This window comes from Stegodyphus dumicola, chromosome 3 (genome assembly GCF_044657685.1).
Source record: "Stegodyphus dumicola isolate Sdum_Otavi_A_Nest chromosome 3, ASM4465768v1".
Taxonomy (NCBI): Eukaryota; Metazoa; Arthropoda; class Arachnida; order Araneae; family Eresidae; genus Stegodyphus; species Stegodyphus dumicola.
Window position 1 is genome coordinate 48,611,868 of NC_140770.1, and position 72,089 is coordinate 48,683,956.

Below are 72,089 nucleotides of genomic sequence, written 5' to 3' on the forward strand. Positions count from 1 at the left end.
AAGGCCAACATACACCATCACAGAGAGATATTCTAAAATTGAGTCTGAAGCTGAAGTTTGTATGAAATAATTTTTTCAATGCAGGACTTTTTTTTAACTAAGAATTATAATTATCCAAAGGGCCTTTGCCTTGAAGAATTGTTGTTTTCGTTTTGCGTTTTTGCGTTGAATCACTATAAATGTCCGTTTCACTTTTCAGACTGTTGCCACCAAATGTTAAGAGTCCTGCATTATATTTGAAAAAATTATATAAAGAAAAATCTGCATAAATGTATGTATATTTCTCGCATTGTGATAAAACAACGGTACATAGAGCAATCGAATTTTGAATGACGTAATCCTCCTACGAATATGGGCATGTAAAAGACCAAATTTGAAATTTGGAATTTGTTTTATTATCGATTTCTTATTTTGTAAAACTTTAACGAATTTTTGAGTAACAAACTTAATGGTTTAAAAGCGAGCAATGGCAGCACTCTACAGGGGAAAAAAAACTTTTCATCTTCAGCGCGCGGAACTGTGTATCGGAAATTTTAAAGATATGCTCATTTTAAAATTATTTTGCAACATTGCTATTGAATTGAATTTTATGATTTAAGTGCAAACATGATATTTAATAAATAAAGGTAACACACAAAACGTTAAAAAAAGCCCCTTTGGACTTCATTTAAAAACTGAAACCTTTCAGTTCTTTTTTCTTTTTTCTTTTTTTTTTTTTTTTTTTTTTTTGTGCTATAGTTATGGTTTTATCCTTATTATAATAATATCAAAAGTAGGAAGAAAGTTAAATGAAGGCAACTGAATTGTAATGCAAAAATTTCTGAAACGTGCAGTTTGTTAGATGCATAATTTTATAATTCATTTGGAACATTATATTGTCTCCTTTTTTCCTATTTTGCGTATTTTATGATAAATGAGATTTTAAAGTCTTTCGCTTTTTAACTCTCTTCCTTTTTATCACATCTTTCGGCAAGTTATTATCTCAGACAGCAGTGTTGGCAGATCCGATCTTGGCTATCGTATGCATATTGTTACGAAATGTACAGATGCGGTGAGATAGCTTCCCCTCAAAGCAGGTTTAAGGTTACCAGAAAATGGCAAAGAAAAGCAAGTTACCACATTTGGCGAGAAATCGCCCATTTGGCGACAAACCTGGCGATATGCCATGGACGAATGGAGAACCTTGTGAAACGAATTCTTACCGGTTTAGCCCAGAATGTCCTCGAACACAAGCCAAAGGCTATATAAACCTTGCTGGTACGCGGAGAGTTAGTCTGTGTCTCATGTAGTTAGTTCGTGCGGAGTGGAGTTGGCAGCCGGACAGCGAATGTCGAGTGGGTTGTCGAGTGCACCGAAGGAGTCTGTTAGTGTATAGTGTATCGCGTTTAGTGCATTGTCGAGAGAGCGTGTTGAGCTCCGGGAACGACTGAACCGAAGAGTCGGGAGCTCTGCTCTGTGTGTCGTCGAGTGCATCGCGAGTTGTAGCGTGGAGAGTTTCGAGAGTACATAGAGTTCTGAGAACGACCAAGCAGAGTCGGGAGCTGTACTCTGGTGCTTTGCAGTGAAGCTATCTCCACCGTTATAGCCTGATAACCTGAAGGCTGTGTCGCTGATTGTTCCAGCGAGTTTATAGTAGATGTTCGACGACTGTAAAACATGACTTTGGAGCTGTCCTGATTAATACCGGCCAATAAAATGTGTTTCGATACTTCATAGAGTGCTGTTGTCATTATTCACTCCAAATCCGCAACGACCCCTGTACGTACGAACGTGAAAGGAAAAAAAAATACGCAACAATATTTTTATCATGAGTATGACTTGAGCGGCAATCGGTCATTATATTTTAAAGATAAATTTAGGGTTGGAATTCATTGAATATACACAATAATACACAAAATAACAAATAATGTTCAATAAATATACACAAGTATACACTATTTTGCGTTAGTTCAGCATTTTGGGATTGTGAATGAATTATGCAAGGGTTGGATAAAAATTAGTGGGAGTATGTGTCTATAGGTGTGAAAAGACTTTATTATCATAGGTACAAACACTGGGAATCTCTAAATATAATCGCTTGTCATGCCTACCATTTTTTGCCAAGTTGCTGGGAAGCATAATATCCCATCAGCACGTCCACTACCTCTGTTAATGCAAAGATAACCTCTTGTTTATTGTGATATTTGGATACATTCCTCGCAACTTTTTTTCTCTCGAAGAGATCACACGAATTCGTATCGGGTAAGATGGGAATTCCACACTTGCCGTCGCCACAGTGCCAGGACATCTGACAGCGCTTCGCCTTGTGACACCGTACCACTGTCTTAGAAGATGATGGGATTCGTCACTTTTGACATCATCTGCGTCTGGCGCTCGAAAAAAAGCAACGACATTTGTTAAAGACGAGTTGCTAAATTCTCCATAACGTCCACTACCTCTGTTAATGCAAAGATAACCTCTTGTTTATTGTGATATTTGGATACATTCCTCGCAACTTTTTTCTCTCGAAGAGATCACACGAACTCGTATCGGGTAAGATGGGAATTCCACACTTGCCGTCGCCACAGTGCCAGGACATCTGACAGCGCTTCGCCTTGTGACACCGTACCACTGTCTTAGAAGATGATGGGATTCGTCACTTTTGACATCATCTGCGTCTGGCGCTCGAAAAAAAGCAACGACATTTGTTAGTGACGAGTTGCTAAATTCTCCATAACGTCCACTACCTCTGTTAATGCAAAGATAACCTCTTGTTTATTGTGATATTTGGATACATTCCTCGCAACATTTTTCTCTCGAAGAGATCACACGAATTCGTATCGGGTAAGATGGGAATTCCACACTTGCCGTCACCACAGTGCCAGGACATCTGACAGCGCTTCGCCTTGTGACACCGTACCACTGTCTTAGAAGATGATGGGATTCGTCACTTTTGACATCATCTGCGTCTGGCGCTCGAAAAAAAAGCAACGACATTTGTTAGTGACGAGTTGCTAAATTCTCCATAACGTCCACTACCTCTGTTAATGCAAAGATAACCTCTTGTTTATTGTGATATTTGGATACATTCCTCGCAACTTTTTTTCTCTCGAAGAGATCACACGAATTCGTATCGGGTAAGATGGGAATTCCACACTTGCCGTCGCCACAGTGCCAGGACATCTGACAGCGCTTCGCCTTGTGACACCGTACCACTGTCTTAGAAGATGATGGGATTCGTCACTTTTGACATCATCTGCGTCTGGCGCTCGAAAAAAAGCAACGACATTTGCTAGTGACGAGTTGCTAAATTCTCCATAACGTCCACTACCTCTGTTAATGCAAAGATAACCTCTTGTTTATTGTGATATTTGGATACATTCCTCGCAACTTTTTTCTCTCGAAGAGATCACACGAACTCGTATCGGGTAAGATGGGAATTCCACACTTGCCGTCGCCACAGTGCCAGGACATCTGACAGCGCTTCGCCTTGTGACACCGTACCAGTGTCTTAGAAGATGATGGGATTCGTCACTTTTGACATCATCTGCGTCTGGCGCTCGAAAAAAAGCAACGACATTTGCTAGTGACGAGTTACTAAATTCTCCATAACGTCCACTACCTCTGTTAATGCAAAGATAACCTCTTGTTTATTGTGATATTTGGATACATTCCTCGCAACTTTTTTTCTCTCGAAGAGATCACACGAATTCGTATCGGGTAAGATGGGAATTCCACACTTGCCGTCGCCACAGTGCCAGGACATCTGACAGCGCTTCGCCTTGTGACACCGTACCACTGTCTTAGAAGATGATGGGATTCGTCACTTTTGACATCATCTGCGTCTGGCGCTCGAAAAAAAGCAACGACATTTGTTAGTGACGAGTTGCTAAATTCTCCATAACGTCCACTACCTCTGTTAATGCAAAGATAACCTCTTGTTTATTGTGATATTTGGATACATTCCTCGCAACATTTTTCTCTCGAAGAGATCACACGAATTCGTATCGGGTAAGATGGGAATTCCACACTTGCCGTCACCACAGTGCCAGGACATCTGACAGCGCTTCGCCTTGTGACACCGTACCACTGTCTTAGAAGATGATGGGATTCGTCACTTTTGACATCATCTGCGTCTGGCGCTCGAAAAAAAGCAACGACATTTGTTAGTGACGAGTTGCTAAATTCTCCATAACGTCCACTACCTCTGTTAATGCAAAGATAACCTCTTGTTTATTGTGATATTTGGATACATTCCTCGCAACTTTTTTCTCTCGAAGAGATCACACGAACTCGTATCGGGTAAGATGGGAATTCCACACTTGCCGTCGCCACAGTGCCAGGACATCTGACAGCGCTTCGCCTTGTGACACCGTACCACTGTCTTAGAAGATGATGGGATTCGTCTCTTTTGACATTATCTGCGTCTGGCGCTCGAAAAAAAGCAACGACATTTGTTAGTGACGAGTTGCTAAATTCTCCATAACGTCCACTACCTCTGTTAATGCAAAGATAACCTCTTGTTTATTGTGATATTTGGATACATTCCTCGCAACTTTTTTTCTCTCGAAGAGATCACACGAATTCGTATCGGGTAAGATGGGAATTCCACACTTGCCGTCGCCACAGTGCCAGGACATCTGACAGCGCTTCGCCTTGTGACACCGTACCACTGTCTTAGAAGATGATGGGATTCGTCACTTTTGACATCATCTGCGTCTGGCGCTCGAAAAAAAAGCAACGACATTTGTTAGTGACGAGTTGCTAAATTCTCCATAACGTCCACTACCTCTGTTAATGCAAAGATAACCTCTTGTTTATTGTGATATTTGGATACATTCCTCGCAACTTTTTTTCTCTCGAAGAGATCACACGAATTCGTATCGGGTAAGATGGGAATTCCACACTTGCCGTCGCCACAGTGCCAGGACATCTGACAGCGCTTCGCCTTGTGACACCGTACCACTGTCTTAGAAGATGATGGGATTCGTCACTTTTGACATCATCTGCGTCTGGCGCTCGAAAAAAAGCAACGACATTTGCTAGTGACGAGTTGCTAAATTCTCCATAACGTCCACTACCTCTGTTAATGCAAAGATAACCTCTTGTTTATTGTGATATTTGGATACATTCCTCGCAACTTTTTTCTCTCGAAGAGATCACACGAACTCGTATCGGGTAAGATGGGAATTCCACACTTGCCGTCGCCACAGTGCCAGGACATCTGACAGCGCTTCGCCTTGTGACACCGTACCACTGTCTTAGAAGATGATGGGATTCGTCACTTTTGACATCATCTGCGTCTGGCGCTCGAAAAAAAGCAACGACATTTGCTAGTGACGAGTTGCTAAATTCTCCATAACGTCCACTACCTCTGTTAATGCAAAGATAACCTCTTGTTTATTGTGATATTTGGATACATTCCTCGCAACTTCTTTCTCTCGAAGAGATCACACGAACTCGTATCGGGTAAGATGGGAATTCCACACTTGCCGTCGCCACAGTGCCAGGACATCTGACAGCGCTTCGCCTTGTGACACCGTACCACTGTCTTAGAAGATGATGGGATTCGTCACTTTTGACATCATCTGCGTCTGGCGCTCGAAAAAAAGCAACGACATTTGTTAGTGACGAGTTGCTAAATTCTCCATAACGTCCACTACCTCTGTTAATGCAAAGATAACCTCTTGTTTATTGTGATATTTGGATACATTCCTCGCAACATTTTTCTCTCGAAGAGATCACACGAATTCGTATCGGGTAAGATGGGAATTCCACACTTGCCGTCACCACAGTGCCATGACATCTGACAGCGCTTCGCCTTGTGACACCGTACCACTGTCTTAGAAGATGATGGGATTCGTCACTTTTGACATCATCTGCGTCTGGCGCTCGAAAAAAAGCAACGACATTTGTTAGTGACGAGTTGCTAAATTCTCCATAACGTCCACTACCTCTGTTAATGCAAAGATAACCTCTTGTTTATTGTGATATTTGGATACATTCCTCGCAACTTTTTTTCTCTCGAAGAGATCACACGAACTCGTATCGGGTAAGATGGGAATTCCACACTTGCCGTCGCCACAGTGCCAGGACATCTGACAGCGCTTCGCCTTGTGACACCGTACCACTGTCTTAGAAGATGATGGGATTCGCCACTTTTGACATCATCTGCGTCTGGCGCTCGAAAAAAAGCAACGACATTTGCTAGTGACGAGTTGCTAAATTCTCCATAACGTCCACTACCTCTGTTAATGCAAAGATAACCTCTTGTTTATTGTGATATTTGGATACATTCCTCGCAACGTTTTTCTCTCGAAGAGATCACACGAACTCGTATCGGGTAAGATGGGAATTCCACACTTGCCGTCGCCACAGTGCCAGGACATCTGACAGCGCTTCGCCTTGTGACACCGTACCACTGTCTTAGAAGATGATGGGATTCGTCACTTTTGACATCATCTGCGTCTGGCGCTCGAAAAAAAGCAACGACATTTGCTAGTGACGAGTTGCTAAATTCTCCATAACGTCCACTACCTCTGTTAATGCAAAGATAACCTCTTGTTTATTGTGATATTTGGATACATTCCTCGCAACTTTTTTCTCTCGAAGAGATCACACGAACTCGTATCGGGTAAGATGGGAATTCCACACTTGCCGTCGCCACAGTGCCAGGACATCTGACAGCGCTTCGCCTTGTGACACCGTACCACTGTCTTAGAAGATGATGGGATTCGCCACTTTGGACATCATCTGCGTCTGGCGCTCGAAAAAAAGCAACGACATTTGTTAGTGACGAGTTGCTAAATTCTCCATAACGTCCACTACCTCTGTTAATGCAAAGATAACCTCTTGTTTATTGTGATATTTGGATACATTCCTCGCAACTTTTTTTCTCTCGAAGAGATCACACGAATTCGTATCGGGTAAGATGGGAATTCCACACTTGCCGTCGCCACAGTGCCAGGACATCTGACAGCGCTTCGCCTTGTGACACCGTACCACTGTCTTAGAAGATGATGGGATTCGTCACTTTTGACATCATCTGCGTCTGGCGCTCGAAAAAAAGCAACGACATTTGTTAGTGACGAGTTGCTAAATTCTCCATAACGTCCACTACCTCTGTTAATGCAAAGATAACCTCTTGTTTATTGTGATATTTGGATACATTTCTCGCAACTTTTTTCTCTCGAAGAGATCACACGAACTCGTATCGGGTAAGATGGGAATTCCACACTTGCCGTCGCCACAGTGCCAGGACATCTGACAGCGCTTCGCCTTGTGACACCGTACCACTGTCTTAGAAGATGATGGGATTCGTCTCTTTTGACATCATCTGCGTCTGGCGCTCGAAAAAAAGCAACGACATTTGTTAGTGACGAGTTGCTAAATTCTCCATAACGTCCACTACCTCTGTTAATGCAAAGATAACCTCTTGTTTATTGTGATATTTGGATACATTCCTCGCAACTTTTTTTCTCTCGAAGAGATCACACGAATTCGTATCGGGTAAGATGGGAATTCCACACTTGCCGTCGCCACAGTGCCAGGACATCTGACAGCGCTTCGCCTTGTGACACCGTACCACTGTCTTAGAAGATGATGGGATTCGTCACTTTTGACATCATCTGCGTCTGGCGCTCGAAAAAAAAGCAACGACATTTGTTAGTGACGAGTTGCTAAATTCTCCATAACGTCCACTACCTCTGTTAATGCAAAGATAACCTCTTGTTTATTGTGATATTTGGATACATTCCTCGCAACTTTTTTCTCTCGAAGAGATCACACGAACTCGTATCGGGTAAGATGGGAATTCCACACTTGCCGTCGCCACAGTGCCAGGACATCTGACAGCGCTTCGCCTTGTGACACCGTACCACTGTCTTAGAAGATGATGGGATTCGTCACTTTTGACATCATCTGCGTCTGGCGCTCGAAAAAAAGCAACGACATTTGTTAGTGACGAGTTGCTAAATTCTCCATAACGTCCACTACCTCTGTTAATGCAAAGATAACCTCTTGTTTATTGTGATATTTGGATACATTCCTCGCAACTTTTTTTCTCTCGAAGAGATGACACGAATTCGTATCGGGTAAGATGGGAATTCCACACTTGCCGTCGCCACAGTGCCAGGACATCTGACAGCGCTTCGCCTTGTGACACCGTACCACTGTCTTAGAAGATGATGGGATTCGTCACTTTTGACATCATCTGCGTCTGGCGCTCGAAAAAAAGCAACGACATTTGTTAGTGACGAGTTGCTAAATTCTCCATAACGTCCACTACCTCTGTTAATGCAAAGATAACCTCTTGTTTATTGTGATATTTGGATACATTCCTCGCAACTTTTTTTCTCTCGAAGAGATCACACGAATTCGTATCGGGTAAGATGGGAATTCCACACTTGCCGTCGCCACAGTGCCAGGACATCTGACAGCGCTTCGCCTTGTGACACCGTACCACTGTCTTAGAAGATGATGGGATTCGTCACTTTTGACATCATCTGCGTCTGGCGCTCGAAAAAAAGCAACGACATTTGTTAGTGACGAGTTGCTAAATTCTCCATAACGTCCACTACCTCTGTTAATGCAAAGATAACCTCTTGTTTATTGTGATATTTGGATACATTCCTCGCAACTTTTTCCTCTCGAAGAGATCACACGAACTCGTATCGGGTAAGATGGGAATTCCACACTTGCCGTCGCCACAGTGCCAGGACATCTGACAGCGCTTCGCCTTGTGACACCGTACCACTGTCTTAGAAGATGATGGGATTCGTCACTTTTGACATCATCTGCGTCTGGCGCTCGAAAAAAAGCAACGACATTTGTTAGTGACGAGTTGCTAAATTCTCCATAACGTCCACTACCTCTGTTAATGCAAAGATAACCTCTTGTTTATTGTGATATTTGGATACATTCCTCGCAACTTTTTTTCTCTCGAAGAGATCACACGAATTCGTATCGGGTAAGATGGGAATTCCACACTTGCCGTCGCCACAGTGCCAGGACATCTGACAGCGCTTCGCCTTGTGACACCGTACCACTGTCTTAGAAGATGATGGGATTCGTCACTTTTGACATCATCTGCGTCTGGCGCTCGAAAAAAAGCAACGACATTTGTTAGTGACGAGTTGCTAAATTCTCCATAACGTCCACTACCTCTGTTAATGCAAAGATAACCTCTTGTTTATTGTGATAGTTGGATACATTCCTCGCAACATTTTTCTCTCGAAGAGATCACACGAATTCGTATCGGGTAAGATGGGAATTCCACACTTGCCGTCACCACAGTGCCAGGACATCTGACAGCGCTTCGTATTGTGACACCGTACCACTGTCTTAGAAGATGATGGGATTCGTCACTTTTGACATCATCTGCGTCTGGCGCTCGAAAAAAAGCAACGACATTTGTTAGTGACGAGTTGCTAAATTCTCCATAACGTCCACTACCTCTGTTAATGCAAAGATAACCTCTTGTTTATTGTGATATTTGGATACATTCCTCGCAACTTTTTTTCTCTCGAAGAGATCACACGAATTCGTATCGGGTAAGATGGGAATTCCACACTTGCCGTCGCCACAGTGCCAGGACATCTGACAGCGCTTCGCCTTGTGACACCGTACCACTGTCTTAGAAGATGATGGGATTCGTCACTTTTGACATCATCTGCGTCTGGCGCTCGAAAAAAAGCAACGACATTTGTTAGTGACGAGTTGCTAAATTCTCCATAACGTCCACTACCTCTGTTAATGCAAAGATAACCTCTTGTTTATTGTGATATTTGGATACATTCCTCGCAACATTTTTCTCTCGAAGAGATCACACGAATTCGTATCGGGTAAGATGGGAATTCCACACTTGCCGTCACCACAGTGCCATGACATCTGACAGCGCTTCGCCTTGTGACACCGTACCACTGTCTTAGAAGATGATGGGATTCGTCACTTTTGACATCATCTGCGTCTGGCGCTCGAAAAAAAGCAACGACATTTGTTAGTGACGAGTTGCTAAATTCTCCATAACGTCCACTACCTCTGTTAATGCAAAGATAACCTCTTGTTTATTGTGATATTTGGATACATTCCTCGCAACTTTTTTTCTCTCGAAGAGATCACACGAACTCGTATCGGGTAAGATGGGAATTCCACACTTGCCGTCGCCACAGTGCCAGGACATCTGACAGCGCTTCGCCTTGTGACACCGTACCACTGTCTTAGAAGATGATGGGATTCGCCACTTTTGACATCATCTGCGTCTGGCGCTCGAAAAAAAGCAACGACATTTGTTAGTGACGAGTTGCTAAATTCTCCATAACGTCCACTACCTCTGTTAATGCAAAGATAACCTCTTGTTTATTGTGATATTTGGATACATTCCTCGCAACTTTTTCCTCTCGAAGAGATCACACGAACTCGTATCGGGTAAGATGGGAATTCCACACTTGCCGTCGCCACAGTGCCAGGACATCTGACAGCGCTTCGCCTTGTGACACCGTACCACTGTCTTAGAAGATGATGGGATTCGTCACTTTTGACATCATCTGCGTCTGGCGCTCGAAAAAAAGCAACGACATTTGTTAGTGACGAGTTGCTAAATTCTCCATAACGTCCACTACCTCTGTTAATGCAAAGATAACCTCTTGTTTATTGTGATATTTGGATACATTCCTCGCAACTTTTTTTCTCTCGAAGAGATCACACGAATTCGTATCGGGTAAGATGGGAATTCCACACTTGCCGTCGCCACAGTGCCAGGACATCTGACAGCGCTTCGCCTTGTGACACCGTACCACTGTCTTAGAAGATGATGGGATTCGTCACTTTTGACATCATCTGCGTCTGGCGCTCGAAAAAAAGCAACGACATTTGTTAGTGACGAGTTGCTAAATTCTCCATAACGTCCACTACCTCTGTTAATGCAAAGATAACCTCTTGTTTATTGTGATAGTTGGATACATTCCTCGCAACATTTTTCTCTCGAAGAGATCACACGAATTCGTATCGGGTAAGATGGGAATTCCACACTTGCCGTCACCACAGTGCCAGGACATCTGACAGCGCTTCGTATTGTGACACCGTACCACTGTCTTAGAAGATGATGGGATTCGTCACTTTTGACATCATCTGCGTCTGGCGCTCGAAAAAAAGCAACGACATTTGTTAGTGACGAGTTGCTAAATTCTCCATAACGTCCACTACCTCTGTTAATGCAAAGATAACCTCTTGTTTATTGTGATATTTGGATACATTCCTCGCAACTTTTTTTCTCTCGAAGAGATCACACGAATTCGTATCGGGTAAGATGGGAATTCCACACTTGCCGTCGCCACAGTGCCAGGACATCTGACAGCGCTTCGCCTTGTGACACCGTACCACTGTCTTAGAAGATGATGGGATTCGTCACTTTTGACATCATCTGCGTCTGGCGCTCGAAAAAAAGCAACGACATTTGTTAGTGACGAGTTGCTAAATTCTCCATAACGTCCACTACCTCTGTTAATGCAAAGATAACCTCTTGTTTATTGTGATATTTGGATACATTCCTCGCAACATTTTTCTCTCGAAGAGATCACACGAATTCGTATCGGGTAAGATGGGAATTCCACACTTGCCGTCACCACAGTGCCATGACATCTGACAGCGCTTCGCCTTGTGACACCGTACCACTGTCTTAGAAGATGATGGGATTCGTCACTTTGGACATCATCTGCGTCTGGCGCTCGAAAAAAAGCAACGACATTTGTTAGTGACGAGTTGCTAAATTCTCCATAACGTCCACTACCTCTGTTAATGCAAAGATAACCTCTTGTTTATTGTGATATTTGGATACATTCCTCGCAACTTTTTTTCTCTCGAAGAGATCACACGAACTCGTATCGGGTAAGATGGGAATTCCACACTTGCCGTCGCCACAGTGCCAGGACATCTGACAGCGCTTCGCCTTGTGACACCGTACCACTGTCTTAGAAGATGATGGGATTCGCCACTTTTGACATCATCTGCGTCTGGCGCTCGAAAAAAAGCAACGACATTTGCTAGTGACGAGTTGCTAAATTCTCCATAACGTCCACTACCTCTGTTAATGCAAAGATAACCTCTTGTTTATTGTGATATTTGGATACATTCCTCGCAACTTTTTTCTCTCGAAGAGATCACACGAACTCGTATCGGGTAAGATGGGAATTCCACACTTGCCGTCGCCACAGTGCCAGGACATCTGACAGCGCTTCGCCTTGTGACACCGTACCACTGTCTTAGAAGATGATGGGATTCGTCACTTTTGACATCATCTGCGTCTGGCGCTCGAAAAAAAGCAACGACATTTGCTAGTGACGAGTTGCTAAATTCTCCATAACGTCCACTACCTCTGTTAATGCAAAGATAACCTCTTGTTTATTGTGATATTTGGATACATTCCTCGCAACTCTTTTTCTCTCGAAGAGATCACACGAACTCGTATCGGGTAAGATGGGAATTCCACACTTGCCGTCGCCACAGTGCCAGGACATCTGACAGCGCTTCGCCTTGTGACACCGTACCACTGTCTTAGAAGATGATGGGATTCGTCACTTTGGACATCATCTGCGTCTGGCGCTCGAAAAAAAGCAACGACATTTGTTAGTGACGAGTTGCTAAATTCTCCATAACGTCCACTACCTCTGTTAATGCAAAGATAACCTCTTGTTTATTGTGATATTTGGATACATTCCTCGCAACTTTTTTTCTCTCGAAGAGATCACACGAATTCGTATCGGGTAAGATGGGAATTCCACACTTGCCGTCGCCACAGTGCCAGGACATCTGACAGCGCTTCGCCTTGTGACACCGTACCACTGTCTTAGAAGATGATGGGATTCGTCACTTTTGACATCATCTGCGTCTGGCGCTCGAAAAAAAGCAACGACATTTGTTAGTGACGAGTTGCTAAATTCTCCATAACGTCCACTACCTCTGTTAATGCAAAGATAACCTCTTGTTTATTGTGATATTTGGATACATTCCTCGCAACATTTTTCTCTCGAAGAGATCACATGAATTCGTATCGGGTAAGATGGGAATTCCACACTTGCCGTCACCACAGTGCCAGGACATCTGACAGCGCTTCGTATTGTGACACCGTACCACTGTCTTAGAAGATGATGGGATTCGTCACTTTTGACATCATCTGCGTCTGGCGCTCGAAAGAAAGCAACGACATTTGTTAGTGACGAGTTGCTAAATTCTCCATAACATTGTGTGATTTCATCATGTGGACGCTGTCGCTTATCTCCTGTGACGGTGGCGAGAGTTCACCAAAATAAAAGCAAAGGGTTCATTATAACCGTTGACAGGAGACTGTGCTTTAAAACAATCGCTGCGGAGCGTCAACAGAAGTGAACGTACTGATGGTGTTCCAGTAATTTGGTAGAAGGGGGCAAACGATTATATTGAGGGATTGTAAATGTTTGCATTGTAAGGAATTTTCAGAACTATCGATATGTTGCCCCTATTTTGATTGAATCTTTGTTCCTGCTTTATCTCACAGAAAGAAAAAAAAATCAGTGAAAATTTTCACTGTGCTGGTTGCGATTGGAGGACCGTAGTATCGAGTTTTTTAAGGTCATCTGACCTAGAATTCAAATTCGTCTCACCACTCCTAGAATTTCGTGAGGGGAGACGTCGCGTAAGTTCGTTTATTGCTCGTACAAATGGTATAAAGTGGACAATCGATTTAATAAATTTTTGGGGGAGTTTCAAAATTAAGTTCGAATGCTAAACATGCTTATCGCCTCCTACCGCCCAAAACATGGCCACTTCCCCTACCGCCTAAAACAAGTTCACCGCTCCTCAGCATCCTCCCACCGTCCCCGTTGAGAGACAATATCTTTGACCACGGCTTTCAGGTTGCCCCACAAGAAGAATTCCAGACTAGATAAATCAGTTGATTGTGGTGGCCATGGAAAGGGTCCTCCAAGCCCAGTCCACTGCTGAGCAAAAATATTATTCAAATAATCTCGTATGGCATGGGCACAATCCGATGGAGTCCCATCGTGCTGGTAAGACATTGCGCGCCGAATAGACGTAGGAACATTATTGAGTAATTGTGGCAGCTCCTCCTCCAGAAAAAAATGCGATATTTCGACCATCTAGTAGGAGTGGTGGAGATACCACGAGAGCTGTCATGGCTCAGCACATGAACATTGTACTGATTGAAGATTACTTCACGAGAGACAATGGCATCATCCACGAAAAGAATGCAGGATGGAAATGCCGGGTTCTGGTTGCCTTTGTTCACGGACCTTCATTCGAATTCCACGCGTCGAGGATAATCCTCAGGCTGAACTGTCTGGGCCTGCTGCAAATGATATGGATGTAAAAGCTATCTGTGTAATGTGCGCCATACACTGGACTGAGATGCTGCAATTCCTGTGCTTTTGGCAGGAGCTTCTTCCATTCGACGCAATATTTCGTCTTTTAAGCCAGGTGTACGTGCCATTCGCGGCCGCCCTGTATCATGCTTGCTTTTGCAGAATGTCCCGTATTCATACAACAAATTCGCAAGGATTCGGTAATTCGGTGTACGTTTGTTCGAGTATCCTTCGGCATACAACCGTGCCGCAGCTCTTCTGTTGCAATGAACTTTGCCATATACAATGCGCATGTCCGCCATTTCCGTGTTCGTAAATTGTTCTATGCTCTCCGTACGCAATCGGAACTTAAAACAACTAATCTGCAGTCTAGCTACAGCTCTGGCGAACAGCGTCCTTAGATAACCAACGTCCTCAAATGTGCAAGACTGTAGATGGTAAGAACTGGGCAATTAACCAGAAATTTTCGGGCAAATTATCCGAAAGGTCATGACTTATTTTGAGCTTATGGTCTTTAAATGTCAATTTGTAATCACGATGTACTAATATTTTCTATCCTAACACTTCCGCGGATGACTGTTGACGGTTTTCGTACGACAGCTCCTAATATCCCCCTATCACGTTAGGATTGTATTTTCGTACTATGGGATTTGGAGTCGTTTAGGTGTACCCTACGACTGCTAGAATTTTGTTTCTCTAGTTTTGAATCAGCCAGCATAATTATTTTTTAAGAAACTGTGGCAGTAGTTGATTTATTCATAATGCTCAAGCGAAACCAGTAAAATCATTTCCATTTTCTTCTCCGACGATCTGCGCTATTTTTTCCTGTATTTTTTTTTTTTTGACAGAATCTTGTTTCCTATACATTTATATCAAATTTTACTTTAATTAAGAAGTTTCGTTTATTTCTTTCTTCCAGTTCTTTCTCTTTCAACTCAAATCTTCCGAGAGATATCAAATAATTAAATTCAAATATTCAAACGATACGCAAATAAGCTAAAGCTAGCTAACTATTGAGCTCATTTTCCTGTGGCAATTCGAATTTCCAGCTGCCCAGCTACATGAAGTATAATTTCGATCCCTTTTATATTTTAAAACAAGAAAATACATTATTTCCTCCTCACACGAGGCCGGAAGCGCTCTCTCGAGTTTTTATCTCGGGATCCTTACTATGTGAAGTGCTCCATATGGCGCTTTTTGAAGGAAAATGTCAATGCGCCTTGTGCATATATTGTATTCACTCAGCATCAAAGATTAAGCAAAGCCAGCAAAGAATATTTTTGCTTCTTTAAAAAGAAAGAAACGTTTTCCAAATTGCATAGAAGCCTTGTTTAATTGTGGAAAACATCAGTTCTTGATTTCAATTCACGGTTTACACTAAGATAAGAGAATTGCTTCCTGTCAAGATATTAGTCAAGTGTTGCTAATTGGCGAGGTACAAGATTTTTCTTTTATCATCCTTATTATGGAAGTACATAGTTCATCAGCAAAATAAAGTGAATCATTTTAAACAATACATATATTTTCTACATATTTCTTAACAGCATTTTACGCCGAGTATTATTAATGTTTATGAAATTAGAATGTTTAATAAAAGACTTAACAGCGCAGACTTCCTTTTAACAGCGCATAATGTGTATCTTGACTCCAAAGTACTATCTCATTTGCTTCTCTGCTTTCAGCATTCTTCTGTACCAAAAATAGAATCTGATGCTAATGATAAAATTGTGAAGAGATCATCTACATATTTCTTTTATTAATTTTATTCAAGCAAGAACGTATTATAATTTTTTTGGCAATTTTTTAGTTATACAACCTTTTAGGTTATGAATAAAAAGAGAAGAAAAGAACATGTGTAAATGTTCGAGCTTTAAAAGTTGAAACACGTTTTTGAGTTGAGTTTTTAAATTGATCTAACGGTAAAGATTTGATTTTATCAATGGCAACGGTAAACATTTACATAATACTGATATGCGATATATTTTTAAAAAGACGATCTTTCAATTTAAGGCTCAAAAAACGGAGACAAATTTGTTGATTTCGCTGCTAGGAAGTGTAAATACTCAGGTACTGCAGCTGTCAAGACAACAGAAGCCGGTTTGGTACTTTTTGCATAATAATATCTAAGAAATAAAATCTAGGAGTTGCACTGTTGTAAACTAAGTACAGTCTAAACTTGTTATAACTAACCCTTTCATCCTAAATGAAAATGACTTTTAATAAGTGATCGATATAATATACGTAGATTTAACCTTTTAATGCTGAAGACGTCTTTAAATATACAAAGAATTTAACTGAAAAAATTGTTTAGACGTTTTTAAACGGGAAAAAATTCCTTAAGAAGTGTTTAAGACATGTTTAAGTGGAAGTTAAATTTATCGACAAATGCTTAACTCTTAATGAAGTCGTATTATCATGTTTTGTGTTATCTTTTGGCGACTGGTAGCCTGTGTGTAGAGATGATCGGTTTTAAAACTGTTTGCTTTAAAATACTTTGTACTAATAAACGTCAAACTTAGTCTGTCTGTATTATAGTGCATTACTCATGTGGCTAGACTCCATCTGAATTTAATTCATTTATTCGGTTCTCTAGTTAAAAAAATAAGAGCAATAATTAATCAAAATAAAGCAGGCAGTTCACTTAAGTAATCAAATAAAATGGGCAATTCACTTCTAAATAATGGTGCATGTCCGTGTTTCTTTTTTTAATATTCTAAACTTAAACTAAAAATACAGTGTTACCAAAGCATGGAAAATAACTGTAAAGTAAAAGTGCGTTCATACAACTGTTGAGTTGCTCGCAAGATCTCCTCCCATCTTTTGATTTTTGTTGAATGGCATGTAAATCAAAATACAGTGTACAGGGTGGTTATAATTAAAGTTACCCTATTTAGACCTACTATGGAGCACATTCTTGTAGATTTATTTCGTTGAAACTTGGAATATAAATTATATGTATCATGGAGGAAAGAAGTCTGCAGGAAAAATTAATAGTTCAAATTTCGAAAGACAGAAGGTGCTTTTCATGAAATGGAAAAAGGGTGCTATACAAATTTGGAGAGTTATTAGAAAGCTAGTATAGTCAACGCCTTGAAATCACTCTTCACCATACTTTTAGAGAAGAAAGTTCGAAGTTTAATGGTCAAGTTGTTTTATCACAATGGCAGTAATTGTTTAAGTGCCCTGTGAGAATATCGATTAATGAAAGGCTTACGCATTGAACCTATATTGTGGCAGGATTTAAAAATGATGATTACTAAATTTGAAGAGTGTATGTGGGCTGAAAGGAAGAGGACGGAAACAGATTTCAAATGGCACTGTGGAAGAAGTCGCTTTTGCCGTGGACGAAAGAGCTGTCACGTGATTTGTCTCTTTTGTTGTTTTCGATAGTACGAAGTTCTATCGAAATGTTTGTTCGATAGTACGAAAGGTTCTGTAATTCATTGTAGACTGGTATCTATACAAGATTCAAGATCTGCAAGAGCTGCATCATGCAGTTCCATGCAAACGCACTGAGTTTAGTAGCCTTCTTTTGAGCAGACCAGCCGTTGACAAAGCATGGCAATGGAACATTTTGTGGTCAGACGAGTCACATTTACTTAGATGAAGCAGTACACACTCAAAACTATCGCATATAAGGTACTGAAAGTCCTAAATTTGTGCATGAACCGTCTCTGTATCCTGATTACATTTCTGTATGATGTGTTACTTCTGATTTCATTCTTGGTCCTTTTTTCTTTGACGTGATTTTTTTTTAATTTTTTCTCAAAGCCTTCAAAGATATTCCATTGTGAGTGCCCATCACTGCGAACTTCTTCAGCAGAAAGTCATTACTGCCTTACTAGAGCAAGAATGTTTAGAGACTACTATCTTCATGTAAGATAGTGCACAATCTCATATAGCCGGACCAGTGAAGCCGGACTGCTTCGTGCCCACTTTTGGGGACAATAGGACAATTTCGATAAGTTTGCCGAATGCAGACTCCAGACTTGTTCCGAACTCCAGCTAGTGGTTCTCCGGACTTGAGTCCCTATGAGTTCTGGTTGTGAGAATTGCTGAAAGATCGGGTATATGGATGATATGCTTGAATTGAAAGTAAGCATAACACGTCATGTTGCTGCAAATGATCGGCAAATTATTCGCGCTATGTGGAACACGCACCAACACGCTTTGAATGGGTGATTAATACAAATGGAATACTCATTAAACAAATGCTGTGATTAAATAAAGTTTTAGGCTTCCAGTTTGTGTTTTTTGTTCTTCATGTGCCCACTTCTCCCAGATGTTCGAAATTTGAACTATTACTACTTTGAAGTTTTCTTTTCCCCATGGTTCATGTACCGCACACATACCAAGTTTCAATGAAACAGGTCTAACAGAAAGGCTCAACATAAGTCTATATAGGGTTAATTTTAACTATAAGCACCCTCTACTTAACAAGGAGACTAAAAAATAACATACTCAGAACAATTATGCAAAAAACTAGTCATAACGGTTTTACAGATGTTCTACTACAGTTAGTTCCAGTCTTATCAGGAATCTTAGTATTAGTGTCTTTACTAGAATGAATATTAAATTCTCTTTTGTTTAGATAAAAACAAGCTGTCGTCGTCCATCCCTTTTAAAGGATACAAGCGTCGCACAGGATGGGTCCATTCATCCGCAGCTGTTTTCACCTACAAAGCTTTAACACAGCTATCAATAACTCGGACCGAATGGCCAGTCCAACCTAAGAAATAAATAAAGTACGCAATACACCTCACTACGAAAATAATTTTTACAACTTAATTATCAGGAAGTAAAAATGCAGGACATGCGAAATTATTTGTATCTTCTCTTCCAAGTATTTTTCGTCTTCAGTCATTAGACCTTCTTCACCGAGGAAGAAAAGCTAAGAGATTTCTACTTCGATTTTTATAGATTCTTTTTGAAAGTTTCTTTCTGAACAGCAAATTCTTCAACAGATAATTCTATTCATTTCAGTTTGTGATACAGATTTCTAGAATTTTAAAAGCATCGCAGTATCTAAGCTGTCAATAGAATAATTTCCGAATATTTAGAAAAACGATGAAATTACTATTTTTCGCCAGAAGTAATTGGGGTAACTGAAGCGGTTATACTTTTTTTTTCTTTCTTTAGAAACTTCTTCTACAATTAACTGAATTACAGAAATAGGTCAATTTTCTTTAAGCTATGGTGGATCTCACCTACCATCTAGATGTAATCAATACTTCAGCGGAACAACCTTTATAAAGGAAGTTATTCGAATTGTATATAGCTTGCAGGAATATGCTTCTGTTTCTTCTTTGACTTTAAACTTCATACTTCCTTCACTAGTTTGTTAACCAATGTTCTCCAGTGAAAGAGGATCATTCTTAATCAAAAATAAAACGGTTGAAGTGTCAGTTCAATAGGTGCTTGGAATTCTTTTTAAGTCCATAGCTTCTTTAAATTAAATAGTCTAGGGAAACAATCCAGTAATAATTGCCAAAATTATCTATTTAGTACTCGCAGTTCCTTACATGCATACATTCTGAAAATAATTCTTTAAACTTAGAAATGTTCAACAAAATTCATTGACAGTCTTGAAAAATTCCAATTTTTCAGGGTAACATATTCGAAAAGTTTAAATAACTGCTAGCTATGTTTTACAATTTAGCCAAATTTATGTTTTACAATTTCTAATCGATTATTTTAATAATCGATTAGAAACGATTTATAAAAGTTACATCGCAGCCGTTTAGAATGCTTTAAATCACTAGAAAGTTCTCGTGGTAGCGAAAATTTCAACATCAACTAAACGGAAAGAAGAAGGAATTCTAAGCACGAAATTCATGTAAATTAAGTTATTCATACTGAACAACAAATTTATGCTTGACAGCTTTACCAAAGCCCTTCCTTACAAATGTTGCTCACTATTATTAAAATCAGCATTCTAACTCTAAACGAATGCACTTTACACAGACACTAGCGGTAATAATCGTCTTCATGTATTCTTTTGAACAGGCCCCAAAAAGCAAGCCAATCTTTGATTTCCCCATTAAAATTCAAAAGTTCGATCTTGGGTAACTTTAACTTTTATTTTTGAATGAACGAAGAATCAACGGAACTTTCGGCTTTAAAATACATTTCTACGCTTACTTCTACTTTTACGAAATTTTCATTATATTCTTGTACTATTGCGTACTTATTTTTATATTTTCATATTCTAGTAATAAAGAGCTTATTTCATTATATATTTCAGTAAGATAAGAATAAATTCTATGAAATGAACAAAATTAGATCTAATGCAGTCTTCCTTAACATTCTCCTTTTCACAAGTCATTTAAACCATTAAAGCATTTCGTAAATTAGCTGTGATAGGTGAGCGTTTTTAACAAGCAATTCCATTTTCAGAATAATATATAATTCAAAAAGGTACTTTTAAAACGATCACGTCCGGGTTACCACGTTGCGAGACTCTACCTGAATTTTCTTCACTTCTCCGGTAAAAAAGGAATAAGTGATCAAAACAAATCCACCTAAGTGATCAAAATAAAACAGGCAGTCCACCTCAGTACGAAAACTTGGCACATTTCTGCCTTTCTTTGGTAATATTCTAAACTTAAACTAAAAATACAGTGTTGCCAAAGCATGAAAAATAACGTTAAGGTAAAAAGTGCGTTCAGGTAACCAACTGAGTTCACCGCGACAACTGAATGTTTTAGGAAAAAATCAGAATTGTAACGGAAGGTGTATTTATTATTAAATCATATATGCTACATTTAAGCATACTCTTCATACATGAGCATACAGGAGAAATTCTCCATACTCAGTGATTCGGCATCAAGTCTGGCGGCTATCGCAAGTCAAAAAAGCCGGAGTCCTTTGGTATACCGAATTCAGAAACAGCTTCTGACAATGCCTATTTCGCAAAGATCCACTTTAAAATAAATTCCCGCTCACACAGGGATTCAAGGCAATGAAGTCGCTGACCTACTGGCCAAGCAGGCAGCCGACTGCACGGATATATTAGAAAGACCAACTAAACTTCCTTGGTCTCATATTAAGCAAACAACTTTGACAAGTCTGCTACAAAAGTAGATGGAAAAAGGCAGAGGTAGGACGAAGGACATTTCGCTTACTGCCAAAAGTTAACATGGAAATAAAGACCCAATGTGCTAGCCTAACACAGTTCTTGACAGATCATGGACCATTCCCAGTATACCTGAACAGATTCAGACTTAGGGATACTCCTTTCTGCGAATGCGGAGAAAGGCGACACGGACCATTATTACTTTCATTGTGTACATACAAGAACCTGGCGCTTGAAGAAACCAACGGACTGTGCCTGGCCAATGTGGACGTCTAACACACTCGAAAACAGAGTAGCCCTTGATAAAATAGAGAAAATCTCAAGACACTGCCTAAGCAGAAACAACCGTGAATAATATTACAGATAACTAGAATAACGCTTAGTGCCTGCAGTTATCAAACTGTAAAAACTGTTATTAGTATATAATATTCAACCTTGTTACTTTGGAGTCTTCCCCGCCGTGATGGTGTATAATTCCGTTTGGTTCATGTCCGTGGTCGGAAGCCATCATAGCGCTGCACTCACTCACTCTTATCAGATGGTGATTTTTTTAATCGGTCACTATAACAGAACGGTCATTAAAATAAGCGGTCGACTATATTTCCTTTTTCCCCCCACTTTTATAATCACTGTTTTTAAACTTGCGATATTGTTGAGCAAAGCAAACAGTGCTTATTTATGCAGATGAAAAGTTTATTTAACAATTTTTAAATGTAGGAGTGTATAGAAATCCAAAAATCAGTGTCAGATATTTTTTTTTCAGTCTTTTTAATATCAATCTGAGTATTCAATCTATATATTTTAGATTTAAAATAACTGAAGGGGAAGGGGAGAAGCAGCTCAAAAAGGAGTTTTCAAAAATTTTCTCTTCCGATCTGGCATTTTTCTTCTCAGATAGTTAGTTCTCTGGTTATTATCTGCTCACGTGTTCCTGAGTGAAGGCAAGCATGTGTCTGTATCGATCGATAAAAGCAATGCAAAAAATAACTCGCAACCTTATCTTTCAGATTTCCTTTTAATATCTGAGAGGTCTTCCAATTAGTACGTTTTCAGTGTTAAACGTGACAACATACAAAAAAGTCCAAATTGATTTACTACCGCTGGAAAAGTCTGTATTGGAGTCCTACTTTTTTTCCTCTTCACTAGAAACGGCTGTTTTCAAACGTTAAGGTTTAACAACTAAAGGTTTATTTGTACTTATTTTAAGTTGTATGTTCAAAAGCTAAAATATGAACAGAACTTAAAAACCATGAACTGAGAATACAACAGTACTCTAAACATTTATAAAGAAATTAGTAGATTAAAAATTCTTATCGACTTCTAACCGCTAAGCGGGAAAAAAAAAAAAAAAAAAAAACAGGACTCACTGGAAGCCAACTGTGTGCTGCTGTGGCTGGTAAAAATTGGTTGACTAGCCAAACATTCTGTCTCCTCTCTCTAACATACATTATAGCTCGCGTAATTTGCCTTTCTGTTGCAGTTGACGGAAAGGTAGAAGCGCAGGAAAGATTTTAACATAAAAATAATGTTTTAATTAAAATAAACTTTACAACGTGATCTAGCAAGGACTAAACTAGCTATGAAGGCCAGAGAGCTATGAAAGTCAGAAATTTCTCTTAAAGAACTATGATTATTAATTTTCAACTCTGAAACACATCGAACTATTGAAAAATACATTTAAAGAGACATAATTTTACGAACACTATTTATAATAATTTTAAAATATTACATTCATAAAAACAGCTTTTATTCTCTGTTCTTATATGGCCGACAGATATTTTATTTATTATTACTTTCGCTATTTTTTGTAACTTTCTTCTCTGTCACGGTGACGTCTCTCAAAGTTTACGTTTGATGCAACGTAGTGTTTATATATAATAAGCAGAAAAATTATTTAAATATAAATTGATTAATTTTTTTGCCCTTTCCTCAAAGAGGTTTCTCTGATGTTGTTTATCGCATAGTTTTCGTTATTTTTAAACAACTCAGCTGATTAAAACACTGATTACTAACATCCATTTATCAAAACAGAATCTATTTACTTTCCAAAGTGGTGAGTACATACTTCTACTATCTTCCTTTAATTTGAACGTTTTTATTTATTTTATTTGTTTCCTTTATAAAAGGACGGCAACGCAATTTCTTACATTTTCTTGCAACATATCTAACATATAACACCCCATTGCAAGAGCATTGGGAAACTAAGTATGTCTGAAAATGTATGGTACCGTATTATCAATCTTTTGATTCATTTTTTTGCGTAACTGTTGCCACTGAATCAAATCAATGGTTCAAGATTTTATCTTGAATTTGATTTGTTCCCATATGTAATTTGCATCGCAAATGTATTAGTTGGTTTTATTACATTTATTTCTGGAACAGTTACAGATAATGCTTGGACGGATTAAAGAATCGACATTGTAATCTTATTCTCTTTCAAACTGTAATGTAATAATGTATAGGTAAGTTACGGCCTCTCTTTTCTTTCTTTCTTTTTTTTTTTTTTTTTTTTTTTTACTTCCTTGTACGAAGTAAAGGAAGTATTGTAATTGAGAAAAATTGAGAAAATTTAATCTACATCCAATAGCTGCAGAATTATCTTTATAGAATAGTGAATTAAGTCAGTTCCTGCACCAACTTCAGTGTCTTTTTGGGACCAAAAGCAAACTTTCAGTTTAATGCACCGAAAAATCTGCCGTCCTGCCAGCTAGCCGAATAGTTTGTTTTTGAGTAGAAACTCTAATTTTAAGTGTAAAAAAATGTTTTTTAACTGTTTTTAACTCTATTTCGTGTTTTATGTTTTTCTGTATTTTACAGATTTTAATAAAGATATAAGAATTTCTAGGTATTTTTACCTTGCCGCCAAGTGAAAACTGTGATTGAATGAGAAATATCTTTAAAGAAATTCGATTAAATAAAGTTAAAAGAAATGCAGCAAAAAATGTGTATAATTTAATAGGCCGTACAAGGAAATCATGTAGTGTCCACACGAGATTTTTTTAAGTCGTTTTATTGCTTATAATGAATGAAACGACGAAGTAAATTTAATTTGAAGGGGGGGGGGCAAAAAAGAAGGTTTAGATTTTCGAAATTTTTGTGGAAGATTTAAAAAAAAACCTTTGAGACTAATTCTAATCTAAATGGCTGATATAAAACAACAATAATTTTAAGGCAACCAATATAAAAAAGTATAATTAAGAAAAATAGGTTTCTTGCCTAAGATATTTTAAGAAATAAAGTTTCGGAAAGATTGAAATGGGTCGAAAGATAAATAAGTGAACGCGACAAAGCTGTTTATTTAAAGATTTTAAAAACTGAAACTGAAATATCAAAATAATTTCGACTACGAATTATTGACTCGACAATTAGACTTATTGACTGATGAGAATGAAAAGTAGTTCCAAATACCCATCATATGGTTGTAAAATTTAACGCATTGAAGACCTCTGAGTTAAGTGATGAGGCGGGGTAAAAGTAAAGAGAAAGCATGAAGCATTATTAATTCTTATTAATTTTAAAATTGCGCTTATATAATGGGACCGATTAACTTTAAAAATATAATTTAGTTGCGAATTATTGGCCATATTTAAATGAGAGCTTATTGGCTTGTAAAATTCTGCTCAAGCTCAAAAAAGTCTTTCTTATAATAAAAATCCATTTCATTGATAATAGGTGTAACAACATTAAAGATTGTTTCGTTAATTACTCTCCTACAGTTGATTAATCTCGTACAGCACGTTGGCTATCTGCTTTAGGAAAGATGTTTTCGTGGAGGATATTCTATAGGAAGAGTCTTGATACACATGGGACCCAACTTATTGGCCGTACGCAGCCACCGCCTTTACGATGAACCGTGTCAAGACAAGCTTCCACTCTTACCCACTCGGCATCTGTAGACACGAACATTAACGGAAAAGCCAGTTTAGGTTAACTGAATACGGCAAAGCTCACGAGAGCTACCTGCCTAAGGAAAAGGATGCCTTCGTGGAGGACTTAAGAGAAACTGATCATGGGACATCCAACAAGTAGAGAAATACATGAAAATCAACCATGCACCAGCCCTTCCACCTGGGATCAAACCCGAGTTCAACTCTGAATATTCAGCGTTCTTAACCATCTTCATTTCCATAACTTGTAATTACTTTGGAGCAAATTAATATCAAGTTGATATACTGAATTTATAAGATATTCCAGTCATAATTTTTACGAATATTTGTAATTGTAATTAATAAAATGTACTTTTAACCCTTTCCGGAACGCTACCTTTTAAAGTTGGAGTTTTGATTTTAAAAAAAAGGTAGGCAGTCTAGTTAGGCCTAGACGAGTACACAAGTAACATTTTGTGAAAATAGCACTTATTGTTTAATTCTGTGTGTGTGCCCAAAGTGGACACACTGATTGAATAGAGCTTCGAAAAGAGTGCTGAAACGAGCATTGTTGTCAATGAACTGACCGATGAGATGCGGAGAAACAATGAATACAGACTTTCAGTTGTCCTAGATTATCGGTGAGCCCGGTCTGGACACACCTAGGGTTCGCCGTTTGATTTTAGGCAAGATTTTAAGGTACAAATTTAAAACTAATATAGAATAAGGAGATTAGCATACATCCAAAAAAAATAACATAGAAATTTCTTTTCAAACAATTCCTTTTATACCCTAAAAAAATATGGAAGATTTCTTTGAAAAATGAGGGTCTTAAAAAACTAAACATGGCTAAAATATATGGACTGGTTTGTGTTGAGCTGCCATCTACTATAATTAAAAAAGGTTCAGAGTAACCTATAAATCCGTTTTCATTCAATTTTTCTGTGCGTACAGAAGGAAATGTTTAGGTGTGTACAGACCAGACACACTGCCGCAAAGGGTTAATGCCATATATGCACCTCGGTGCAGATCGCGTAATTTTTATTAATTTATTTAATTTTTTAATATTTGTTCATATATAGATGTAACATATGAATTTGAGTAAAGAACGAAATAATAATTTTCTTTGCAATAGCAAATTTAACTTGTGCACATTTATGAAAAGAAATTAAACAGGAATTACAGATTCCGAATTCTATGAACCCATCATAGGTGAAATAAAATCAGCAATAAATCAAACGAAAATTTATTTTCCTCTTTGCATATAACAGAAGTTTTTATTGTTTACATAAACAAAAATGTAGGACGATTGCGATTACTAATATAGAATTTTAATGCAATCATGGTTTTTATTTTTGATGCAAGCACTCACACAAAATTATGCAGCTGAGACACTTTAATTGATTATTCTAATCACATAAGTTTATGTTAATTATATATAAATTTAATATTTTGTATTAATTTATATATAATTAACAATAATTTAATGTGTAATTTTTAATTTTTTTACCTATGATATTAATATATGTATAACAAGCACTGAAAGCATTTCCCCGATAAAATTATCCTTACAAAAACCTTCATTCCGTTTGAAAACAGAAACGAATTGCTACATAGAAGAAGATGTACAGAAACAGCAATATCTTACTATAGTTTGTTACTTTAAAATACGAACTTCACGGTTATTTTCCGCCTTCCGATTTGACTCGCAACCATGGAAACAACAGCTGCAGGAAAAAAGTCGAGTTCCTTAATTTTTTATTCCTACTTCACTTCCATGTAGTGTGTTTTGCTTTATGAAAAGCGTGCGATTGAAGGTTTAATAGAACTATCGTCTCAGATGAGGTGAAGGAAATAAATGCTGCGCAGCAATAACGACACGAGTTACGATCGCAAATGGGAGGCCGATAAGGATCTTGAAGTCCTGTTTTTAAGAAACATGCTGTAATGGCAAGTTCTTGTTGCTAAAAAACGTGTTAAAACATTTATTAAGAAAGACATTTTGTTGTTTAACGGAATCTCTGTTGTATTTATAAAAAATATATTGATACAATTTAGAAATAAAATTTTAAATTTTAAATTTTATACTGCTTGGATAATAAGCATCTTCCTCCTTTGATTAAACTGGAGCTCTTCATTAACCAAACAGCGAATATACTCTTGGACAAGCATTAAAACATATTCACTGAATGTTTATTGGTAAGTAATTATCATACTCCTTCTGCGTAAGCTCGTGGTGTAAGTGGTTGATACGTCCAGTTAGAAAACTGAAAGATCTGCGGTTTAAGCCCTGGTTACGACACGATTACTTTTTCACGTTTCTTGCTCTGAAGAACCTGGTGTTCTCCTTACTGATGCTCAAACTAAAATGTAGGGGACGATAACGTATCTTCACCTGGATTTGGTGGACTGCGTCCTGTGCCTCTCCCTCAGTTGTTCTTTAATATAAGGAGTTAACCATATTCTTCGTTTATAATGTAAATGGTTAACACATCCATCTAGCAAAGAGGGAGACCCGTAATATGAATCTGATCTTTTATGTTTCCTGTTCCGAGAGATCTAACGATTTGTACATGTTTTTTTTTTTTTTTTTTACGTAAATCAAGCACTTTATTTGAGCAACAGCCAACATACTCAAAATCATGACGAATGAGAAAAATGTATTATTTTGCTATCAGTTTTTCAGAGAGTAGATTTGCTTATGCATTTAATCGTATTTAAGGCCTTTCTGCATTTCGCTTAAATGAGGGCCAGCATGTGCACTTTAGTTTCACTTTCAGTTATCGCTTCTGATATACGAAGGGATTTCCCTTTCACATAACCGGCAAATCGTACTTCATTTTGTTTCTCTTCTTTCGATAACTGATGCAGTTATCAACCAAGAACAGTCTACTCTGCTAAAATTGGAGTGCCCTTTTTTATATGAATAGAAGGTATAACAAGATTAGCCGGACCTCTACTCGACCACACAGAGGAAGACGGTTTAGAACTAGAAAAGGGCAACGAATTCGGTGAAGCTCATTTTATTATTTTTGCTTTTAGGTGTAATTCTCATTACGTTAAATCAGTTTTGACGGTCTTTACGAATTACTGTATCAATTTTTGTACCCGTTTTTCAGCCATAAATACTCATTATAAAGCTTTATGTTTTATGCGCATCAACAAATACTTTACAAACTTTTTAATCTGGATAGAAGCGTTGAAATGTACTTCAGTCTGCAAGATCTCTACATTAAAATAATTCAGGCTGAATACTGTCTCATATTCAAACTGCATGTGGGTCGCATGCAGAATGTGAAAACAAACAACGGTCCAGACTTTTTTTTTTTACAGAATGAAAATTTTTATTAACAAAATAAAATATACCTTAAATAAATTTTAAATTTATCAAAATTTATCAAAATATATATAAATAATAATAATAATATTGCAAAGAGAAAAAATTTAAATTAATATTTATTTTCTATCTAAAATCTAAAGTTTAGTACCTGTAAGACATATCGTATTTGACAGCATATAAGACGCACTTTTTTTCCTAAATTTGGTCTCAAAAAAGTTACCTGCGTCTTATACGTGAAGGACACAGTTTTATACGTGAAGGTAATTGCATTCAATAATTGTTTATTTGGCGTTTGCGAAACGTGAGAACTAAAACAAATAACGGTCCAGACTTTTTTTTCTTACAAAATGAAAAATTTTATTAACAAAATAAAATATACCTTAAATAAATTTTAAATTTATCAAAATTTATCAAAATATACATAAATAATAATAATAATATTGCAAAGAGAAAAAATTAAAATTAATATTTATTTTCTATCTAAAATCTAAAGTTTAGTACCTATAAGACATATCGTATTTGACGGCATATAAGACGCACTTTTTTTCCTAAATTTGGTCTCAAAAAAGTTACCTGCGTCTTATACGTGAAGGTAATTGCATTCAATAATTGTTTATTTGGCTTTTACGAAACGTGAGAACTAAAAGAATCCACGCTATTGAAATTTTTTTTCCTTGTGTGTGGCCGTCTAAATAAGGGTGCGTGGTGCGTCTTATATGCCAGTGCGTCTTATATGCCGTCAAATACGGTAATTTCTGTCTTTCTAATAAACTCATAATTTTGAAGAAAATATTCATTAGATTTTTTTTATAGCCGATTCAAATTCCAAAAGTTAGATGGCCCACCCTATACAAGGGTTGTTCCGAATGTTCTGGACAGAATCATTATTCGGAGTCCAAGTAATCAGAAAGTGTGGAAGTTATTTGCTTCACATTCTACACATTATCGACATCGTGAGCTTGTTTCTCGCCCACTACCTCCGGCAGCATATAAGCATTTTGTACCGCGACACGCACATAGGGAAACATCCGTACTCATGATAGGACATACTTTCCGATGACAGCATTTTCTCTTGGTGTAATGACGTTTAGGCGGAATTCTTACAGTTTTGATTTTGCTGAATGACGTGCATGAGTGGTACGGAAGCAGGAACGCTATCATTTGCATTCTTTGAATAACAATGCTAGATGTAAAAATTGGCATGCAGCCTTCCGCAGATGGCATCCTGTTTATGGAATAATAAAAGTATAAAATCCTTCAAAGATGCTGTTAATATCAGAAGCAATCTCAAATGCTTAAATTATATAAATGAGTTCATAAATTTAGTGCAAAAAACAAAACGCATTGGATTACACGATGATCTTGACTCAAATGTTGAGGCATATGTGTTAGTAAGTATGTTATTATTGAAATTTTATTGCATTCTGTTCCTTTCACATTGCAGAAAATACTTCCTTTGCAATTGTATATATTATTTCCATGTTAATGTCCAAGTTTGTTACACTTCTAATATTCCATTGCCTTAAATGAAAGAAAAAAACGCATTCAGTATATTCGCTGAATACACGTGTATAAGAAACTTTCTTCTCTGATAAACACTGTTTTTATACAGTCAAAAGTCGTTAATTCGGACACAAATAATCCGGAATGATCTATAATCCGGACCTCAAAGCTAAAAACTTCCTGCGCATGCGCCGCGTTGACGCATGCGCATAGGCGTTTAAGCGTGCGCGTAAGACCTTTACGACTGCGCATTTGCGTGTGCACAAGCGCAGAATACGTTTTCGCTGCGCGTTTAATGTATAACGGACGGTGTAAGCTAAAATTATCTAATTGTCTATTTCAGTTAATGTTCATGATTGCGTTGTTCCTTAATCTCCGAATTGGATCCGGCTTATTATTTTTTGCAGACTGTAAGAGCAATTTTATAAAAGTAAGCTTGAACTTTCGATTATGTCAAATAGAATTTCCGATGCTGGAGCTCCCAAAGGATCTACGAAAACGAAAGTATGTTTCGATGTCCATCAAACAAAAAGTGGAATTGCTCCAAAAAATGGATAAAGGCATATCTTTGTTTATCTAACCGTTCCGAAATCTGTTTATCAATTTCACGCTGCTCTGCGCCGGGGGGGGGTAACTTGGCGGCGCGCAATGAACTGGAAGTTGATTTGTCAACACTATCGTTATCTTCAGGGCAGATGTTTTTATTTTATGCGGCTTATAATTCCTTATTAAATGTAGTATTTCATCTCGATGTACTTCGTCTTTGATATGATTTAAATCGAATTCCTCGTCATTATAAATATCACGAATACAAATCAAATAGTTTTCTGGTTGCAATTTTCTAATTTCGGCTATGCATAATGTATACTTTACGCATGCGCGCGTTGAAAGAAATGTTTAATAAAGTAAACAAATAAATATTAAGCTTTTTTTTGTAAATTTTGATACCCTTTAGATCATAATTGCTCATTATTTTATAAATTACGGTTTCATATTTTTAATTTTATAATTTCTGCATGCCATCTTACCAGATTTAAACTGATGATCTATAATCCGGAAAAATCGATAATTCGGAATCACCGAAGTCCCGACGAGTCCGGATTAAAGACTTTTGACTGTAGTACAAAGGTACAAAAGATATTACACATTAAAAAATGGGCAATAATCATAAAGCACATATTTATAAGAAATATTCAATTTATACATAGTTATCTCTATTTCTGTGTTCCAGATCTATAGTAGTCTAACGTCAAAAATAAGTTTTACTTTTTCAGGCTGACTACAAATATCGTGAATTTACTTCGTATTATTATGTTCAACGTTATTGCTGTTTGCGAAAATTGACTTGTCTCTTGTTTTCGGAGATTGCATCTGCAAAGAATCTATATTTAATGAACATGAAACAATGAATTAATAATCACAAAATTTTTAATATAAAATATATTTATTAAAAACCTCTGCACATAATATTAAGACACATTTACTGAGTTAGCGCACTAGGAGAAATACTGATTTTCCTTTCTATGGGAAAAAAATAGCACTACATTTTTTATATTGAATTCATTAGACTACAGTGCCGTAATAAGAGTAATCCGCAACAAAAATTTAAAGAACGTCATTAATGATTATAATTATTTCCATACTGCTATCAAAATGTAAATAAACGGTATGGAGGTGCCTTTTCGAGCTAAAGTCAAAGCGTTCCTAAGCATAGAAAATATGATGTCATCGGAAGCCGTATCCAATCACGGGATGAATTTTTCCCTATGCGCATGGTCCGGTACAGAATGCTTATATGCCCCCCGGCAGAATCATTAAATCCAGTTAAAAATAATTGTCTATTCCGTATTTTCGCGAATGAAATTTTTATGGCTGTTGTCACCTTTTTATTTGACCAAACCATATAGTTTCTAAATTAATAAACAATAGTGCAGGGGTATTAAATGTATTAATACATTTAAATGTATTCTTTGAATTATGCTAAATGCAAAGAAAATACGCTCATTATGAAGTAATTAAACGTGGTAACCTCAGTTTTCAAACTTGTGGTCGTTTCACTTTTGTGTCGAATCGCTTTTCAAATGAAAGGATGTTCCATCAAATCTTATCGCTATGTATATTATTCTTAAACAGTTTAGAAAATATAAGTAATATAGCGAATACAGAACGAAATGTGTGACAGCATTTAACGCTCTAACGGGAATTCTAAAGATATGCTGTTGTAAAACTTTTTATGATTGTTAAGTCATTCATTTGCGAATCCAAAACACTATTATATATTACGACCAGATTATATATTACGATCTATGCGATATTTTCAAATCAAAGCATGAGACTCGAACCATGATAACTATATGAGCATATATAGTTATCATTGCCCGAATAGTGTTTATAATTAACACAGAACCATAAAATTTTTAACCAAATTAGATTTTATTTACAAATGATCAACGGAAAGTCTACTTAAAGCATGTTTCTGTTCCACCAGTTTTTACATTTACGAAGAAATGACGGTAGATCATGTGCTGGCCATATCAGAATTTTTTTATTGACACTGATGTTTTAAAATTTGTTAATCAATTATAAATAGCAGTTACTTTCTAATTAAAAATTAATAGTCAAAAAGGGCAAATATAACAGTCCCATGTAGTCTACTGTTGGGAAAATAACAAAAATGGATATTATGCAACATATTTAAGGCAAAACATGGTCGTAACTTAAAACTACATTTCTGGCCGGCTGTGCAAATAACTTATGTTCTGGAAAAGCCGTTGATACTCCAGTTGCATGTTTACTCAGATGAAGTTACCAAGGAGAGTCTATATATGACTAAGTTATTTCGAATAGTCCTTAAATTTATAAAACCTGAACAGGAAATACCATATTGTTTCATAAAATTTCATATCCTTTATTTTAAAAATGTTTTGGACAAAATTTTTAATGCATAGTTTTTCTTACCTGTGTTTATTTGCATTAATTCTGAAGACTTCCGCTAATTTGTTTATTATCACTGCGTATTTTTTCTGTTGTTGTTATTGATTTTTATGGTGTTAACTAACTATTAGTTACATATATGTATTCCGAATAAAACGAATTGTTTAAAGAAAACAAAATCTTCACATTTATAGTCTGTGTTACTACTGAAAAACTTATCATCTATGTTGCTAGCAGATTTTTCAGTGATTTAAATGTATTAGACAATTCATATTTTACTAATTGTTTCGTATTTTTTACAATTAAGTTACCTTCTATTTTGGCATTCTTATATTTTAAAGCTCAATCAATATTTCGAATAGACCAAGCATTGATGAGTTGTTGTTCACCATAATTTAGTGCAGCACTAAATTAGCCTGCACTAAATTATGGTGAACAGCACCTGAATGAGGTGCAAGAATGTGCTAAGATCAAAGACCTAAAGGTCTTTCATGCAAGAAATATCAGAAATCAAATATGGCGTTTCCGAGATTCGAATCACGGACCTTACAATGTTGTAGTTGGGTGTGCTCATCACTTACATCACGAAAGCACTTCCGCTAATTTCCTCCAATTTAGTAACATCTTTACCTAGCTCTCATATTTTCTTTCATCAATGAATTCATTTGCACATAAACATTATATGGAGAATACTATCAAGCAATTACCAATTTTCAATTATTTGTATTTTGAATTTAGTATTTTCAACTTCTGTGATTTCCCCATCAAGAAATCAGATGTACTCCTAAAAGGCTTCAAACAAAATTTTCATCGTCTTCGCCCCCGTTCAATCTGCATTCCCACGTGTAATAATCTTCTGAACAATCAAGAACATAAGATAGCCCCGTTTTCTTAAAATTTTCGCTATTATTGCTTCATCAGTCAAAGCTTATGCACCCAAAATCTACATGCATATCTATTAGTAAGATGAAAGCAGCCACTAAGTGTACGAAGTCGTTTTAAAATTTAGGAGAAATCGCTTTCCGAAAGCCTTGAAGTTGAAAATTGCGTGAATACTTTAAAAAATGTTCAGAGCCTTTTGCGATTTTCAGAACCTAAGGCGAAAATTAAGCGAGGGGGGAGTAAATATGGTACTATAATTTAAAAAAAAATCCAAGAATTATTTTAAAAATCATTAACCCTCGAATAGTAATTAAAATAAGTTATGACACATCGTCATAAGTTACTAATTAGAAAAGTTAAAATTTAATTTAACTAAACAGAATAAAGCACACGAACATTAAAAGTTTGCTTAACTGCACAGAATAAATTTCACAGATACTATTTGCCCAAGGGGATGGATGCCTTCGGTGAGGATTTTTTACGAGAATCTAACTTACATTATACATGCGGAAATAACACGGAAGCAACCATGTGACCATCCAGTGTACCATTATTTGAACCTTGGTCTAACTACCAGTGTTTAACGTTTTGAATCTGGTAGGACAACAATAACGTAGTTAAAAATAAATAATTTATTAATATAAAAGATGAATTCGATATTACGGGAAAAAAAGGGAAGAACATTAAGAACCAGTTTTTATCTGTTAGGCAGAAAACCGGATAATTACAGATTTCATGAATAGAGAATGCTCAAGACAGCAAACATTTAAAAGATCCTTATTTCAATAAGTTTACAAGATGTAGTAACGTAATAAATCCCAAAATTCCTAAAATCACATTTTCTTTAAGCACTTCGAAGAAAACCGCTTCCGAGATATATTGTTTTTAATACACTGTTGCGTTTTTCTTCTGACACCAGTTGTTATGTTATTTTCTTCCTTCATGTTCGTACGGGGTTCGTATGGATTTGGAGTGAATAACAACGACACTACTTGATGAAATATCCAAACGCACTTTATTTAGCCAATATTAATCAGGACAGCCTCCAAAACACTTTTACAGTCGTCGAACTGTGCTTTGTTAGGTGAAACTCGCTGGAACAATCAGCCACACAGCCTTCAGGTTACCAGGCTATAATGGTGGAGACAGCTTCACTGCAAAGCACCAGAGTACAGCTTCCGACTCTGCTTGGTTATTCTTGGTACTCTCGAGATTCTCCACGCTATAAGTCGGGATGCACTCGATGACACACAGAGCACAGCTCCCGACTCTTCGGTTCAATCGTTCCCGGAGCTTAACACACTCTCTCGACGATGCACTAACTGCGATACACTGCGAGATTTCAATGCACTCGACGGCCCACTCGGTGCTAGACTTCAAGACACTCGCCACTCGCTCAGTGACTGACTATCAACTCGCTAGACGAGACATCAACTCGATACTAACTCGCACTCTCCACGTACCAGCAGGGTTTATATAGCTTTTGGCTAGAACATTCTGGGCTAAACCGGTAAGAATTCGTTCCAGAAGGTTCTCCATCCGTCCATGGCACATCGCCAATTTTGTCGCCAAATGGATGATTGGGCCAAAATGGGCGATTGTCGCCAAATCGCCAAATGGGCGATGTGGCAACCCTGCCTTCCCTTGCCATTTTATGGCAACCCTAAAACTGCTTTGCGGGGAAGCCATTTTACCGCGCTTGTACATTTCGTAACAGTACGAATTTGGCATCTTGGAGAAAACAAAATGTGCTGTCTCATGTACAGTCAAGCGATCGAGTGAATTATATGTGTTACGGCAAAGTTTGAAATCCGGCATTCTATATAATGCCTAAAACTAGCCGGCAAAGTATGAAACGACTCATATTTCACATTTCCTAGGCATTCTATAGAATGCCAAATGACAAACCGACGAAGTATGAAATACATTTCCAATTCGTTTCGAAGCGCCGAAACTGCTTACCAGAATTTAATAAATGATCTAAAAATGACTACTAAGAAGGTACCACAGGATTTCTGAATGCTGAATTGTTGGATGTGAAACAAAGGTACATTCATTTATCCTGTTAAAAGAAAGCTTCAGTACTATTTAGTATTACGCCACGGACGCTGAGTTATTTCCCGTACTTCATGAAAACTCATTTGAGTACTACACACGGACGACGTGACAGAATGTTGAAAGAATTTTCAACGAAATATAAAAACGTTACACTTAATGATATTGAACTGTACAACCACCTTTATGATCCCCGCCAGAAAAAAAACAAAGGCGTATTAAAAAGGGCATTGTTTTAAAACTTATGGTAGTTTCTGAATTTAATTTCCATTGTTAGGTGAATCTGGCTGATTGCTAGTCTCAGCCAGATAGAAAATGCAAATTTATTATGTTGTATTAAGATCATCTCACCATTTTTTTTTTACATATTTCAAATTACAAATTTTTAATGGCACTCTTTCATTAATTTTCCAAAATAACGTTTGTATTTTTGAGGATTGTACGTCTTGCCTTATCACAACCTTTTTTCATACTTTGCTGAAAGAGCATTTGTCATTCTATAGAATGCCTAGGTATTATATACAATGCCTAGAGAATGTACGTAATACTTCCCATATTTCATACTTTGCCTAAAAATGTCCAGCATTATATACGATGCCTAGGCATTCTATAGAATGTCGGCGTATCATATGCACAGCTACGTCTTAACTAATAGTCTGCCTTGTTAAATAAGTGCACATGACTCCACGTAACAATTATTTGTTACGAAATAATATCATAGCAAATGTTCCCTACCGCATAGCTTTGATAACTCGTTTTAAATGAATATGCTTTTATATTTTGCAATTTGAACTTTTGAAAGGTTAATTCATTGTTTAACCTAAAATTCCAATCTAATACCCAAAATATTTTAGGTATTAAATTATAATCGACAGAGATTAGATTGCAATTTTTCTTAAAAATTTACTTTATATTTTTCATTTTTTTAAAAATATATAGCGTTTTGAGACTTTTAACGGTAAACTCTTAAAGACAGAACTCTTAATAACAGAACTCTTAAAGACAGAACTCTTAGACAGAAATCCGAAATTTTCAGATTGAAATTTAATTTTATTCAAGAAAAGTTATTTTTATGGAATCCATCAAAGAACACAGAATAAATGCTGAATGCTGCATCTATCAATACTGAACTCTGCCGAATGGCCAGCAGGAAAATTTTTTTAAGCATATTTGATAGAGAGTATTTTAAAGCGGCTAAGATATCTGCGTGATCTCTGTATACCCGTGACTTCAGATAGCTTTATAAAATAAGACATAATAAAATGATAAAATAACTGATAAAAAGACGTAATAAAATACATAATAAACTGAAGCCATAAAAACAAAATATACAAAAGATCAAATGCATTTTTTTTTTAAAACTACCCTAAGGAGCATTCACACGATGGCCCAGCCCAACGGTTCTCAACCGTTTTTGCCATATGCATCCCTTTTACCATTACTAGAAGATCATTTCCCCCCTTTTTTCCAGATCTTAAAGATAAATACATTTATTCAGATTTGGATTATTTTCTAACGTGTTTTATAAATTAAACAAGAAGTATAGAAAATGTTGGTAAACACCAAAATTTGAGTAAAAGTAGTTTTTTATATTCATAAACTAGGTCTAAATGCTTCTAAATTTGAAGGCTTATCGCATACTCCTCGAAACTATGAAACTCCACCCTGTCTGAGAATTCCTGATATAGTCGTTGTCACTGACATTATATTAAGACTTACAAATCGTTAATATTGTTCTTCTTAGATCTTGGATCATATCTTTACTGCTGGCTTTAGCTACTAGGAGCTCTTACCAGTATATTATCATTTTACCATAGGCCATAAAGTTAAAAATTTAAGAGGTGTATTTAAAATACACCGCGCCCGAAGGCGAGATCAATAAATGAGAGAACTCATAAAATAAGTTTTGCTAAATTGCATATCATGGCATAGCATGGGTGATTATATACGTAAATGGCGGCGAGAAGCAAAATGAAAGTCTAAGCTTCTGCGTGAGTCAAGAAGAGTAGAAACACGTGATCAGCGTCCGGCATTTAGATTCGTCGAGGAGTCAGAGTTCGAAAAATGAAGTTTTTGTAGTTTTTGGCAATAAATAAATTTCGAACATAGTAAAAGCAACATCTATTTGTGAATTTAAGAGTCCTATGTCTTTTGAAACACTTGAAAATCTTCTAAACTTGCGATATAATCATTAAATGAATAGGAAACTGTAAAAGGCGAAAATGAGGTCATGTAGCTCACTAGGGCTAATGAGTAAGAGTAAGCACTTGGTGTTACCACGAACTTTGATGTTACCACGAACTTTGATTTTAAAACACACGATACGAAATAGTAAAAACAAAAAGTAAAAGTAATATTGTTCACATCCGTGGAACAGGGTTTCAGCTGTAGCCATTTAGAAAGGTAAAACTGGGCATGCGTGAACGCGCAGGTGACTCGGCGAAATCGTCAACAGAATATCAGTCGTATTTTCTTCGCTGTGACTGGTCAGTTCTGTACCAGATTGGCATAAAGTTGAACGGTTAGAAAACTGAGACAAAATCTATATAGCAGATTTTAGATTTCGTGATACAAGCAAGTTCTGGTTGCCTAGCAACGAAGCTCAGCTTAATGTCACTTGTGCCTCTCAAAGCCTTCGTGCAGACCCTTCGAGAAGAGAGGGCCCCCACGAGGTTTGCCCCTCCGGTCTCCAGTTTTGTCAATAGGGTCCTAAGCAGTGACATCTTAGCAGCATTATGGGCCCCGCGGGGTTCCAGGGTTAACCAGAGTTCTAGGGCCCCAACGATAACCACTCACAGAAATTAAATGTAAGTGAAATGTAAATGGATTGGCATAGAGCCCCTACGCTCCTGGGACCGCTAGGCAGATTCGGTAAGACGGCCCTGCACTCGGGCACTTAGTTGTTCTGGTTGGTTACGAAGCTCACATATGCAATCAAACCAAAACTAGCCTATTTGATTTGTGATGTTTAGCCATATTTTCTTACCTTCTTATGCTGAAATATAAGAAAAGCAGAGTAAAAACAAATACAAAATGATTACCTCAAACAAAATAGGCTAGTTTTGGTTAGATTGCTCAGGTGCATTAGATGACAGTGCTGGCCAATACGTGTAAACAAAAGAAATCGTTACGCAGTAATGGAATTAATAAACAAACAGGATAGGCTGCTATGGCATTCAATTTTATTTCTGATTTTTATATTATTCGAAAGGAAATATAAAACTCTTTTATAATTAATAACATAATTTATTCATAAAATTTTTAATTAAATCTGTATATATAAAATATTAAAGATAGATTCGGCAACAAATTTATTATATTATTACTTTTAGAATATTACAAAACCAAAAAGCAACGGGCTCTTAGGTATTGCTTAATCTTGCCTATCGATAACTACAGCACTACTCCCAAGGGTGATTCAATCTTGCACGAATATTGCAAAATCCAACGCTTGCTTTGTTTTCAGATTAAGGATAATGCTTTTTATACTATAGTCAGAATAATGGTTACCTGTAACTGGATTGTTCAAAAGGACAGTCATATATTCAAAATTTCAAGGTGCAAACCCGTCTCTCAGACATAAGTTTAACCAACATAATTTTACTTAAAAAATTCCAAGCAAAAAGCTATGGATAACAGTTTAACATTTCGAAAAGTTTACTATTAAATTTTAAAAGAATAAGAAAAAAATTGAATATAAAATTCTTAAGATTAAAAAATTGCAATCTAATTTTTAAAGTATAAGAAAAAAAACTTAAGCATAAAAGTCGTAAGATTTAAAATAACTGCAATCTGATCTTGGTATGCAGATTTTAGTTTAATACCCAAAACAATTTGAAGTTATGCAGGTACGATAGATCTAGTTTAAGAATGAATACACCAGAAGTTAAAGATGCAAATAATGTAATCTTACATTTAAAATGAGTTGTTCAAAAGAGTAATAGCAAACTGTACAGGAAAAAAAAATGGTATAGTTATTTCATCGTTAATTATCAGTACCTCGAGACTTATGCGCCTGCGCCTTTTTATTAGGGTAAAAAAAAAAAACTTAATTATTCAAGAAGAAGCTGAGCAATGATGTCAAAACACCGCATACACACGCGGCTTGTAACAAATAATTTCTTCAAGCGGTAGTTCTAGTATTTTGCCTGGATACTAAATCCAGTTCTGTGATGCTAAATCTGCAAGCTGGAAGCAATAAACATGCCGAAAAAATGTCCTTTACGGTGTAATTGGAAAAAAATATAAAAAACCTTAGCTTCATGCTTTTCTATGCTATGTGGAGTACACAGAAAAAATTGTAATTCATGTTGTAACTACACAGCAGTAATATTTTTAGTGTTTACCAGCTTTGGGTTACGTGTATACTATTGTCAAAGAAATAAGTGATTTTAAGAACACATAAACATAAGTACGTATAACTGTACTGTTTAAACTAGACTTACAAAGACGATGCTTCATGCTGAGATAGTTCTGTGGGTGTTGGAGTATTATACCTTGAAGGAATCACACGCAAACAGATTTAAACTAAATAACTCTTTATTTAGCCATTCTTGGTGGGCTACAACTGAAACAAAAATGTACAATGCAAAACTGATCGGCTATGAATGAATGATATTGCAAAAGAGGGAGGTGACTTACCACCTGCGGATTATAATATTTAGTTATTTTTCAAATAGCTGCACACTTGCTCTTCAAATATTTATCGGGAATGACGGAAGCCGTCAGTCATCAAGAAACGCTGCTCAGGTTGCATCACAAGGGGCACATCGATGTTACACCCTCTAGAAAAAAGAGAATATATACAACGTCTTAATCAGAATTGTAAGCTGCACCTTGGAGTTCGATCTAGTAATCAGCTTCCGCTAACCAATACGATGAAGTGACTAGAGTGACAAGGATTGTAATTTTACAAGATCAGTTTCTCTTACAAAGTGAATTCTTTCCCACCAACTAAGCATTTAAAATCATTTAACAGTTCACATAGCAAAAGGAAATTACTATGGCCCTCAAACAATTACAAACTGGCGTTAACTTACTCCAAGGTAAGATGCGGGTACTTATTCCGAACTACAGTTAGCCTGTCTAGCTTTTTTAAACCCATTTGGATTTTCTCTGCAGTTAATCTGTCCGGCGTTTTACTTACTTTTAAATTGCGTGTGCTCTTAATCTGCTTAATGTTCTGACGTGATCGAATGTATGCGATGTGAAGCAAAGAGGTGATATGACAGTGTTTAATTTTAGCTTAGTTGTTAGTAAAACTTTAAAACAACAGTTATATTGTGAGAAATAAATAAATAAATGTGAACCTAATGTAAATAATCAAAAAATCCTACCAGAGTAATAAAAACTATAGAAGAATAATTTAAAATTATGTGAACCAAATATGAATCTTATTATTATTGTCCTACTGAATTTTTTTAAAAGACAACGAAAATTAAAATCATTGAATTAAATTATAAACAAGGAATTAAGCACAAGAGCACAAATTTTAATTTTGCTTCCTTTAATTTTGCTTTTGCTTTTAATTTGCTACTACACTGACTGGTAAAAAAAAAAAAAAAAAAAAAAAAAAAAAACACCCTTTTCCATTATATCATCCGCAGCTCTTTTAAGTTCAGAAGCACTATCAATTCCAAAAGCTGCTTTGGAATTGATGGAAAATGATTAGAAAATTACTCAGCCAACGTAAGCATAGAACTTCATGACTTTTGAAACGAAAGGAAGACGGAACGGAAACTTTTCGAAATCCTGAGGCGTGGGGGTTATGCGTAACGGCGAACAAAGCTTATCTTCTAAAGTTCATATGAACTTCGTATAATGTATGTATGATTGTTAGCCTATTAGTATAGGTAACACCTACTTGAGAATACGTATGAAAAAAATTGGAAAAAACAATAACGATGGTTTTCCCTCATTTTTAAAAGAGCTCAGCTGTTAAGATTAATTAGGAAAATTAAAGAACTGTTTTATTTGGGAAAGCTTACACATGTGTACATTAAGACTTTTTCAAAAAGTGTGTGTTAATCTTTTGCATAAATAAATAAAATAAAATTTAAAAAAAATAAAAATAAAAAAATCTGAAAGTTTCAGATTTTAAATTAATTTCTTTGCACTTAAATCATAAAATTCAGTTCAACAGCAATGTCTCAAAATAATTTTGAAATGAGCCTATCTTTAGAATTTCCGATACACAGTTCCGCGCCCTGGAGATAAAAAGGCTTTTTTTTTTTTTCCCCGTAGAGTGTTGCCATTGCTCGCTTTTAAATCGTTGAGTTTGTTAATCAAAAATTCGTTAAAGTTTTACAAAATATGAAATCGGTAATAAAACAAATTCCAAATTTCAAATTTGGGCTTTCAGATGCCCATATTCGCAGTAGGATTACGTCATTCAAAATTGGATAGCTCTAGGTACCGTTGTTTTATCACAATGCGAGAAACATACATACATTTATGCAGATTCTTCATAATTTAATTTCTTCAAATATAATACAGGGCGATAGTATTTGGTGGCAACGATTTAAAAAGGTGATACGCCGTTTACAGGATTCCGACGCAAAATCGCAAAACGAAAACAAGTCTTTTTAGGACAAAGCCCCTTTGGAACAAAAATAAAAATAAAAAATCTAAAAGGGTTCAGATTTTAACCATTGGCCAAAAGGGCTCTTTTAAAGTGTAATATGATTTATCAGTAGAGATTATTAATAGAGATAAGCCAGGTGAAATAGCAAAACATTTTATAGGATTATTAGATGAATATGCATTTACACTAATATCGGAACGTTATATATTTTCTGTATATTTAAAAAGTGAAAACATATGTAATGTACTAATCCTATAAAAATATTTAATGTTTTAGTTAAATATATCATAAATTAAATGCATTTTTATTAAAATCTATCAGATTAGAAAGCCAAAAAATAATATTGAGAACTGAGTCTTAAGAATATTATTGTCTTAGTATAAGTCTTAGTATAATAATTGAGTCTATTACTTTTGAATAGTTTAGTTTGTAAATTTAATTTTTAGCATTATTGAATTTAATTTGATTAAATTTAAAATAGATTTTAATTTTGCAGATTAAATCTGAAAGAATTATATACGTATTATCTTTTGCCAAATGGCAGCGGACTCGAATGCAAACCGAAACATAGGCAAAATCGTATTTCAAGACTAGTAGCCCTTTTGGGCTAATAATAAAAATAAAATAAAAAGGCCAGTTGGAAGAAAACTTTAGATTATATTTTAGCATCACTTTCCATTTAAAAGTTTAAATGATATACCAAAAGTGTACAAAAAGATACGAATAATTCTTTTCTCTTCCTAAATAAACATAGATACTGTTGTCAGCTGGTGAAACTAAGTAAATTTTCGAATAAAATTATAAGCGTGTAACATCTGCTAATTTCTGCTAAAACCAGTCAAAAATTTAAATATTTGGAATGAAAACCAGAGGAATTGATTGGTTTCCATCTGAAAGACAAATGTTCAACTGCTTCTTACAATCTTAAATATAAAACGTTCCTGAATATAGGGCAGGAAAAATATAAAACTTCTTATTTTTATAAAACAACATTCATTAAAACAGCAACAAAATAAAATAAAAGTAAGAAGAAAGGAAAAAACGAAAATGCGAAGTTCTCATTAATTTATTTGAAACCTTTTGTTTCAAGAATATGTGTGTCATCTTTTTTTTTTTTAAAGATGTAAACACGAAATTTAGGCTTTGAAACAGAATCTAGTTACGGCTTCAGAGATTTCCTAAATTCTAATGTTTAGTTGTTACTCTTATGAAGTCTGGTCGCCCTCTGATATAGTAAAGACATTCGAAAAAATATCAGAAGTCTTCAAATCCATGATGTCTGTAACTATTATCCAAATTATTAGTATTTAGTGAATCATTTCGTGAAATCAAATTCCACTGTACCATCCTTGGTGAGATATTGATGTTTATGATCAACAAAAGGCCACGTACATGACTTGTCTCGTTATCTCATACAGTTTGTTTGTATACTTTTTATTTTAACATTAATGATGAATACAATAATGTACTCTGCATTCATAAACTGCTAATCATTGTAAAATAAGAAACCAGAATCCTCAATTATGTTTTCCAAAGTTTAATTAACTTTAATCTTTCGTCTTATTCCTCTTTTACTTGTTCGTAATCGACCTTCGCTCCAAATATGAGTAGAAGTACCCGGCAAGTAAACCTTAATGTGAAAAAGAAATCAAAAAGGAAGGAGGATAAAAATATATCCTTAAAATGAATTTTTTTAAGAAAGAAAAGGACAATAATGATTAAACTTGCTAATTAAGTGTTCTTTTCACTTTACTGTTGTTTTGTATCATTTTTAATTAGAGATTGCTTACGTAACGTACTTCCTGGCTACCCATTTTCCTACTTTCTTCTTTGCACTTTTACTTCCTTTTGGGCTTTTGCTCAAAATGATACTTTCGTTTTGAGAGTAAAAAGCGTGAACAATTTTTAAGGCAATGTGACCTGTTTTTTCAAACGTATGCTGTCGGAAACATCAACGTCTGGATATTTCAATAAAACAAGATTCAAGTTTTACTTTATAGAAAATCTACAGTGGAAAGATCGCGATATTCATTTCACATCTAGTTTATAATGACTAATTGGTTAGTAAGTTATTCCTTCACATCTTAGCCATGGTTCGCCTCCAGCAATTTGTTCAATTTCGTAATATTCTGAGGAAACTGCTGATCTCGTTTTTCCTGATTTCCTGCACAGTGAAAGCCTGGACAGATGTTTCTTCTTTTGTTCAGCAGGAACCGTTGAAATAATTTCATATCATAGGAAATTGCGGTTAAAATACTACGTTTGCTTTTAATTCACTATATACCAACCTAATTAGCAAACTAAAGACATGATAATACCCATTGATTGGGAAAGTAGCATATCCGCATAGAAAAAAAATTTCTGTGGGAATGTGTTAAATTTTGTCCATCACCTTAACGTTTTTATGCATGTTCTTCTTTCTATAAAAGATGGTCATGACGTTTATTTTAAATCAAATGATGAATTGCTAATTTTCAAAATATTTAATGCAAGATAAATTTTCTAAAACTTTTTTGCGTTATAAGAGTTTGATTACATACACAAAAAGAAGGGGTGAAGTAATATCATATTTTAGCTCTTGATCATATGTGACTAAAAATAAAATCCTGGGATTGATAACGATGGTGGATTTTGAATCAAAATATCTAAGAGAAATTTAAACAAATTGAATGCTCTTATTCTATTATATGCAAATTATTCTTTATATGGTGATTACAGTTTAACACATGACACAATTTTAAGCTAAATTTTTACGACTAGTCTCCTAGTAGTTCAAGAATTTACGAATGTGTGATTACCCAAGAATACGAGATATAGAACATAAAATCATTAAGTTTAAAACGAACTATTCTTATGGCTATAAAAATTACTATGATATCGTTTGATAGCAAATAAAAGCCGCATATAGACTTTTGTACTTGTTTTTTAAAAAATGGGTTTTCGAGATGTAGATGTGCGTTTATTTCGATATAATGCTTGCCTCCCATACTTGCAGCAAATATTTTTTCAAAGGGCAGTACTTAATATTTTGTTAGGAAACCAAACCCGTTTGATGAAATTCAATTCACTGTTGATGAAAACATAGCTGTTAAATTAAGTACGCCTTCAATCGATAAAGTATGGACATCAACAATTTTGACTGCCCCAGAGGCCTTTCGTCTGCAGTGGCAAGACTTCGTACAGGCCATTTTAAAGCTATGAAGATATCTCCACAGAATAACCCAAGATATGCCAAAGATAACCAACAATATGCATAATTGCCCACAAATCCAATTAACGGCAGAGCACATCTTCTAACTGCCAGGCTATCATTGCTGCTCTTTATCAACTTGGCTCACCACCACAGGATATCCTTTATAGTTCTCAGGATCTAGACCTGGCAAGGCTTGTCTTGCAGACTTTTCGCTCCGTTTGACACCTTTTCCGTGGACAATAGGACAACAACAACATCAACAATATTGAATCAATCGTTTAATGTTTCAAAAATAACTTTTTCATTGTATGAACAGCCTTTATTAAAGCACTTCTCGTATTTCTTCCAAGGGAAAAAAGTTTTACTTTTAGCAGTAAAAAGTATTAAAATTTAACTAAACGTAATGAATAAATAAATATTTTGTTCTTAATTCCTACTTAGAACTATGTAACAGCACCTGGCCCAAGAACGAAACACGAAGTATTAGGTTACTAAAAGTAATTTAATGACCGAAAAAATGAAATACGTTTTCTTCCCTTTAAAATAACTTGAAACAACTTAAACTCCTCAATACAGGTTTAATAAAAGATTAAATATTGCGCCTACTGATTCCGTCTGCAGTTTTATATTTAAATTCGAGCTGTTGCTAAATTATTTTCTCGAAAAGAAAGGCGGATGTTTTAATAGACTCGAATAATTGGGTGAAAGAGAAAGACAAAAGTTAGTAATCATTCTGATTTGTAATGAAAGCTAGTAATCATTCTGATCTGTAATGAAAGCTAATAATGTGTGCATAGTTTCGAAAGCATTCATCATCAGTGAAATACTTAGAAATACCGCTTAGAAAGTTTTCCAAGAGACCCAGGGAAACAGGGAAGCGTTTTAAATGGGAACAACAGAACCCGTTTAGTAAGTTTTCCAATGAACCCAAATAAAAAACACTTATTAAACATAAAAAACTTATAAAGTGTTTCTCAAAATTATAGTTTTCACAGAATAGTTTACCACCGACAACATAATTCTACCCAGTTTACAATTTTAAAAATTGCTTTAACACTAGAGGTGCCAGAGCAGTCATTTTGACTGTTTTCGCCATTTCACCTTGGTTTCCTAAAAGACCCTTTACCTTAAGAAGTCACAAATTTTTGAATTTTCCTAAAAACCTTGAAAAATATTGGTACCAAATATAAATCGAATAAAATTAAAATGAACGAAGATATTATTAGTTATAACTAAAAGCAGTCCTATTGACTGCTAGTAATACTGGGTAGATTTATCTTGTTATCTCGCTCAGAAAATATTTTTTCTTCAAAAATCATTTGGCGTACACATTCCTTTCGTTCACTGATTATTTACAACAGGATATACTTACCAACCGCTCAGAAAATACCTTTCTTAGTGGACTGTGACATCTACTTCACAGGAGCAAAACCATGAAAACGCCTATGTAGCCAGATCGTTCACCTGGAATCAAACCCAGATCGAACAACCAGTGTTTAGTGACTTTAACCTCTCGGCTTTTCCACAGTATCAATATTGCGCCTATTCGGAAATTTGGCTTGTGTTGCATTAAAAATTATCAACACGAATGATATTTTAAAGATGCTCTGTCAACAACTTATTAACGATTTTCGGCGATTTACACAAATGGCGAATGGAAAATGACAAAAGAGATGGTAAACTTGAGCAGAAATGATCACTTGGAAGTTAAGGATATAGACATTGATGAAATGTTGAAACGGAGATAAATAAAAAGTATCTGCAAGAAATGGAGAATAAAAAATCCAAATCACGGAAGAATAATGAGAAGTCGTGTAATTCCCGAAATTTACATGTAGGCAGCTTAATGAAGATTGAACAGTAGCTTATTTTGAGTCCATGAATATAAATACAGAAAAGTGTCTTCAACTGCTCGCGAAGCTAATTTAGTATGTTATAGAAGGATTTATGAAGGTAAGAAAAATTAAATATATGCTTCAAGAGCGCTGTGGTAAGATGCAATAGGCTCTAAGACACAGCTTCAGAGAGGTTTAATCGAACCATTCTAATAATCTCTCGTCGGTGGTTTCCAGAAACCAACAGCCTGGGACCAGAAGTTACTCCTATTCTTACTGGCTACGGAGTGCTGTCCACGAGACTACCGGCTATTCACTATCCCAGATGCTCTTCGGTCGTGATCTTCGTCTGCCTTGTGATTTCTTATTTAGTCACCCTCCCGATGCACTTTAATCGCCTGAGAAGTGATTTCAAGATCTCCAGACTAAAAAATCTCTAAGTATTCCTTAGAGATTCTTTGTCCAGGCATCGTTTGAAGTGAGCAACAGTTTTGCACGAGAGCGAGTCAGCTTGGCGACGGAGAAGATAAAGACACGACAGCTACAGGACATCGATTGAATGAAGGTGACAAGATGTTGTTGTGAAACCGAGGACTTTCTCCTAAACTGCAGTCACCTGGCACTATTACTATCATTGATTCAGTGAATGCTCCTGGCGGTGGATGGTAGATTCTTTTCCGTCGCATGGATATAACTCTGACTGGTGTAGAACCTTAGGTCGGAGGTCCATGCGACGGCGTTTCGGTCCTTACACAGTCCTAAACAAGCTGAATGACGTCGTAATTCGGATCTGTAAGTCATCTTAAGCCTAAAAACATTCATGAAGATAGGCTACCCCCTTACTATTGCCATAGTACTACATATTCTCCGAAGTGTATATAAGGTGAATAGAACACTAAGACCACGATTCTGTTTGCATATAAGTTTCTAAATTTATGCATTGATTTACTGATTTAGTATTTGATTTGTTTTATGCTATTCATTGAAATTATTGTTTTAGTATTGCATTGATTTTTCTTACTTGTAAGTTTCTTACTTCTTACTTCCTATCCACGGGCTGTACTACCCGGGACGTGCAGCCCTTGGATGAAGGGTAGTGTTACGAATTTTTGGGTACATAGATAGATAATTTTAATGCAGTTATACGTGAAATTGTTGTATTTTTTTGTATAATCTAACATGAAAATCTAGAGAGGCGATACTATGCCGGTAAAGTAAGAATACAGGGGCAAGTTACTTTAACATTGAATATGGTTATCTTGCTAAACTGGGGAGACACCACCAAGATGGCGACGGTTTTGGCGACTAATTTTTGTCTCCGAATTTGAAAGAAATCCCCCAAAATCTCCAAACTTGGCGACTACTCATCCGGTTCCTGTGTATATATAATTCACATTGTGATTGAATAAATGCAATTAATTTATATATGTAACTATAACTGTATCCGGCCTTCATCCGTCATTTCGAGAAGTGGAAGGTACTAGAGATTTCTCGGCAGCTGGGGGGAAACTCTGTAAGACCGGAAAGAGCAAAAGTTTCTCAGTTGTTTTAGTTCAGCATCAGTTCGCAATACTCCATGTTAGCTTCGCTCTTTAGATGCTCTTTGCACTGTCTTGTGTTTACCGTTCTTATTAGTTTGAAGTCTAACTACTGATTGTACTCGGGGATATTGTGAAGAGCTGTACGAGTATTTTTATGGAAAATTCTAGAACTGTGAAATGCTTCTTTTGGTAAAATAAATTTTATCAACCTGTCATCGGTTCTGTGTGCATTCAATCTATTACAAACCTGTACGGACGCAAAAGTAGGTTTAATGTGCATCAAAGTAAGTAACGACAATTTTACTTCATTACCTTTTTCATAATATAAAAAAATCTGCCGTTTAAAAAATATCTCTGACTATTTTTAAATAATATTCACTAACATAATAAAAAAGGCCTTTCTACATGCTTCCTTGAAAAATGGGCTTACCAGATGTCCGAGATTGGCATGCACAGTTCTGTATTAATGATCACGTCTGACGTCCTATCATGGATTGAGAAAGCTCCCTGATTTAATAATTTACCAGTTGTACATTTAACTATTTTTTTTTTTTAATGTCCTGTATCGTCTTTTCTAAAATATGGTAACTCTAATTTAAAATTAAGCAAAATAGCAACCCTACTTTAGAGTTATTTATTCAAAATTTGTGACAAATTAATTAAATGCTACATTGGCGTGTTTCTCTTTCATATTGATAGTGTAACTTGAATTAAAAAAAGTAGTTTTTCTATATTCATAAACTAAAATTAAATATTTAACTAATAGAAGGCTGACCACATTCCTTCCCTGAAACTATAGAATTTTCCCTTACAGCAGAGGTTATAGAGAAAATTGTAAGGGATTCGATGAAGAAAAACCATTCTTTTAGAAACCATTCGATGCAAGAAACAGGTTAGGAATCCCTGGGCCTGACGAACTAGCACTAGAACTTCATTTATTCCATCTCATGGACAAATGCACGTGATGGGAGAGCGCATAGCATCCTGGCGGAGAAAAGTGAAACAAACACCAAGCTGTGACTCATTCTGCTTATGATAAAAGTGGTACGAGACAAAACCGCAAACATGAAGTAAAAAAATAAAAATAGCTGAGCCTAAAGTGATCAAAATTCGTCGCACAGTCTGCTTTCTTTTTTTAATTTTTTATTCCCGAGTGAGGACATCGCCGCCGGCGGAAATTCAAAGACATTTTACTTAAAAACCGGGGAAAATAATTTATGCGATGGCTTTGAAGGTGTTTTCCTCCGCGAAAAATCCAGCTGTAACGTGAACCTGCATCTCGGAACTGATTATTTGGAAAACCCAGAGCAGATAAATAGGTGTTTTTCCCCCTCCAAACTTTAATGCACAAGAGCAAGAGGCGAAGTACTATTGAGAATAAATACTTATAAACGAATAGCACAAGCCCAGTTAAACGGACAAATTTTGAATTATAATAGTTTATAAACTTTAAAAATGAAAGCATGTTTTCTTATATATCCTGAAATAATTATAGGAACTCGTGCTGCTGTTATATATATAGTCAACTCCCGGTTAACCAGGCGCTTAAATTTGTTTATTGCGGAACAATGAAAAAATTACTTTCACAAACCATCAGCGTAAAACGAAATTGTCTACAGAATCTATTAGAAAGAAAAGAAAATTTCAGGGGTTAATAGCAGTGTTAGCAGATGATGTCACAATATTTTGGAGCCTTTTATTCGCAACAGTACGTAATTTAATTTACGCAATCCAGAATGTGTAAGTATTGTAATCTAAAAAGCAAAAGTTCCAACCGACGAGTTTCAATACTGTTCATCATTCTATCGACGAGTTTCAGTACTGTTCATTATACTCATTCTATCATATTATTCCAGTTCTTTTCTAAATATTGTTGGTTAATGTCATTTACAAATTAGTTCTTAATTAAGCGATCATTCTTCTGTTATTTACAGTGCATTTCTTTTACTCTTGATTCTGATCCGATTTACATAAGCAAATGAATTTATTCTTTGGATTAAACCGTTTGGAAATACAGGTAAATTTTAATGATACTTCTCTGTTAATTATAATATGGGTTATTCGTCTTGCGCCCATTTTTTTTAACTGTGGTCTGGTTAACTGCCGTCTGATTTTCTTTAACTGCCGTCATGATTTTGTATTAGTCGTGAACGCCATCTCCGCTGCTAAATCTGGAGTGAACTATAAAAGAAAATATGAAATAGTATGCAATTGTGTAGAGCCATGAGGTTTATTGCAGAGGAGAAAACATGAAAAATGTACAGTTCTTTTGCCGAAATTCGAACTGCGGGTCTTCCGATTTCTCGCCGCACGTGCTTCGAAATAACTGAGGTAAGAAGGGAGAAAATATCTCACAACTGTATAAAAAATTTAAAGGATTTCTGCCATAGATAACACTGGGAATAATTCTCTCAAGTGCTTATGGATCTGTCGCAAGGAAAATCCCAAGTTCATTTCTCCTCACGGGCACTGACATTTTGTTCAGATTTTTTCCCCAAAAGCGCTGGTTTTTTTTTTTACAGAGGTGTTGAAAATTAGATATAGTCAACGATAATTAGCTGCTAGTTTGGAGGTTAGGATTCGGTTTCCCTTTAAATCGATCTTTAGGTATACGTGTGTGATAAGGCAATGAATTTAAAGAATTACTGTCATTATTTTCAAATCTTTTTATGGTGCTGGGACAACATATATAAAAAGTTCTCACTCAAAATTTCACTTAAAAAAGCTCCATCATTCCCCATTCGTCCGGTTTCTGTGTAAGGAAGCACTTAAAAAAATTTGCATTCCGTGGAATGTGAGATCTATAATAACACAATCAATGCAGAAATAAATAACTATGAAAGATGGATAATTTTTTTATGTTCATATTTCAGGTTCAAATAATTATATGCGGCAGAAGATGATTAATCTGCGACAGGAGCAGTATAAGTTTACAATCGGCAGTAGTAAATTCTTGAAGATACTGAATTTTACAGGAATACTTAACGAAGGACTAGTCTTAATATTGGAATGCTTTTCGAACTGAAACTTAACAGGTTTAAATAATTCTTTCTAAGCGCTTCACACAAACAATTCTTAGACAGTTGCAATCACAGACACTACTGCATTGCAAAAAATAGAGCATAGGTTTTTGTCCCGGGCTAAGCACAGAACCACCTGATGTCTATAAATGTAATAAAGCAAAATTACGTTGTAAAATTTTTAATAGAAGAAATATGCAATGCAAATTTATCGGCATACAGATTTTTTTTTTTTTTTAATTTTTTTTACAGGGCATACAGAATTTAAGATTTGATGGCATTTGTCGTTCTTCATTTTGATGGACATAAAATTCTCAGATTTTAAGCTAATCTTATTTATCGTTCTCCTCCCTCCCCCCCATTTTCTTCTTTCCAAATAATTTATGATGCTTTTAATACATAATGCCTTTAAAAATCTTTTAAGAAAAAAGAATAAGAGTCCTACACAGTTTTGTTCCGTGAAGCGACCTATTTAAAACAGAAGTTTTTAAGTTCCGTGTTTTTGACTTTGAAGGAATATGATTTGCTTTCCGCCGGCCTCATTAGTTAAAGTTCACTCTTTAGTATTACCTGTTGCATTATTCATTCGATATTCAACTGTACTTTTTGTTATTTTCAATGCTACGTTTCAATTTTAAAACTGTTGAACGTCATTTTAGGTTTAATTCAGCATAAGAATCTACTGATATAAGTAATTTCCTAAAGTATTTTCAATAAGCATTTATACGATCAGAATTGAAACACACGAATATCAGTTACAGTAGAGTTTATCAATTAAATGTAAGTTTAATACGTCTATTTGTTTTAAATACAAAAGGAAGTTCAATTATCTGAGCTAGTGTGGACTGATGGTACTTGATAACGGAAAATACGGGTGAAAGGAATCAGAGAAACTGAATTGTGTACAAGTACGCTAGTTGTCTTGCATAACAATGCCCAATTTCAAATTGTTAATTCTCTAAGAAATTTTCTTCATCAGAATGGTAACATTGAAAGCTAATCGAATATCCACCATATTTTCCATATTTAAGCCCATGGGCGAATTCTTTTCCAAAGGGAAAAGTTTTTAATCAAAATGTTTTCATAAGACAGGAGGTATGTTCTGAGCTATGGTATGCTTGTATCTTATCAAAAATGGCTCTACGGATGACATCCCGAGAGCCATTGAAAAGGGACTATAAAGAGGAACTGAAAATTTATTATCCTGCTCGAATAAATAATTTATGGCCATATGAGCATGTTGCTACAGTTTTTATATTTAGCGCTTATGGCTCTGATATCTTATGTGTTGTACCTACCTTTCATGATTATGGTTGATTTTTTTTTTCTAACATTAACATTTCTAACTTATTCAAATAAAAAGCATTACTGATAGGAATTGCAAAACCGGTAACCAATATTGTTTATTTTAGTTCCAGATTCTAAGCAGTGCTTTCCTTCTCGTTGTTATTTATATTTTTGCAAATCTTTTATTAATAGCTAATAAATGAAGACTTGCAATGTAATAATTAGAATGAATAAGCAAATATTTGTTACTGAATAGTTTTGTCATTACAGTTTGGCTGGAGTTCAGTTCATTTTTAACAAAATGTTGCTGTTACGGTGGTGAACGCAGTAGAAACTGTAGTGCTGGACGTGGAAGTTGTAGTGCTTAGTCGAAAGCAGAAAAGTCGGGCAAAGTTTTTTTTTACACTTCTGACAGAAATTAAATAGAAGCTGTGACATTCATGATATTACTTTATAGGTAAACTTTGGAAATTTTTAAGAAATCCAAATTAAGGGACGTATTAATACGAGTAATAATTTCGGGCTCTGCAAACTGAAATTTGCAGTTTTTATTCCAACAATGGGAAGTTACTCAAAACATTTTCACCTCTTTCTGTTTGACGATAATATAAACGCTTTGGTAATGCTGGACGAGTTTTAATGAAACTAGAGTCAAACTTTTGTTTATCTGTGCTGATTATTACATTGAAATTCTTCATATATTTTTATGAAGCTGCATAAAGTTATTTCCTCCAATTTATTAATATTGTTTTTAATTTATCTTAGATCGTTATTGGTTCCATGAAAGCCAAATGATTAAGACAGCTGAATATTGGAAGTTCGAGCTGGTTTCGATCCTCGGCGAATGGGCTGGCTGCAAAGTTTGTTGTTTGTGGTTTTCGCCATGTGTAACATGAATACAAGCCAATTTCCCGTTGAAAACCAACCACGAAAGCATAGCTCCCCATAGGCGCTCTTGTGTCCTTTTTCCTTTGCTACTGTGTGTTTTTCAAATTATGCAACTATTTTACGAGGTTGTCATTGATGCTCATGTCCGAAGCATGTATCTACTAGAACGGTTTTATGAATAATCATATGGGGGTCAAAAACAGGAAGGGATGCTTCTGTCTTTGGTTGGAGGCTTTTGGGAGATGTGATAACAGAGCCCTTCTAACTAGCTATTCCTAGCTTCGATAATACTTGTGAGTCTAAGTGCCTGATATTCCGCTTTCTTTATCCCGAGCTCTCGACAGATTAACGGAGTTAAGGCAAAGACACCATGCAGTCTCATCAGTGCATAATCGGAAATTCAACGATATGGCAGCTAGCTTTTATAAATGTATACCATTTTGGACGACATATATTTTGTTATTAACAAGTGTTTTTAGATAACAGAAATAAAAAATTTCATAAGGTGTTATTAGATTTTTTTCATAAGGTGTTATTAGATTTTTGTTTTTATTATGCAATGAAAGTACTGAATGAAGTCGTATTTTGTATTTTGTTAAATTTGTTTATCTTTCTGTCCGATGAGAATGAACTTGAAAAAACATATTTGTTTCACTGTTGAATGAGTACAGCCTAACCTTGTAAGGTCTTTTGCCACAATTTTGTAATAATGTGTGGAGATAAAATAAATTATACATTAGCCGGTGCAAATTTTCCTATTTTGTTACATTACTCGCAAAAACATCATTCAGCCGAGTATCCATAAACAACTAAATGACCATCTGAAGTTTTATTTCCCAGTAATTTTACTTAATACGCATGTTCAGCAAGCGTAAACATTCGCATAGGTCTCCGACCGACATCCGTTAACCTTACCTTTACTAATCTCACTTAATAACCGATCTTCGTGTACCATTGCACTTTGCGGAAGAAGCAGCCCGAGCGTGAGATTTCGTTGTAAACTAGGCACAGATCCTGTTGTTTGACTCATTAACACCCAAAGGAACAATAACAAAAATAAGTGACAAAAAGCGTAAAAATAAAATCAAAAATCACGTTAGAGTTGTGCAGGGTACACGTTTCCTGGTAACGAAAGGATAATGCGGCGCTGGTAGTCTGTTTATTTCGAAACACCTGCAAACAAGCTATCCTTTTCGTTAACCGCAAATAAAGCGGTTTGTCATTGATGGGTGGAGGAAAATGTAAAAAAAAAAAAAAAAAAAAAAAAAAAAAAAAAAGCATAAAGAAAAGCAGCTATTGATCAATTTATTTGAGTTTCTTTTTTTCTTTCTCCTCCGCTTGTTATATTTCTCTGAAGAAAGACTATGGGTATAATCACATAGCTATGAGTAAACGACATTAACGGATTTCTGAAGTTCGACTCATGTGCAGGAACTGTGACGAACAGAATGGTTTTATCCGGCAACGTAATATAAAATATGGAAGTAATGCAATGGCACGATGATAGCTAATGGCATACAATGGAAACGTATCCTCCTACCAAAATTTTGAAGCATTTCAGGTTACATTTAATCGCTGTAAATGTGGAGGCCAAGTTACGAGATTGAAAGACCAGTTGGAACTAAAGTCGCAGAAATTTAGGTAATAAAAATGGATTTAGAAAAAGAAAACCTACATATCAGACTGAAGGCAAATATCACAATTATATACAGTGAAAATCTTTTAACACGAAACAGAGGGGACTGAAATATTTTTTCGTGTTAAAGGATATTGAAAAAAAAAAAATTCAACAAAATTAAGTTTATATTAGAGTACATTTGTTTACATAGATATATGTATATATGCATATATTTAATAAAAATCAATTCTTCAATTATTTTTCTTTTCCCCGTTTTTCAATACTTTAATACAATTTTCTAAGGATATTATTTTGTTCCTCAAATTATCAATGCATTCTTGTTTATCCTTAAACTTAGGGCATTCAAAAATATCTACATTTTCATTTGTGAGTTTTATTTCAAAATCATTAACATTTGATTTATTATTGTCATCATCAATTTCGATTTATTATTGTCATCATAATTTACTTTCGGCACAGCATTCCATTTCAACAGTTTCTTTTTGTGGCTATCCAAACAAGCGATTTTTCATATCATCTTCATAAACACTGCATAGAAAATGTTCGCTCCAGATTCCGCTCTTCACATTAATAGAATCTTGTCTTTGACATTTGTATATCCATTCTTTTGTCAAAAGCAAATTCTCATTTGGATCCTTTGGTCCCATGAAATAAAATATCTTATCCTTTCGTACTTCTGTAAGTACTACGGCACGTTACTACAGCGCAAAAAGCCATATTACGTAAACGATACTTTACAATATAGAATTTAAAATAAAAACTGACTAAAATTAGATATATATAAATTATTTTAAATATATACATTATTAGAAAACAGATATATATATGATTAAAATTAATTTGTGATATGTAACCTCTAGAAAATCGTCTCGCAGCTGAATGAAACTACAGTTTTAAACGCGGGAAATCAGAACAAGTGGCATCACAGTGACGTCAGATTGCTGTCTGTTGTCCCCCCATTAGGCTCCATGGAGGTAGGAAGTAAGATGGAGTCGCCCTAAGCAAGTTTCTCCGTACCCTGCTCTGAAGCACCGGCGATCCCTACGTGGTGACCAAAACATTGGGTCATTTACCATTGAGTTCTATGGGATTTGACGCGTTCGGGTGTAAATATTTTGTAATTACGTCGCAAATATACATATAAATGTATATATTTTCTTTTTCTACAACACTTCAGAGTCCTAAGTATGTGAAAACAACATATTTTTAAACAACATTTCATTCTGAACGGAATTAAATGCTATACTTTTCACAGGACAGTTTTCTCAGAATGGTTTAATTTGAATGAAATATTTTCACAAGTTTTCGTTAATTACATTAGAAAAAAAATTAAGGTAATTCGATTTTATTCGGTTAAGGTACAAAAATTAAGATCAAAGTTTATTGTATTATTATTATTAAAATTATGCATTATTTCTTTTCTATTTATAAAGCTTCTTCCTAAAATACTTGCTTAAATATGACATGATTTTTTGGCTTTCACGGTTGTTTATAAGTGAATAAATTCTTCATTTCAAATACATTTATAAATAATTTAATGAATATTTAAGTATTTTGTCAAAGGCAGATACATGCTTTTTGCAAGCACATGCATAAATACCCATACATATTTCCTATTTTTCATTTCCGGCATGTGCAAATCTTTAATTTCTGTGCATTCACTATATTTTTCGTGTAAAGTAATTTACACTAATTTAGCATACACCCGAAAGTTTTACATAAAAAATATATATGAATATAATTTGAATGAAAATTATAAGTATTATTTTTAATACCCACTCAAAGGTCAGTTTTTCTTCAAAATTCCTCCACGATGGCATCTCTCTCTTTAGGCAGATAGCCCTTGCATGCGTTACTCTATTTAATAAAAACTTAATCTGACCTATGTGCCTAATTACAAGCATTTTAACATACATAATTTTATATTTACATTTAGCCATCAAGTTTCAAACTTTTCAAATCTTCTAGAAAATAAATTTTGGCAGATCTCTTTTAGCAATTTTACACAGTTTAATAATTCTTTGATAATATAATAAATAATAACTATCCAATTCACATAATTAACCGTATCGTCATCAGAATGCAATCTTGATTGCCTTACTCTGCACAATAGCTTCATTTTTTTAAAACAGTTAAATCAACTAATTGATCTAAATTCACCTCCATGTTTCCTACCTCCATGTTAGGCTCGCGTCGGCGAGGAGTCGAACAAAGGAATGAGCTAGCCCTTTCTATTTATTCCTGTTTTCGGCCGATATAGTAAGGCTGCAGTGGATCGGCCGCATTTCTATTGAAGTTTATTACCACTTAGCTGCACAGATTCAATGAGTTAGATTTGACCCATCGTTTTTTAGCTTGAGAACAGGGGAAATGTAGAATTATTGCACTTGTACCATGTGCTTAGACTTTAAGTATCGATTATAGCTTTCGTCTTCCGATTATACTGATGAGGTTTTATACCAAAGCAATTAAAACTTACCACTGCAAATTCGCAACCATCAGAGTGGAAAGGAGAAATATTGGACATTTAAGGGGACTCATACACCTTAAAACCCATAAGATCTTCGAATATGTGACTGTTGCAAGAATTGGGATAACTTATTTATTTTAAAAGCAATTACTTCCAACTTTTTACAGCTGACTACATAATATAGTTGCTTTCTGAAATAATAATCAGAAAGGTTGTGTTGCCACAAATATTTTTATAATTTAATCCGCTTTGTGACAAAATATTTCGTCAAGTTTCCACCTTGTGCGCACAGTTTAAAACATTCTGTTGCATAATTTAGTTCCATATTTAATATATAGCTTTTATAACATTTGAAAACTACTGTGAACCTAAAATTCTAAGAATTTCATGTTAAATTTTTATTTTATTTGGAGTTGAGTTTATAAAATGTATTTTATTAAAAAAATCTGTAATGTTTTCGCGCATAAACTTTTTTAATACTAAAATATTCATCAAATTTTTGGTTCGGTTAGAAAATAGTGCCCGTATAAAGAATTGAATTAAATTTCAAGTACGTACCATTAGCCATTTTTAAAATATCATGCGCGCAAGGTGGAAACATAACGAAAACTTTTGTCACAAAGCGGATTAAATTACATAAATATTTGTGGCAACAGACACCTTCTGGTTACTAGTTTCTAAAGCAGCTATATTATGAAGTCAGCTGTAAGAAGTTGGAAGTAATTGCTTTTAAAATAAATAAAATATCCCAATTCTTGCAAGAGTCACATATTCGAAGATCATAAGGGGTTTAAGGTGTATGAGCCCCCTTAAGACTGAAAGATGAAAATAATAAACAAATATGTGAATAAATGTAAATAATTAGTTACTAAATAATATGTAAAAATGTTAATTTATAATTTAATTTTTTTAAAATCTTTCTTTATCTTCTTCAAGGAGTAATTTAACACTAGATATATAAAGTTTTAAGGCTACTAAAATGCTTTCTGCTAACAATGTTTTCTAAAATGCTAACTAAGTTACTAAATACTTTCTGCATCTTGAATCCTCTCTGATAAATATTTGTTTAGTTAATATATGTTCTAAGCACTGCAGTTACATGTCCTAAAATATAGTCCCCCCGTTAAGTACATTTTGCAAAGTATTCAAAAGCAGTCGGCTAGTAGTTTATAAAACGTATTTTTCTTTTAGTTTTGAAAGTACTTCGTCGTTCAACATATGTGAGATATCAGATAAGACGAACAGCTTTGCATATTCTAATAGCGATTGATCATGCATAGCCAACAACATCTCGCGAAGATGAAATCTTTGTAATGAGTTCAAGTTTAAAACGGTAAACGCTTGAATTAATACCAGAGTATTGACTTTTTGATCGTTTTTGTATGATACATGATACGAAAGTTTATTGAGCGCATTCGAAAAATAATGAAATTAGATAACAATAAGCAAACTGTAAAAGGAATATTATAATACAGACTTCTGTAAATACTGAGAAACATAGGGGGAATTATTGATAAATTTTACATAGACAGTTAGATAAAGCTATTTTGCGAAATAAGTGATGACATCTATCGTGAAGCCAGTCAGGTCTTCATTTGAAACATTAACGTAAAAATGATATCATACGTAAGGGAGTATTGTACTCTTGCAGAGAGCCATTAGTATTCTTTCTCTCGTTCTTTCTCCGTTTTTTTTAGGGATAGAGGGAAGTGAACATTTAAAATCAATTTTGTCCAAACGTGCTTCAAAACACGGTCTTGTTAGCTGGACATCCCGACCACTTACCCCACGAGAGCACATACAAAAGGATGTAATAATTCCTACATTCTTCTCTACTTAGAGGATGATTGAAGAGAAACAGGATACCTAATCGAAAAAATCCAGTTGGTGACAAATAATCGTCCACTACATTTTAGTGCGTGTCGGATTTTACAAAGCAGGAACACGATGATGAATATATATATGAAAAGTCCAGTCTATCCCCGCCAAGCCGCCTTGGTTAAAAGTATTAGCCTTCCCTAGTTTTAAGATACTTTACACAATAGTAATCGGACACTACAATGTTTATCTGAATGCAAGCATGATACTTTCAAAGTGATACAACCTATGTTTATGGAATAATGAAGACTGTATGTATATATGTAAGAAAAATAAAGAACATGAAAAAGATTAAATTAGCAGCGTAAATTAATTTTCCTTCTCTAGCCTAAAAATAGTAACTTCTATTTGCACTGCGTCATTTCTAGATTAATCCATGTCTATAACTCTTACATAATTCTGGTGATGTAATCGGAACTAAAGCAGCCAATAGTAGTTTTATAGCAATATTAACTATCCAATCAAAATGCACTGAAAACCAAAACTAACTCAGTCTGAATTAAAGATTTCACCCTGAATATAACGCACTTGCTTTCTACGCTTTGGCTTAGGTGAATTATGCCCGGCTGGACTGCAGTCTGTCTGCTCCTTCTTTATACTGCAAATCTGTCAAAAATGCAAGTTTTTGGAATAGGCACATTTAACCTGCCAACTTGTTTGCGGCCGCAACAATGCTAAAATAAAAAAATGAAGATTTATTCTGCCTTGGCCTTCAATTTCCTATTCATTATGGGTCAACACTTCTACGCCATCAAAATTCTGGTGGTCATTACTTCTAAGTTTGTTTCTATCACATGTATGTTTCTTGCAGAAAAACGTCGGCACGTAGAGCCACTAGATTTTGAACACACTTAGTCCTCAATCCGATTATCGAATCACGAATTTTGAACTTCAAATATGTTTTTTTAAATTTATTTTATATTTTATGTAAATTTAAGAAGTTTTTTGCTGAATAAACTCAGCGCTTTATTGATTAACAAACTAAGCAGTATAGAATCAATAAACACAATTCTTAATCTCTATTTAATCAATAATTACTAGACTGACCAATGAAATTACATTAGCAGCGTTCATTAAAATTGTTATATATTACTTTGTTTTTAATAACTTTTAAGCAGGCTTACCGCGCAAATGGCTAGTCTCTAAAATTTAAAAGCAAACAAAAATTTCAATGTTAATTCTATTTTTATCGTTTTCTTTAAAAAACGAACTTTATCAAAATTGCCAAGCTAAGTTTTAGTGAAAGTTTCAATTTTGCGTTGTGCTGGTTAATTTAATTTTGAAAAAAGGGTAATTCTTACATAAAATGCCTAAAAGTGAAGAATTTAATCTTCAGGAACGGTGTCAAACCTTATTTTACAATCATCAATTATACAGTCATCAGAGTTTTTTTTTTTTTTTTTCAGACTGAAAGTCAGTAAACTGAAGAAATCCTTATTGCTAGCGCCGAGATTCTAACTCCGGTTCTCCCGAATATACGACGAGCATGCTCAGTTACACTACGAAGGCATACGGAAAAGAGGAAGAAAATGCCTCATATACGCCTCCTTTTAAACGGCGACATGGGATTAGGGGACCCAGTCGCCTAATCTTATTGGTGACGAATTATCGTCCATAACTTTTAAGTTCGGGCGCCAGTTGTAGAGACGTTTAGAACTTTACGATATCAGGAAACCGAAGAAATTCGCAACTGCCCTCGCTGGGATTCGAACTCCGGATGTCGCGTTTCCTTACTAGAACTTTACTTCCACGGACGCCCTCTGGCGAAAGAGACTAAAAGTAGTCAGTTGAACGGCTGACGCGTCTAACAGATGTATAAGGATAGACTGTCTCCGTATAAATTATGCTTGTAATCATTATAACTTGTAAATATTTTGTAGATATCTTTCATATGAATTAAAATTTCTTAGAAAGTTTATAGCTGTGTTTCGCAGTGAATCGAACTTCATCATAGAGACGGATACCGACAAGAAGGAAAGAAGGCAGTTCAGGGCAGCCCTATTTAGAAGGTAAGTGAACTTTCACTTATCTATTTAATGATAAAAAAATTTTAATAGTACAAAGTTGATAAAATTTAACATGGCGCCCGAACAGGGACTGCCAGTAACTGCTGTTTTCCTAACTATTGAAACTGTCTAAATTGATGTCATTGATATAGATAATACATAAGCATAAATAATTAGTGATTGCTGATAGTTGTTGAATTATTGAATATTAAACAATGACGGAATTCATCGATACATTGAAAAGGAAACGCGGTCACATAAGGGCTGCCGTTACAAAATTAATTGGCCGAATCGAAACTGAATTACCAAAAACAGAAGTGAATGCAGAGGAACTAGAAATTTCCTTAGAACTCTTAAATAAAAAATCGAACGAGTTAAAACAAATAGATGCCGATATAGAAAAATTAATAGACATAAAGGATCTAGACCAGGAATTAAACGGTGTTGACGAATATCGTGAAAGAATAACTACATTTAAATACAAAGCTAACAAAAAATTGAAAGAAATTAATATAGAACAACAAAAATTGAATGTGTTAAGAAGCACTGAACAGTTAAGTGAAAGTATTATAGAAAACGTTAAAATCGAAAATCATAATGTGAAGCTTCCTAAACTTACGATTCCGAAGTTTTATGGCGAGAGCTGCGAATGGCTGACATTTTGGAACACTTTTTCATCAGCCATACACCAAAATAAAACGCTTGACGCCATAAGCAAATTTAATTATTTGAAATCCTTTTTGGGAGGTACTGCTTATAACACCATTGACGGTTTCGATTTAACCGAAGAAAATTACGAAACTTCAGTTAAACTCCTCACAGAAAGATTTGGAAATAAAGATGTACTGATAAACGCCCATATAGATAAATTACTGAAAATAAGACCTCTAAAGGATTCTAATGACATTCAAAATTTCCGTAAGTTATTCAATTATATACAGAAACATATTCGATGTCTTGAATCATTAAATATGACCTCAGAAAAATATGGAGCTTTATTAACACCTATTTTGCTTAAAACATTGCCCGCAGATTTGGTTTTGGAATATAATAAAACAGTTCGAAAATCAAATTGCGATTTGAATCACCTAGTGGAATTTCTTTCTGAACAATTAGTTGCGCGGGAACGTACATTCCAGACGGTCCAGCCAAAGGCGGCGCCGCAAAAGCATAACAAACTGAGTGAAACCAGACCTATTGCGAAACACACAGCTGCGGAGTTGACGAACGCAAGTTTGCGGGGGGGGGACAAACACCATGTGTTTTCTGCGACTCTTCTGATCACGAGTCTAAACAAGCATCTTTATGGTCTACTGAGAAAAAAAGGGAGAAATGCAAAGCGAAAGGAATATGTTATCGCTGTTTACACCCACGGCATCTTAGTTTTAATTGCACTTCTAGAATAAGGTGTGAATTATGTAAACAACGACATGCCACTATAATGTGTTTTAAAACCGAAAACGGAGAAATTAAGGAAGAACAAATTGAAAATAAGGCCTTAACGAATAATTCATCCTATGAAAGTGTAATCTTGCAAACTTTAATTGTCAATGTTGACGGAGATGGTAAAAGCAATTTTATACGAATAATTCTGGATACCGGAAGTAGCAGACTATATATCGGCACCGAAGGGTTGTATTTGGCGTAAACGCCAGCCCCTTTTTACTCGCTGCCACGATTAACTACCATTTGGAAAATGTACCAAAACAACATCAGGAAATAGTTTCAAAGCTAAAGAAAGCCATGTATGTGGATAACTGCGTAGCGAGCGTGGAATCAATTGAAGAATTAAACTCATTTATCAAAGGATCTAGGGAAATAATGGCTACTGCAAAATTTGACCTTAGAGGTTGGAAACATAATAGACTTAAAAATGAAACTTCAATTTTAAACCTTTCTGATAAAGATTATGAAGATGTTGTGTCAGTATTGGGATTGAAATGGGACTTGTTTGACGATACTTTGTCTTGTCACGTAAAATATGAAGAAAACCCTGTATTGAGCAAAAGATCAGTTCTTTCCGAATTGAGTAAAATCTTTGACCCAATTGGGTTTACTAGTCCAGTTACTCTCATGCCTAAACTGATTCTGCAAGAGTGCTGGAAACAGAAAATTAACTGGGATACTAATCTGCCGAAAGATCTAGCAAGGAAATTTTTCACATGGTCATCTCAGTTAAAATATTTGAAAGACATCAAAATTCCTAGATTGCTTCCCAAAATAAACGAAAGTACCACTCTGCATGTATTTTCGGACGCAAGCAAGAACGCGTATGCGACCTGCATTTTCCTTAGACACAGCGGTGAGAGTGGAGTCACTTGTCAATTGATACAATCTAAAGCGAGAGTTGCTCCCCTAAAAGCACTCACCATACCTCGACTAGAGATACTCGCTTGCACTATTGGAGCCAGGCTCTCTCATACAATAAGAGAAGACTTGAAATTAAAAGAGGTTCCAGTTTTTTACTGGACGGATTCCACAAATGCCCTCTTTTGTATAAAACAGAAAGAAAATTGGTCCACTTTTGTAGCCAATCGAGTAAATGAGATTCGAAAATTGAGTAACCCAGATCACTGGCATCACATTCCCAGAAAGTTTAATCCTTCGGATTTGCCATCACGCGGTTGCTCTGCAAAAGAATTGAGGAAATCCGAATGGTGGAAAGGACCAGATTGGATTTATCGACCTCCAGAAGAGTGGCCAATTGCAGATGGAGAACATACTGACTTCGATATAGTAAATGGAGAGAGAAAACGAACTGTGGTTTCAGCCAGCAATAACACGAATACAGATAAATTTAACCTTTTTGACAATATTTCAAAATTCGAAAAGATCATAAAGGTCGTATCTTGGATCTTTAGATTCGTTAAAAATGCTACAACACCACCATCTGAAAGAACTCATGGGAGAATTTCAGTCGAGGAACTAAAAGGAGCTGAAACAGTGGTTTTCCGACTCATCCAACGAGAATCTTTCGAAGGATTGAAAGATAAAAGAATACGTGCTCTAGAACCTATCATGGACTCTAATGGCCTTATAAAAGTGAAGACACGTATTTTTCAGAGAGACGATGATGCTGACTTTCGTTACCCAGTTTTAATTCCCTCAGAACATCCATTAGTATTAAAACTGATCAAATCTGAACATGAAAGGCTAAGTCACGCTGGAGTACAATTCGTTATGTGCGCTTTGCGTGAAAAATATTGGATCATAAAGAGTAGGAAGACAGTACGCAAGGTTATCCAAAGCTGTGTTCGATGTCGAAGGTTCGACTCTGATTCATATAAGACTCCTCAAGCGCCACTACCTGAAGACAGAATAAGAGATGCTTTAATTTTTGAGATTATTGGTGTTGATCTGACGGGTCCCTTAATTTTAAAAGGAGGCCAAAAAACATGGATCGTCATTTTTACTTGCGCAATATATAGAGCAGTTCACTTAGAGCTAGTCTCATCTCTATCAACCGAAAGTTTCCTGCACGCGTTCAGGCGATTCATCGCTCGAAGGGGTAGACCTGTCACTGTATACTCCGACAATGGAACCAATTTTGTTGGATCAAATAATTTGTTTAAGACCATAGATTGGAATTCTGTCTTAGAAAACGCAACAGTTAAGAAAATTGAATGGAAATTTATACCCCCTTCCTCGCCACGGTGGGGAGGGTGGTGGGAAAGATTAATTGGAGTACTAAAGAAAATTCTTCGAAAGGTACTAGGAAAATCTTCTCTGAACTACGAAGAATTGTTAACAATCATTTGTGACTGCGAGAGCATTATGAACAACCGTCCTCTTACGTATTTGTCAGAAGACGTAAAGGATTTAAGAGCTCTCACCCCAGCAATGTTTCTAACAGAAATTCCAGAGACTGGAGTTCCTGAATTAGATCTTTTGGATTCTAAATCCATCAATAAAAGATACCTTTACAGAGCCAAATTTAGAAAAGATTTACGAAAAAGATTTCGATCAGAATATTTAGGGCAACTAAAACAAAGCTCAAAATTCATCCGCGAACCATCTTCTGTGAAAGTTGGTGATCTTGTAATTGTGTCCAACAACGAAAAAAGGATAAACTGGCCCTTAGCTAGAATCGTGGAAATTTTTCCATCCCATGACGGACACATTAGATTAGTGAAACTGAAAACTGCACAAGGGGAGATTATAAGACCTACTAAGAACCTCATACCTCTTGAACTCAACTTTACACCTGAGTCGGATATGCAAGTGAGGTACAGAACTCGACGTATGACGAAATCTCAAAAGACTTGAGCTACAGGTTAGTTGAGGTCCATCCTCTGCTGATATTGGACCTCAAGGTGGGAGTGTCGCGTTTGCTTACTAGAACTTTACTTCCACGGACGCCCTCTGGCGAAAGAGACTAAAAGTAGTCAGTTGAACGGCTGACGCGTCTAACAGATGTATAAGGATAGACCGTCTCCGTATAAATTATGCTTGTAATCATTATAACTTGTAAATATTTTGTAGATAACTTTCATATGAATTAAAATTTCTTAAAAAGTTTATAGCTGTGTTTCGCAGTGAATCAAAGTTCATCATAGAGACGGATACCGACAAGAAGGAAAGAAGGCAGTTCAGGGCAGCCCTATTTAGAAGGTAAGTGAACTTTCACTTATCTATTTAATGATCAAAAAATTTTAATAGTACAAAATTGATAAAATTTTTAACACCGGATGTTCCTGAATACGCGCCAAGCTTGCTTCCAGTTACACCATGAAGGCATACGGACAACAAGGTGAAATTATCTTATAAAATAAGAAAAAAATATCAAGTAGAGATTGCCAAAAATCATAAATGTTCAGGTGTGTTGTACGATATACTTTGGAACAGAAACAAACGCATATTTGAACAGAAAAAGATTAGGCGAAAAATAATAACACTGAAATGTGACCATCGAACTTTGATTCGAAAATCAATAAGAAATCGAAGAAAAGAGTTTTCGTGAAACTGCTATAGAACTATCAGAGAAAATTAATCGTCGAATCAGTGCAAGAACGAGAGGCCCAGTGGCGCAGTGACTAGCGCATCATGCAGCAGCACCACAGGTTTCGATCCCCGGGATCTAAGTTCGCTTGGCTCTAAAACTACCCTAAAACTGCTTTGCGGGGAAGCCATCTTACCGCGCTTGTACATTTCTCAACAATATATATATAATTTAAGAAAGGAGGACAAACTAAAAAAGACCTTTGTGGTCAAGAATGTTTTACATATATATATATATATATAATAAAATTCCATAGTAAAGATTACATATATATATAATATACTGTTAAAAATACTTGTTAGAGATAGAAAACATACTGTATATATATACAGCGTGTTTCAAAAAGAATATACGTATTATATCGAATTTATTAAACTGTATGACATTCGAATATGAAACTTAACACACAAACGTACGAATCTCTCAAGTTCAGATTGCAGATGTTCAATATGTCCTCCATCAGCGACACGAAGAATATCACATCGATACTCAAATTCCTCTCATACTCGGGCAAGCATGTCCGTCGTCACTGATGTTATGACAGTTCGGATCCGGTTCTTCACCTCTTCCAGGTTCTGCAGGAGTGGTGGTACATAAACCTTGTCTTTAATAAAACCTCACAGGAAGAAGTCACAGGGTGACAAATGCGGTGACCGTGAAGGCTAGTTGAGACATGCTAAGTTGCCCGCTCCTTGACGACCAATCCAATGGTTCGGTAGAGGTTCATTCAGATAATCTCGCACTTGGCGACACCAGTGAGGGGGTGCCCCGTCTTGTTGAAAAATGAAGTTGTCTTCGTGCAGCCTCGGAAACAACCAGTTTTGTAACATAGCGAGATACTGCTGACCGTTACTGCTGTCCAGTTAACCGTGTTTCCATCAAAGAAGAACGGGGCGTAAGCCGATGATCGGGATATCGCACAAAACACATTGATTTTGGGCGAATCTCGTACATGTTCAATGGCTGCATGAGGGTTCTGTAGGCCCCCAAATTCGCACATTGTGTTTGTTTACATGACCACTAACATGAAAAGTCGCTTCATCACTGAACACGTTGCGTTGTGCGAAAGTGTTATCATTGTCAATACCATCAATAATCTCGTTACTAAATGCCACACGTTTGCGTTTGTCATCAGGACTTAGAGCCTGTATGAAATGTAACTTGTACGGCTTCATAACCAGCAGACGTTTAAAAACACGCCAAATTATTGTTGTAGGCAGTTGTAACTCCCGAATGCACCAAGAGTTGATTTCGAAGGACTACGTTGGAAAGAAGTTTGAATTCGTGCAACATTTCGTCGGGAACACGAGGGCAGCCAGGACTCTTTCCTTTACATATACATCCTGTATTTACAAACTGTCGATACCGTCTGCGAATGTTCCACCCATTCGGAGGATCACTTTGGTACCTCAACTTGAAGCGTCACTGTAATTACGGAATTGCACTTCTCAAACTTGAGAACACAAATTGATTTCTGCTGCGGAGTAGCCATTTTAAACATGTGTCCGTTACCACGCAAAACAGAAGACAACTGACATCTAGCGGCTATTAATGTACACTAGACTATGTATTCGTTTCGCCAATAGCCGAGCCGAGGCGCAATGATCGATAGTTTGGACAAAATAGCATTTTGTAATACGTATATTCATTATGAAACACGGTGTGTATTCTTATTTTACTCTATAAGTTATTTATTGCTTGTTGCTGTTTAGCAACAACATGCATTACCTGATAATTCAACTTTCTTTGCTGCCACATGTACAAGAGAAAAGACAAGCAAGAAAATGGCTTGTAAATCAGTTTTATGCACCTAAACTATTATCAATAATAGGTAGTTTCCTTGACCAATTTCTCATCAGCTACACCTTCTCTTTCGAGAAAATGTTGCTCTACATACATTATCAGGACTACTATTTCTTCTAATTGCTTTGGCAAACACGTTGGAGTCCTGAGTAAGAACAGGGAGTTTACTAAAAACTATGTTCCTAAAAGTGTAGAAGATGCAACATAAGTGGGAAGGGGTTAACTATCCTTTAATCTTCACAGTTTACAGCTCCCGCACTTCGGGATGCAAAGACCAGTACTTATGTTCTAAAACGTAAAAGATAAGAACTACAAACTAATTAAATTTAAATAAGAGCTAAACTCAAATATTTCAGAGACTAGTAAGGCTAAAATTGTCCTTTTAATCTTTACGCATGTAGGACGCAGAATGCGGGAAAACTACAATACGTCTTCAGTATCAAGAGGACTAAATTTTAGGCTTAAGGGCGGACAGCAACTGACTGAAAAGCGCGTGTGAAGTAAGGTGGCCAGAAGTTTCTCTAACTCCTTCTTGGCTAAAAGCCACGACTTAAATACTTAACAGTTTGCAAGCTAAATTTGCATACTAAAACTAACCGCGTTTATTCTGGCCGGAAGTGGAAGAAAAGAGGGGACAGTAAATGTTTTAAAATAAAATAAACGTTAGTAAAACATAAAATCCTTACAACTTCACCTCCTTCGTCTTCGATAAATCATCTCGTACTTTCATTGATGTCTTATTTTATATGGATGGTTCCGGATCATTTCCAGCAGCAGTTCTGTTTGAAGTTCCAGTACTTGACATTCTGCTTGCATTCGCTGAATGACCAGCAGTGTCAGTTTCACTTGACCCTTTTTAAATAACAACATTCCTTTCAGAAACAACAAAATTTACTTTGCCTCCACTATCATAAATTTTGTCAGTCTCCACTTTCATCTTCACTGTCATTAGGCACTACTGATACTGAAAATCATATTTCTTAAGTCATTTCCAGTAACTGATCCATGAACTCACAGAAACAGCGTGGAATGCATGAGGAATGAGCAGTCCGATGATTTGTACAGGTGTAACAACCAAACTCTGACTGAATGCATGATGTTGCTAAGCAGCAATACAGAATTTTATATACCCAGGGAGTTAGTCATGCATGAAATTGTCATTTTTCTGTTTTTTTCTTTTTCTACCTCATATTATATAATTTTAAAATGCCTTAAATACTAGAATTAAAAAGTGTGCAACGAAAAAGACCACAGAATGCACCAGCCAGTCTCTGAAGACTTGTTCTCCGTTTATTAAAATCCTGTCACTGCGCTTCGCACTTAATCTTCGATTTTTATTGTCAAAGTGGAAATCGTAATCGAATGAAGGAGATAACGGACGCTCTCTAACTAAACGTATTCAATCTAAATCGCTTATAATATGATCAAGCGATAAACCTGGGTCTGATGATGAGAGTTTAGTTGACTCTTCCTTCATTTCTCGTGGTAGGGTCCATTGCCTCAAAACCTGTTGACTTCTGTTCCTGCGTGGAACAACACGCAATTTCATCTTTATTATTGCTGTCGTCTTGATAATCCAAATCCAAAACAGAACTGCCGGTCGCGTTCAGATCCTGGCAAATGTTTGGTGGTCGTTTTGTTCGGAACTAACTGGCAGCTCTTAAGAAACTATGCAACGCTTCTGTCTGCTTTTTAAAAACTGAGTTTGAGTCTCCAGTCTCTTCTTTTTACAGTAACTACCAGACAGTCTTTTTCTTTCGTAAGACATTTTAAAATAAAATAATCTATTTAAATATCCGATAGACTTCACTAGATTTCATAAGGTTTATCGGACAGCACACATATGGTTTTCATCAACTCATTACTACCCGGTTATTTGCTGTGGGTCCAAAATCGATTCAGCTCTGTTACTACAGTACAAATTGACAGACAGGTTTAAAAAAACAGTTCAAAGTTTATGTTCCAAAGATGTCTCAATAAATATTTAAAATATGATTGTGGAGAGGATACTTTTGAAGGGCATGGTTTGGTTTGGTTTATTTAATTAAGGCAAAGCATTAGAGGGCTATCTGCCTGAGGGATGCTTCGTGGAAGACCTTCTAACGGAAACTGTCTCGCGTACACGTTACACATGGGGAAAATTACGAAAACGCCCATGCAGTAAGCCCGTTCTCTGAGATTCGAACCCGGAACGAACTACCAGTGTTCAGAAAATTTACCGCTCGTCCACTGGTGGGCCATTGAAGGATATGTCTTTCTCTATACGGATAAATATTATCTTCTGATAAAAAAACAGGAAATCCGTACTTCCTTGTCGTCACAAATATAAGTTTGGATGTGACCTCTTAGAGTAGGTAAAACGATTACATAATGCATAAAACGATACACAGATATACGATTCATACATAAAACATTTCATGTACACAAAACGATTCAGAGAATTCATAATGAGAAAAGATAAATATATCGGTTTAATCCTTGTGACTTATTTAATTTGTGGATTTTTAGTTGCATACTAAACATTATAAACATTACATAATACGCACAATATAATACATATTATACAATGCGTATTAATATAATTACTTTAATTTATATTTCTGTTACATAGCTTCTTTGTGTTTACTGAATTCTGATATTCATTCTGCAATATCTGTGAATAAAAATGGATGTATTAGGTTATGGCAAGTGATATTTGCCGAAGAGAAACTGGCTGTTATTACGTTAACATGCGAATTCCTATATAAGAAGTTTATTCTGGCGATTTTGAGCTTGGGTAGAGTCATAAGTGTTCAGTTAAGCCGCTGGAAGGCTAAATGTGAATATGAACGTGTTCAGTCAGCAATGTAGGTAATTATGTTTTTAGCATTATAATCGGAGAGCCAAACAAAAGATAACTGGTTATTTAAATAACGTAAAAAGCAAAATATGTATTTATAATTACACAGTTATGTTGAAGTTT

At 35.8% G+C, this 72,089-nt stretch overlaps 1 long non-coding RNA gene across 1 annotated transcript; it reads left to right on the forward strand.

Annotated features, from left to right (window-relative positions):
* Positions 1-27,875: 27,875 nt before the first annotated feature.
* LOC118195327 (uncharacterized) lies at positions 27,876-55,621 on the forward strand. The gene is made up of 2 exons (XR_015039979.1): positions 27,876-28,282; positions 54,210-55,621. It is a non-coding gene; the product is annotated as an uncharacterized LOC118195327 (long non-coding RNA).
* Positions 55,622-72,089: the final 16,468 nt, after the last annotated feature.